Source organism: Carica papaya, chromosome 9 (assembly GCF_054855325.1).
Source record: "Carica papaya isolate Zhongbai chromosome 9, ASM5485532v1, whole genome shotgun sequence".
NCBI classification, from domain to species: domain Eukaryota; kingdom Viridiplantae; phylum Streptophyta; class Magnoliopsida; order Brassicales; family Caricaceae; genus Carica; species Carica papaya.
Window position 1 is genome coordinate 7,043,464 of NC_142317.1, and position 72,089 is coordinate 7,115,552.

Genomic DNA, 72,089 nt, shown 5'->3' on the forward strand with positions numbered 1-72,089 from the left:
AAATTGTTATTGCTATTGAATTCATATATAAAAATAATAAAAAAAAATTATCATAAATATAAATATTGATATATATTTAAATACTGATTAAAACACCTAGATTTAAAATCGAAGACCTCGTATTGGATCAATTTCATCATTGATGGAGTAGTTTTGATGTAGAGTAATAACATATAGGTTATGTTAGATAAATAAACATTGCTTGTATTTGGATTTCACTATCTCTAATTTTTTTTGTTTATGAATACAATGTTTGTGGTTTTAGTCAAGCATGAGCTCCCGGTATTGGACAAGATGGTAATGGTGAGAAGCTTTGCTTGATGAATGAAGACAATATATAAAAACTATGGGAGGCTACACAAAGAATGATGAGGGATAAAATTTGCAAACTATGAGACAAATAAGGTAGAGATCAACATTTTACGTGATGGAGTCTCGAGATCGATGAAACCATATATTCAATTTTTTGTGCGAGAGAAAAAATGTGGTTTGAAAAAGATGTAAGTCTTAAATAAGATGAAAACTCTGAGAATTAAGAGTTTTAAATTTTGTGTTTGAGTGTTATATATAATCAACATGACATGAACATAACTCAATGGTAGTTAAAAAACTATATATGTTTTTAACAAGCACGTAATATTTAGTCCCGAATTGTGTTAAAAAAAAAAAAATAACAATTAGTATGAATAAACAGTGAGGATTTTATTTCTTAAAAAGCGTCGGCCCAATAACCAACGTCAATTGGGCTCTATGATCTAGTTGGGACCAGAAACAGGACGGCCACTGTGATCAGGTTTCAAGGGTACTTTCGTCTTTTCAGGAAGGACTTTCGTTTGTCTAAACCCTAATCGAGACTCCGAAGAGATATATCATCACGCTTCGCACTTCCTCAGCCGAAACTGCAGAGCACGGGAGCTCAACAATGGGTACGCTGTTCTTGTTTCTTGCGATTTTTCTTTACATTTCATGTTTCAATGTAATCTAGACCCATTCATTTGCTTGATTACTGTGATAGTCATTTCCTAATCCATTTATGTATTCGCTATTTCTACAAATCTGCAAAGGTATGGCATAGCTTTTCTTTTGTTTTCAGTTAGAGGTATATTGAGTTTCTGATTTACGGATTTATAGTTATTGTTTTTTTCATTATTTTTTTTTTAATCTAAAATCGCCTTTTGTCTTAAGTTTAGGGAAGAAGAAACTACCATCTTTGATGTCCTGTTATGTTGCTCTCTGAATATTGGTTTGATAATGTGTTTATAATTCAACAAAATCGACTGGTGAATTTTATATTTGTCGTTCGGTAGTTTATCTAAGCATAGAAAATCATTGTCTGACTAGCCATGGATGTTTGGAGATGATGCTTTTAGTTTCCCTTTTGTTCAAACCTTCTGGAAAACGTTTTTGTACTTTTATTAGCAGAACTTCCATTTAAAATTTTTGGTATTATGTAAAAATCAGGGGCTTACAAGTACGTCTCTGAGCTATGGAGGAAAAAGCAGTCAGATGTTATGAGGTTTTTGCAAAGGGTGAGGTGCTGGGAGTACCGTCAGCAGCCGTCCATTGTTCGATTGACACGTTCCACTCGCCCGGACAAGGCTCGTCGCTTGGGCTACAAGGCCAAGCAGGTAATTTGATTTGAAGGTTATTATGGAACTAACTTTGATTCGAGTCCTGACATTTACATTATCACATGGCACATAAACTTAATCTGTCATGATATTTATCAATGTGGTTGTAGTTTGTGGATTACCACTCTAAAATGAATGGATCAAATAGTGTTTTACAAGGAGAAAGATCATAAGTTAATAATGTGTAAAAAAGTAGTTTCAGTTTTTATTTTTTAATTAATATGTTTCATTGCAAAAGTGTCTAAGTCAATTATGAATAACACAAATGTCAATTAATGGAGTTTAAAAATTTTTAGATATTATTTTTAGTCTTTTTAGAAAATTATTTTTGTTTGTGTTTGATTATCCTACAAGAACACCTCTTATGTATTTTCATGATGGAAAAATTGCATAAATGCATGGGAATTTGAAAAGTAAAAGGTAGAAACTTTTTGAAACCCAAATAGAGGCTAAGTCTCTATTTGGAATCCCCTTTGGTGTATGAGTACATATTAATCTAGAACTATAAAACATTGTACTAAATGGAGACTTCTTGTTTTCTTTTTTAACTTACTACTGCTATTGGACAATGCAAAAGTTTGAACAACTGCTCCGTGAATTTAGACTGGAGTGGTATTGCTTGGAGTTTGTGATGTAATTTGCCTTTGTGGGATTTAGTCTTGTTGCTGTATTCGGTTTTGATTGCTCCAATGTACATTGTTTCAGTTCTATAAACAAGAACAGAGTGTTGTTTGTTCCTCATAGTTTTTGTTGCTCTAAGTGACCAGTTATTGGAGTTATGGACTTTGGCTTTGTTGACACTCTTTACAGGGTTATGTGATTTATCGTGTGCGTGTAAGGCGTGGTGGACGTAAGAGGCCAGTTCCCAAGGGTATTGTGTATGGGAAACCCACAAATCAGGGTGTTACCCAACTGAAATTCCAAAGGAGCAAGCGTTCTGTTGCTGAGGAACGTGCTGGTAGGAAATTGGGTGGTCTTAGGGTTCTGAACTCCTATTGGATCAATGAGGTTTGTTATAAAACAAAATTTGTGCAACCAATGTGGCTTCAATTAATCAAAATTTGTAATGTGTTTGCAACTGCTTTTTTTTTTAAAAAAAAAAAAAAACTTTGCTTTCAGTTTCTCTTATTGAGAGATGTAGATAAAGAGAACCAATTATCTTTCATCTAGGGCCAAGTTGTGAGATTTTGTTATTGTTTGATATGAATAAATTTTCCAGATAGTGATGCTGTATATCTTTGTCTGTCCTTGCAGGATTCTACATATAAGTACTATGAGATAATCTTGGTTGATCCTGCTCACAATGCAGTTCGAAATGATCCAAGGATCAATTGGATCTGCAATCCTGTTCACAAGCACAGAGAACTCCGAGGACTTACTTCAGCTGGAAAGAAGTACAGAGGCCTCCGTGGCAAGGGACACTTGCACCACAAGGCAAGACCTTCAAGGAGGGCAACTTGGAAGAGGAACAATACACTGTCTCTATGTCGCTACCGTTGAACTTAGAGAACTTAGTATTTTGTGTTTCTGTTTTGTTTTGGGATACTTATTTCTGTTGAAAGGATTTTGCACACCAAGACAACTAAGTTTCAATGTTTTTGTCAACAGTATTGGGTTATTTTCTCTTAAAATTTGTTTCCAGATTTATTCTAGGTTAAAGTATCTGTCATGTCTTTCAGTGGGTTTTCCATCTACTATGTTGGTGATGAGAAATCTTTGACTATTGTTTCTGCACCTTTGCATCTATTTTCTTCTATGACCATGTTGTCGGGATGTGTGGCTAGTTTTCTTTCCTGCGATGTTTTGTTTGTTGCTGTTTAATGTCATAGACTGCAGAAGCTTCAGTTTTAGGCCTTTTTTAGTGCTGACTGACCAGTTTCTTGTTTAAGCCGAAGCTTCAGTATCTCTTCGTTGAAATGCAATATTGTTGTACTAGGTGATTTCTTGTTAAGTTACAGTGTTTTTTCCCGGGTGACTTCTTCATAGAAAAACTCCTGTGATTGCAATATTTTACAAGTTTTATTAATTCATTTATTGGACATGGAAGATGGTAAATCCCAGAACGACAATACAAGAGTAGAGGAAGATAATCATTATGCAACTGAACCGGGATTTTTTTCCTTTTAAAGTTATAAATTAACTTGTGCATAACTATTGTTGATGTAGGTTAATCCATATCAATAATAATGTGCTGAGAAAAGGATAAAATGATAAATTCCATTTTCTTGGTTAATTTTCTTCTTGTTGGCATTATAAGAATTCTCCATTATTGCCTCCATTCTCATTTTCTAAAGGCAGCTTGATTGGATTAGATGATGTATATGAGATTTCATTAATGTCAGTTAGTATGTATAAAATTTATTAATATTTAAATTTAATTATATTTGAATAATAATTTATTTGTATTGAGAAGATATTATAGTTATATATCTGAATAAATTTTTTATTTTGTTCATACTTTATTATATATAGTAATAAAAAATAATTTTAAAAAATATAATATTAAATATAGATTTATATAAATATATAAATAAAAATATAAATACATATATATATATATATTTAAATATAATGTATATATATATTTATATATAATTAAATATATAAATACACATATACATGTATAAATTTATGGATATATGTAATAAAATATATAGATAATTAAATATATATATATATATAATCGATATAATTAAATATATTATATTCATGTATATATAATTAAAAATATAAATATATAAATACATATTTATATATAAATATATATATATACAATATTTTGAAAAGAAGAAAAGAATATAAGAAGTGTTGGGTTAAAAAAAATTAAAAGAGAAGGATAATATTGTAAATAATAAAAAAATATGGATGGTATAAAAAAAATTATTAAATTATTATAAAACTATCAAATTAATAATTTAAAAAAAAAAGAAAATCATAATTTTAAGAATCATGAGTCAACCACAAAAAAAAATATCATGTATTTATTAATGTAAACAAACAAAAAAAAAATTATAAAAAAGTATATGATTATTATTCAACAATCATTCAAATAAATTTTTAGTTTCTTTAGCAGTGTGGTCCATGAAGTTTTAATTTATTTTTTTTTTCAAATATAAAAAATGATACCTTAATTTTTACATAAAATCAGATTATCTGCGTATAACATGAAATAAAAATATCATTTTTTTTATCAAACCGCACTGTATATTTGAATATATTAATTTACTGATATAGTTAATAAAATAATTAAATTAAATAATTAAGACAAATTATTTAATTAATTTATGAAATTTAATACTTATTATAATTTAATTTTTAACATTTTTTATTATAATTTAATTTTAATATTTTATATTTGTTTTAAATATTCAGTTTTTTTATTTTTTATCAGAAAAATTTAAAATAGTTGTACTATATTTGAATATCACAAAAAATAGTTCAAAATAATTACTTTGACGGGTTATTAAATGCATCCATTAATAAATTAATCATAATATTATATATATTTTATTATTAATTTAATTAATTAGTTAAAATTATTTTTTAAAACATTTAAAATTTTACATTTTTCAATTAAAAATTTGAAGAATAATGGACAAATAAAAAATCGGGAGCTAAATTATAATAAAAAAATTAAAAATTAAATTATAACAAATGTTAAATTTTGTGAAATAATTTAGTAATTTGTCTAAAAATATAGTACATTATTAAAATTATTAGTTAGAATATAAACATATTTTACTTTAAAGTTTGTCATTACAATACAAATGAAAGTAGTAAAAATTAAAATTACTATTTAAAATTTCTTTGTTTAATTTTAATAATCAACAATACGTGTTTAAATATTAACTAGTCAGCTATTGATAACATTAAATTTTTATTCTATGTTATCATCCATATTATCACATTATATTATTTTTAATAAATAAATATTATTTATTTGATATATTGAATCCATAATCTTATATTTTAAAATATTTATTAGAAAAAAGTTTAAAAAGATAGTGTATGAGAAGTATTAAAAAGAATCACATAGAAAGAGAAGCTCTACAAGAGAGATAAAGAGAGAGAGAAAGGGCTCAATGGCACAACCACTATAGAAGTAAATTAAAAGACACATTTTATAAGGCGGACATTGCTCGAGGAGAGAAAAACTTGACAAGAGAGAGACAACACAACAAAACTTGTTAGAAAATTAAATTTTTTAAAAAAAAGAGATACTGATTTTGATTTGTTTCGAAAGGGAGAAGTTATCTGAACAATGAGGAAGTTATAGGAGAGAGATGTATATTACTTTTATTAAGATTAATTAATTTGAAAGTTTACTAAGTTTCAATAAAGTTCATAGAAGAGTCAAGAAAATAAATACTGACTATTTTTATTAGAAAAATGAATCAACACATATATATATATATATTATATTTATATATCAAAATTTGCCTTATGTTTAGTTTCATTTTAGCCATTGAAAAAAAATACCATGTACCATTCATTACTACAACAAAATTATTCTTGGTGTTTTCTATAATTGTAACGGCCCCGAAAAATTTAAAATAAAATATGTGTATTAAAAATGTCAAATGCGGAAGCGAAGTCAAAATTTCGATTAACATCCCTTACACTAAAACCAAAAATGTGCTCAAAATATAAAAGATCAAACTAACTAAAAGAGAAATTTGAAAGTAAAAGCTATGAATATGACTATGGAGTCTTTAGGCGTCCCCTTCGTCGTCTTCCTGCGGAACGGGCTCAGGAACAATGTCTTACTGATCTGAAATGATTAAATAAGGAATGAGCTACACTAGCCCAGTAAAGACATCACGATATCTCACTGTCATAGAGGTAAAGGTGGGTAGAAAACACAAGAAGACCAATAGAGCATGATTTACAACAAATCCTTTTATTAATAATAAAACCTTTACCATCCACTTACCTCGGTGAAATTCATAAAACTGTAGCGCCCGGACCGGGAAGAAAAGAAAAAAAAAAAAAGCCACGTCGGCAGCCACGTCAGCAGACCCGGTCAGCAGTCCCGGCCAACCGAGACCTGCCACGTGGCAAAACCACGTCGTTCTAAAAAGGGCCACGTTGGCAATCCGCGTGGGCGCGATCGGACGGTCCAGATCAAGCGTGCGATCGGACGACCCAGATTTAAACGCACGGACGGCCCAGATTTAATCAAAAACGGACGGCCCAGATTAAAACAAAATGAACGGCTGAGATCAAAAGGTAAGGGGTTATAAATAGAACCCCCACACCAGACCATAAACCCTAGCCGCCTGCCGCTCGCCGGAGAAGACGAACCAGAAGCCGGCCGCCGCCACCCGCCGCCGCACCGGAGGAACTTCCGACCGCCGATCGAGGTAAATTTCGTACCCCCGACTCGTTTTTCCACGCTGATTCCTCCTGTGGCCAAATCGGAGCCAAAATCCCGGCCGCACGGCCGAAGCCCAGCGGTGCCGCCGCGCCCTTCTCGGTTTTTGCCTCCGATGAGACCCTTCCCGGCCTCCGTTTGATGCAATTTTTATATCACCGTGATCACCACTCTTTTCTCTACAGGTTGACCGGAGCCGAATCACCAAAACACGAACCTCGCTGGAGAGCCGCCGCACCCGAGAGCGCCGCCGCCGGTAAGCTCCGTTTTTCCGTGATTTTTTGGCCCCCCGAGGGCCCTAGGGTTGTTTTCTCGCAGGGACCGATGCGAGTGTGGCCGAATTCGGCCAGAAACGGCCGAAAACAGCCAACCCGAGGCGAATCGCCGCCGCCAGCGGCGGTGCTGTCGCCGGAGCACGGCGGAGCCGCTGTGCCGGAGTTGCGATTTGGGCCGAATGGGGCCCTGGGCCTAATTTGGGATTTTTTGGAACACGTGCAGGTACCAGTAGTGCGTTTAAGTTCCCCGAGGAAAATTCAGGGAAAATTAGGGACAGCCTGCAAGCGCACTGTGAAGTCGTGTTCGGACCCCGAAACGAGTAAGGACTCCTCACTCTATTTCCTATCACGGTTTTAAAGTCCAATAAATGATAAAACGGTATTTCATGAATCAATGAATGTGTGAAATTGCTTAAGGTCGCTAATGGAGCCCGAGTCTAGTGTGTTTGTCGGTTAACTGTTATTTGGCCTATTTTACAGTTTTGAATACAGCATGAGGTTCGATGTTTTCATTTTATAGTTTCGTGTGCATATTTTACTGTTTTATTGATTATGGATTGAATGACCGGGATATTGGTGCTATATGTTGTCTGTTTGGCATAAATTATCGTTTTGCTTGTTTGTATGTGATTGATAATGCTGACTGAGGGAAAAGGAGAATGAAAGATTATGTGAATGGAAATTGTATAATGTGTTCAGCCCGACTAGATATCCTGGGAGATGGTGGACGGACCGGGTCCGTAGGGAACCCTACCGAGATTGTGGTCTCCCATACCGGACGGGGTATGGAGATCTTGTGTGTTTTGGCGCCCATTCCGGACGGGGTATGGGGACGGCCTGTTTCACCCTCATACCGGACGGGGTATTGAGGTTTATGGTTTTAGCGCCCATACCAGACGGGGTATGGGGACGGCCCGTTTCACTCTCATACCGGACGGGGTATTGAGGTTTATGGTTTTGGCGCCCATACCGGACGGGGTATGAGGACGGCCCTGGAATCCGATGACGAATGTTAAAGGTTAACGGGTAGCGGGACCCCTATGGACCCCACGGATACTAGTAGGCTGGTAAATAAGGAAAAGATATGTTGTATAATGATTGAATTACAAAAGGCGTGATAAGTGTTATGTTTTACAGTTTATATGATTCCATGATTATGATAATGTTATTGCTTTCGTATATTATTTTATAAATTCTACTGAGGTAAGTGGATGATAAAGGTTTTATTATTAATAAAAGGATTTGTCGTAAATCATGCTCCATTGGTCTTTTGTGTTTTCTACCCACCTTTACCTCCGTGACGGTGAGATATCGTGATGTCTTTACTGGGCTAGTGTAGCTCATTCCTTATTTAATCATTTCAGATCAAGAGGACATCGTTCTCGAGCCAGTTCCGCAGGAGGACGACGAAGTGGACGCCTAAGGACTCCATAGTCACATTCGTAGTTTTTACTTTCAAGTTTTCCCTTTAGGTAGTTTAATCTTTTATATTTTGTGAGCACGTTTTTGGTTTTAGTGTAAGGGATGTTAATCAATTTTGTCTTCGCTTCCGCATTTGATATTTATAATATAATTTCCATTATGAATTACCGGGGCTGCTACAAAAACAATATACGAAAGCAATAACATTATCATCATCATGAAATCATATAAACTGTATAACATAATACTTATCACGCCTTTTGTAATTCAATCATTACACAACATATTTTTCCTCATTTACCAGCCTACTAGTATCCATGGGGATCCATAGGGGTCCCGTTACCCGTTAACCCTTAACACTTGTAATCAGATTCCAGGGCCGTCCCCATACCCCGTCCGGTATGGGTGCCAAAACTATAAACCTCAATACCCCGTCCGGTATGAGGGTGAAACGGACCGTCCCCATACCCCGTCCGGTATGGGCGCCAAAACACATAAGGTTCCCATACCCCGTCCGGTATGAGAGACCACAATCCCGGTAGGGTTCCCTACGGACCTGTTCCGTCCACCATCTCTCAGGATATCTAGTCAGGCTGACCACATTATACAATTATCAATCTACATAATCTTTCATTCTCATTTTCCTCAGTCAGCATCATCAATTCACATACAAACAAGCAAGACAGTAATTTATGCCAAACAAGACAACATACAACATCGGTTTCTCAGTCATTCAACCCATAATCAATAAAACAGTAAAATATGCACACGAAACTATGAAATGAAAACATCAAACCTCATACTGCATTTAAAACTATAAAATAGGCCAAATAACAGTTAACCGACAAACACACTAGACTCAGGCTCCATTAGCGACCTTAAGCAATTTCACACATTCGTTGATTCAAGAAATACCGTTTTATCATTATTGAACTTTAATACCGTGATAGGAAGTAGGGTGAGGGGTCCTTACTCGTTTCAGGGTCCGAACACGGCTTCACAGTGCGCCTACAGGCTGTCCCTAATTTTCCCTGAATTTTTTCCGGGGAACTGAAACGCACTATCGGTACCTGTACGTGTTCCAAAAAATCCCAAATTAGGCCCAGGGCCCCTTTTTGGCCAATATCGCAATTCCGGCACGGCGGCTCCGCCGTGCTCCGGCGACGGCGGCGGCGATTCGCCTCGAGTTGGCCATTTTCGGCCGAATTCGGCCACACTTGCATCGGTCCCTGCGATAAAACAACCTTAGGGCCCTCGGGGGGCCAAAAAAATTACGAAAAACCGAAGCTTACCAGAGGCGGTGCTCTTGGGTGCGGCGGCTCTCCGGTGAGGTTCGTGTTTTGGTGATTCGGCTCCGATCAACCTGTAGAGAAAAGAATGGTGATCACGGTGATATAAAAATTGCATCAAACGGAGGCCGGGAAGGGCCTCATCGGAGGCAAAAACCGAGGAGGGGCGTGGTAGCGCCGCTGGATTTCGGCCGTGTTTTCTGGCCGTTTGGTCGGGATTTTAGCTCCGATTTGGCCACAGGGAAAATCAGCGTGGAAAAACGAGTCGGGAGTATGAAATTTACCTCGATTGGCGGTCAGAAATCTCCCCGGTGCGGCGCTGGGTGGAGGCGGCCGGCTTCTCCGGCGTCTGGTTCGTCTTCTCCGGCGAGGGCAGGCGGCTAGGGTTTTTGTGGTCAGGTGTAGGGGTTCTATTTATACCCTTTTGCCTTTTGATCTCAGCCGTCCATTTTGATTTAATCTGGGCCGTCCGTTTTTGATTGAATCTGGGCCGTCCGTGCGATTGCATCTGGACCATCCGTGTGCATGCTTGATCTGGGCCGTCCGATCACGCGTACGCGGATCGCCAACGTGGCCCGTCCCCGGGTCAACGTGGTCTTGCCACGTGGCAGGTCCTGGTTGGTCAGGACTGCTGACTGGACCTGCTGACGTGGCTGCTGACGTGACGCTCTTTTTTTTTTTAACTTAATAAAAATAATTAATAAGAAAATTACAAAAATACCCATGTTTGGCCGTTACAATAATCTTTTGTGTTATTACTTTCTCATTCTCATTATTATTACAGTCATTAATATACTCTTTATTTATGCCAATTTGTAGGAGCACTTGAATCTTCAATTATGGAACTTTGGCAAGCTTTTTTCTCTTTAAAATAAACTAGAATTTGCGTGGCTCTGAAGTTTTCTCAACTTTGGAATAAGTTTCTATATGTGTCTCAAAGGTTCCTTGTTTGGCCTCTCTCTCTTGTTAGGCTTCTATTTCCTCAAGCAATGTTAGCCCAATGCAACGCAACCTCCAACTTATTTTTGCAATAGTTGCATCCTCAAACCCTCTCTCTCTCAATCTTTTTTTTTTTTTATAAATCTTCTTCACAAACTCTCTTTTTTCGAACTTATTTCTCAGTTAATGTTTTATAATATGAAGTTACAAATTGTCTATATCAAATGAAAATAACTTGTTTATCAAATTATGTGATGACATTAAAGATGACGTAGAAACTTTTTTTCATGTCATTAACATGTGGCTAATAAGTGCTTGAACATTTAACATGGATTAATGGGGAGTTAAACTCTTGTTAACTTTTAGTATGTATTGAAACAATCTCTTCCAATTTTTTTTTTCTAACATAAAATTTATATTCTTTAATTATTTTTTTTTACATTTACATTATATATATATATATTATTTTGTTATTATTTTTTATTTTTTCTAAAAAAGTTTATCATTCATTAACTTTAATTTGTTTGCTATTTTTAATTTTACTAAAAAATATTTTTAAATTGCATGAAATAAAAAAATACATTTTTTAAAAAATATATCGCAAATAAAAACATGTTTGCAGCCCAATCCATAGAAATCAAGCAAAGTTGAAAAGCTCGAGGAGTTGCTGGTTGAAGAACTCGGAAAGTAAAAGAAGGTATGTTGCCGGAGGTGAAAAGGGAAGGCGGCTGAGCAAGGAATACCTGATGCATAAAAGCCACTTCTGGTGAGAGAGAAAGGAAAGACCAAAGCAAACGGAGTGAAGGTTTTCACGGCTCGAGAAAATAGAGCAGCGAAGGAAGAACAGAGGCATGCATCTTAATGTCGGAAATGAGGGAAAGAGCAAGGCTCGAGAGTGGATTGCGACTAAAAAACATGAAGAAATCAGGGGTTTCGGAGGAGCGAAAGTCCACTAACTCTATTTGAGAAAGCAAATGTAAATGCATAAGAAAAAACCCGGCCCATAAGCAAAGGGAAGAAAATGAAAATAAATTGGCAAACTCTGCTTCATCTGGCACAGTTGACGCCTGCAACTTTGGCGAGGCCGATCAGTCTCCTCCGTGGTATTATTCGGCAACTCATCGTCCTCTAAACCCAGTTTCCCTCTGCCGGCAATCTACTTGAAGGCACCATCACATGCCAAGCTCTCCTGGTCCTTCTTTCCGTGCTTGTTGATGCACTACGTAGGACAACCCCGGCGCTGCTCTTGTGCCCCCGATGCAGGATCGCCCGCATGCACATGCTGGAATCACTCCACATATACTGCAGCAACATAAATTTTCTTCGTCCCTCTGCGAGCTTGGCTGCTGGATTGACCCCTCCACTCCTCCGAGACGGCGGGCTCACCTCTCGATAGGTAACAGTATTATTCTTCTCATTGTTTAGCATAGCTAATATTTGATAGAAATTGTATTTTTTCAGTCGTTGTCTTTCTTATAGCCTTAGGTTTACTTTTCGTTCCGTCTCTTACTATTATGGAGTCGGAAATTCAAAGAAGGTACCAGGGAATTCAAGGTCAAATAATTCAAGGAGGGGATGAGAGTAACTAAAATATTAAAAATTATTTTGTAATTCTAGTAAGACTAATATGAAAATAAATAAAGATGGAATGCACATTGAATCAAGTGGATCGTTAGTGCTGGAGTATTGTGGTTGTGTCCTTTCCCTCTGAAATTTGATTATTTGGGAATCTTTCTATTTTGTTGCTTAGATTTAATGCAATAGCTGGTTGTTTGTAAAACGTGGTTAAGAATTTATAGATAACAAATAAACTGGGGTTGATCTATGCAGATTATGTTTCTGTCTTGTCCTTTTCTTTTGATAGTTGGCACTATATTATGAGCACTTCTTGCTTGACTGCTGTTTTGAATTGGCTAAAATATTAAATATGTGAGAGGATATTGGTTTTGTCTTTTACTTGGTTAAATTTTGGTTTTGAGTTCTTAATGCCTTGTTTTGCTCTATATGAGAATGTATTTCTGACAATGTATTTCATTTAGTACTGATCTCACAGTTTATAGTTTCTCAAGTACACAATGAATCAACATCTTATTTTGCCCTGAAAAGTCACAAACCCCTAACCTCCATCTTTTGGCCTCTCCTGTTTTGCACTGTTTTACTCCTCTTCCACTCTCACTACCATGTCTCGAGTCCTAACCACCTCAAACCATCATCGTTCTTCCAGTTCTTCTATCCTTTTCACTTTTATCATTCATTCTCTCTCTCTCTCTCTCTCTCTCTCTCTCTCTCTCTCTCTCCATCTACTCTCTCTGTTTTTGCCATCTCATCTCCTTCAGGCATATATTCACTACACCAGACTCGGTATAAGCACTAGGCAAATAAACCCAAACACTCTGAACCAATTATGTCCCCACCATCCTTTTGTTTCTCTGCTGCTGTTTATCTGGCTCATATACCTGATGCTTGCACTTGATGTTGCCTCCTGCCATTTTGTTTGATGACACAAAAAAGCAAAATATTGAGGGTCATAAGAAAATATTATGGAGAAGAGACATTGAGGTCATAAGGGTCTGACCAATTTTTGAGATTCTGAAGCCCTTAATATCGACATAACTAAGTCCGATTGGTGAGATTAGGTGATGGGAGGGACACTAATAGATTAGCAAGAGTTTTGAGATGCAAAATGCTGGAGTTGCTAATTAAGTACTTGGGTATGCCCTTAGGGACAAGTTAAAAAGACGTGAGAACGTGGGACGTTGTTGTAGTAAGATTTGAAAGGAGATTAGTGGGGTGGAAGAGAAGTCTACTATCCAAAGGTGAGTGACTTGCACTAATCAAAAGTATGCTGACCAACTTTCCAGTTTATCATATGTCCCTTATGATAATTCCAATGAGCATTGCCAAGAGATCAGAAGCATTTCAATCTAGATTCATATAGGGCGTCTCTAACCCTCTGTTTGGATCATAATAAATGATAGAATTTTAATGTATCCCTCTGTTTGGATCATAGTAAATGATAGAATTTTAATATATGATATTTTACAGATGTGAGAAAACCGTGTTTGTTTCAATTTCTAATAGTAACAAATGGTATTTAATTGACAAATTTTGGGACGAATTTTTAAACCACCAAATTGGTGGTATTTGACGAACATTCTATTTGTTTCCCATTATACCCCCATCTAATTTAATTAATTTTATATACATCATGACAATTAAAAACTTATTAAATTAATGTGATAATATAAATAATAATTATTTATTTTATTAAATATAAAATTTTAATTTGATTATGTATAATAATTATTTATTTAAATACAAATATAATTATATTAATAACTAATTTTTTTTTTCCTAACATACTTCTTTTATACCATTTACTATTACATATAATATGTAGGGATAAATTAGTAATTTAGTTAAAAATACAACTATACCATCCTATTATTTAAACAAAAATATACCATTAACGTACATTAATATATCATCATCCAAACGTAAAAAAATTTTGCCATTATAATCTTGTGTTATTGTCATTCAATTACTGTCATTACTATATATTAATTAACCATTATTGAAATTTATCCAAACAAAGTCTAAGGAGAGAAGAAAATTTCACTTGGTGGCATGAGATGAGATTAAAAGACTTTGCATCAGGGTGGTTTGAGATTGAGATCTGTAGTAGAAATGAACCAGGTGTTGTAGGTTATGTGGATTTGGTGGTTCATGAAAGAAAATGACATTTTATGGTAGAGAGTTATAGAGGCAAAGTTTGGTATTGTGGATAGAGGATGATATTTCAGAGTATTGCCAAAACCACATAAGGAGGTGTGGAAAAAAATATGCATGGAAAGGGGTAAATTTCAGGAATGTATTAGGTGGAGAGTCGGGAATGGGGAGAGAATAAGCTTTTGGATGGATTCTTGGCTTGGAGGGGAACGGTTAGGGATAGGTTCCTATAGATTTTTGGTATTGCATGGTATAAGCATATCTTAGTCAATGAACCATTCGTAGACATTGGAGGGAAAGGGAGTGGCATGTGTAGGTGATGAGAAACCTTAATGATTGGGAAATAAATGAGTATGAGATTCTCCAAAGTTCATTTTCTTCTACATCTCTAAATAAGAGTGATGACCAACTGGTCTGGAGCCTCAATTTAGCAGGAATATTTATGATTAGGTCCTTTGATAACGACTTATCTAAGAATAACTCCATAAAGACCAGTTTTCCTTTTTGACAATTCTGGAAGGTGAATGCTCCCTCAGAGTTGCTCTCTTTGCTTGGGAGACAGGACATGGATGTATTCTTACCATTAATAAGCTAATGAGAAGGGAAAAGATTATGGTGAACGGTTGTTCTATGCAGAAGGGTGGAGGAGTCTTGTAATTATATTCTGCTTTGGTGTCTACTTGCATACAAGTTATGGACCATGGAATATGGGCTTCTTGAGATTAGTTGGGAAATGACTGGTACTGTAAGGGATAAGATTTGGGAGTAGAAGAGTATTGGTGGTGGGAAGAAACATGTGGAACTCATTCCTGTTACTATATTTTGGGTGATGTAGAAAGAGAGAAATAAAAGAGCATTTGAGGGGGTGGAAGATGATTTTGATAGTTTAGAGATAGATGATTCCAAACCTGGGTTTTTTGGTTATGGATCATTTTCTGTATTCTATTGAGGATCTTGGGAACCTTGTCGACATCCTAAGGGACATGTAAATAATTTTGTGCATGAGTTGACACCCTTTTGGTACTTGTAATTAGTGATACATATCATACTTTTTATTTTAAAAAAATATTTTTATTTTCTAGATGTATTTTAGGTTTAATTGATAAATACACATTAATATTTGACCAAACATATATTTTTTTTCCCTTGATTGATGAGCATATACTGCAAGATAGGTGACACACTTAACATCTTTTTCTGGATTCATCATCCACATCAAACATACATTTTTAATGTATGATCAATGGCGATTCTAGTGTGTTTATTTTTTTAGTTTCAAACAGGTGGAGTTATTATAAACAGAAAGTGGAAAGGACACGATCAGATTAGATAATGTCAAAGGCGTCAACAGTTCCCTCTCAAATTAGCATAAATGGAGATCGTACCAGTCTCTCTCACACCTTCAAGTACTTGTTGGGTAAGTTTCTCCTCAACTTTTCCTCTCATATTCTGTTTGTTTGGTGAGAATGCAATGGGAAATCATTCAGGCAAAAGGAAATATGAGTGTTGTTTAAGCAAATAAGTTCTGACTTTGTTGGCTTCATCCATTTTCTACATTTCAAAGCAAACAAACCCAAGTGGAACCTTCTGTCACATTGTACACGAACTGATTTGTTTTACTTATGTTTCTTTTGGAGATTAGCCACACAGTTCTTGTCTAGAGGAATTCCATTTATTTTCAATTTGTGGATCGTAAGGCACCTGACGGAAGAGGACTATGCGGTAACGTTTCTATATCAACTCTTTGTTTCTCAGCATAAGTTTTTCCTAGTAATATGAATCTATTTTAATTGCCTGGTTCAGAATTTGTTTCCATTGATAGAAAAATACCGAGGATATGTTTGAAACAAATGAATTACACGACACTGGAATTTGCTTATAAGTCTTAGTTTTTATACATAAGAGTAGTTCCAAACATGAAAAGTTCAATTTCAAATAAAAATGAAACACTATATTTTAAAATTTTAAAATTATATAGTTTGGAAATTATTCATGATGGTTTGAAGGGAAATTAGTTATGAAATCATAAATGTATGTCTTTATGATTCCAAAAGCTTGATAACATCACCTCTGATCATAATATCACCTCTTATCACATCCTAATGCTTTTGGAAGAATACCTTAGAGAAATCATACGACCCAAGGGTTTCATTACCATTGCAAAGCACCAAAGCAGCCTAATCTCTTTAATGGAAGTTCTCTCAAACCACTCTACGTTGGAGTTTAAGTAGAATCAAAGACAATGCCATCAAACTACTGTCTCCATCTTTAAGTTTTAGAATAGATCTTGCTATAAGGACCTTTGATTGCCTTGATTATCTACAATATAGCCTCATCAATGATAATTTTGGCCATGTAGTTCTTGTCATGAGAATCAGCCATTCGGTGGAAAAATTTTGTTGGAGTCACCTTAAACAATATCAACTTAGATCTCTGCAGGCATTTGCATTCCTTCAATCTCCTTATTAGAGAGTCCACTCCTAGTGTCTCTTAGATTTTTGTTCTTGATCTATCTTATTTGGTTCTCTTCTAATCACAATCTCGTCCATTGCAAAGGCAAGACTCAAATCTTTAATTTGATCTAAACAAAACTGAATTTCCTAGCCATTTTCTGACTAGCATAACCTATTAATATTTCTCCTTGTCACCCTTCCTCAATCAGGTCCCTAGAACCATGCAATGTGAGCCATTTATTCTCAAAGCTGAAAAGGACTTATTTCAATTATAATGATTGCATATCTGTCCTCTGTGCATCTGTTAAGATTTCGTGGGAAGAATAATTTGGATTAGACGGATTCTGTTTCTTTTCGGTTTTTGTTGCTTTGTCACTGTTATTTGCTGCCTTTTGGTAGTACATTCCATATGGCCAGCTGCCGCAGTAATTATTTATGGTACCAGCTACTGTACCTGGCTCCTTTATATTCTGTATTTGTCATAGAAGCTAACTATGAAAAGTTCATTCTCTACGAATTCTCTCTTCTACTCTCCTTCTTTACTCTCTCTAAATTTTCTATCCCTTCTGCTATATTTCTCTGCCCTATTTCTTCTTATTCTATTATCCAGACTGTTGGCCGCCTCATGAGCCAGTGGTCTGACAGTGTCTCCAGGGCCATCTAATCCTTTGTAAATCGAGGCACAGGGGATAGTGATCAGTGACTCGTAGAAGAAATTTTTGGGTCATATCAAGCTTTAACTCCTCAAAGTTTGCATAGACCAAAAGATGATCAATGCAGGAGAACATTTTCTATAAAATTAGACCTGGTTGTCGCAAAATCTGTCTCTTGATTCCCTCACCATACAGCCCAGTAGATAAAATAGGAACTCCATGTCTCTTGCTACTAGACCCACAAGTCATGGACACTACTTCTACGCATCTGTCAACTGGATCCAATTAAACTTTATTCCACATGATTAGAAATGCCCCCTGAAGCCCCCTACTATACCACCTTGCCTTATGGTCGCTCCAAATGCTTCATAGAAACTTTCCCTTATACACTGCGATTTTAGTTTCTTGCAAGCAGACCAGATCCCTTCCCAACTCCTTCATAGAAACTTTCCCTTATACACTGCGATTTTAGTTTCTTGCAAGCAGACCAGATCCCTTCCCAACTCCTTAAGAAAATCCTTTATCACTATTCTCCTATTGCTTTCATTTTACCCATATGTTTAAGGGGATAATGATTTAAATCATTAGAATTTGACAAAACTAGAGCTTTCCATTCATCCTTCTCCTCCGTACCCTTCAGCTTGCTTTGCTTCTTATAGTTGATAGTCCACTCTAGCCTTCTCAGTTCCCTTTCCTTGTTTCCCTGCCCTCCATACCCTTTCTGGCTTCTTACATGGCAAGTGCTTTCAGGAGAAGACCTTTTCTCTCTCCTTGCGTTGATTACGTCAAAGAGATTTAAAGCTTGTTGTTCATAGCCCTTTTTACTCATTCCGAAGAGATTATGCAGCCTCATTACATTATCCCTAACCCAATTATCCATTTCTTTCTCCAAAACATCACAAGCCTTCACCTCATCGCAATCCCGAAATGCCCCATTGTCCAAGCCAATTGATGAATCCAACCTAACTAGGTCAGTTCCTATCCTTGGTCCCATGAGAAGTAGAAGACCGGGTTGAGGTGAAGGAACTATTCCTTGACAAATAGCAGGAGTTGAAGCTTTCTCTAACTCAACATTTTCATTAGCTGAACGACAATTGGGTGTTCCCTTGCTGAAATATGTCGGGATTATTTCTAGAAGAGGAAGAAACTCACTTAACAAGTTGATCTTTTGAGCCTTTTATTTAAAACTATACCTGCAGGCTTGGCGTTAAATTTAAAGCCTAAAGCCCTCATATTTCTTAATCACCCATTTATCTTTCTCCTTTGCTGATAGCGTAGGCTTAAGTTGATTTAGCTTGGCACCTCACTTCCAACAGTTATTGTTCCAAGGCCAATTTTGAAATTTGGAGATAGCTTTTGCTGTAAAGTAGCAGATCTTTGCAGATTATAACCATAAGAGGTTCTAGTTTCTGTGCCTACCTCCTACCTTCTCTATAATGCTGGAACTAACCGGAATATGGGCATTAAGATGCTGAAGACAGGACTTTTCAGTGGTCACTTCCCTTCAGGATGTCAAGTTTCCAATCATTGGTCAACTGGATAATAGGATCCCTAATAGGCTTGTCATTTCGAACCAGCATGGCTTAGTCTGGCTTAGGTGACAGACCTATGCAATAGCCAGCAACACTCTCCACCAACCATCAGGCCTTGTTCCTTCTGGAATCATCAATCTTATTTTTTCTGGTTTTTTTCTTCTCCCTAACTCCAATATTGTGCCCTATTATTCAGTTTTAATCAAATAAATAAAACCTGATCCTCACCTCTGATATATCTAGATCAGGTGTTGTGACCACTGTTCCAAAAACTCTAAATAACCACCTGATTTTCATATTGAAGAGGTAGAAAGAGAATAATATTCTCTTTACCCATACTCAATGATCTGAAAAAACCATTGAGGGTCCCCCTCTAAAGCAAATCTTGTCTAATAACTTTCATGTTATCACCAAAAATTTTTTTGGTGATAGAGAAGGCATGATTATGGGCACTCCAAACCAGAGACGAAGAGGTTACAAAGCTTGAGGTAAAAGGATTTTCTCTCTCGGATATAAGAGAGAGGGACAATATATTTTAGTACTCAGATGCTTATTTAACTTTCTCTATGTGTATTTGCATGGGCATGAACGTATTAAATGCTTAATGCTTGCTGATTTTAGTCCTTTTTGGGTTAATAGATGTCTTTCCTTACAGTTCTGTTTCAGTTACTTGCTTATTTAACTTTCTCCCCCTCCCTCAATTGCAGCTCTATGCAGTTCAGTTTCATCTGTTTGTCACATGTGTCTTGTTTCTTAGTCGAGAGGGATTCCGCCGTGCCTGCATGCGAGCTGAAATTAAATGGTAGATCCTCATTCTATTGTAAATTTACCTATGTATATATAAGTTTCGGCTGCATCTATTTAAGTGACTGATGCCCGATTGGCTCAAGGCTTACTACAAGTTTGTATTTGAGTGATATGTGAATCTGACTGGCTGTTTACTCGTGACTGATAAAGAGTTTGCTCTTGTTTTATCATGTGTAGATCTGTTACTTTCTTGTTATTTTCAGTTAGAGATTTAGAACCAAATTTCTTTATTTAGTTAAAAAGGTTTTAGTATGTTTGCTCAAGTTGTTGTAAGTTGGAGGAATGTGGTAAGTTTGTGTTATTTTGTTTCAATTTAGATTTTTTAGGTAAAGGAGAGTAGGAAAACCAACATAAGATGAGAAACATTTGTATAATTAACTTTAAATTTTGAGAGAGGAGTTGTGGGCTTGGGATGGGATGTGTAAAAAGAACAAATTGTTACGGTTAATTTCACTTTCTATTTTTGGGTGTTGTGGAAGGAAAGAAACTTGAGAGCTTTTGAGGGTATTGAGAAAGAATTTACTGCTATTAGAGATAATTGGATCCACTGTTTTGGTTCTATGCTTTTGGGTCATGATATTAAAGAGCTCGAGAATTTTGGAATTGTTTTTGATATTTTGATTGACTTGTAATCACTTGTATATGAGTGTACATACTTGGTACTTGTGTTAATAACACTGTCTCATTTTTATTTTAAAAAAAATAATTAACTTTAAATTTCAGAACATACTATGATTGTTAATTTGGATGGATGTCGATTCCTTCATGAGTTGGAAGAAACACACTTTATATAGTATAGAGGATGATTTAGTTGGGGGATAATGAACTAACTGTGGACAGTGGTGGTTTTCTCTTGTTTGTTCCAAACTTACATTCAGAAGCTTCCTTATTTTGTATCACAGCCATAAATATTTTCACATGTCATTTCTTTCATGGTGCAGTGATGATGCTTCAACAGAAGACATACCGGCAAAGCTGTTAAAAGTAGCTTGGATGACTCTTCCTCTTGGAATAGCCATCACCATTACAGGATGCTATTTTGTCTTCTGGTGGAAGGGACTGAGCTACTCTGATACATATGCACAAGCCATCTTGATTAATGGTATTATGATAATGAATTCCGTCTTTCGAGTTACTATGTTAAAATTTGCAGTCGTATGCTTCATTTTTTTTTTTAAATAAAAGAGATAAAATATATTCACAAAGGTACTAAGGGGGTACCACCCGTATACAAAATAGTTACAAATCTATCAAGTGATCCAAGACGAGACCTAAGTCTTCCCACTCTTTCACATCATGACCTAACAAGATATACCCAAAAGTATGAAACTATTTATATCTAATGTTTACAATATCAGTTTCAATGCCCTCAAAAGCTCTCGCATTTCTTTCCTTTCACACAACCCAAAAAAATGGTAAATGGAATAAGGAATCTATGTCTATTCTTTTTACAATAACCCGTCCACGCCCGAAGTTCCCAACTAACTTTACTGGCTCTAACCCAAAGCAAACCCAAGAGCCCATAAACCATAGCCCAAATTTTGTTAATCACAGGACAACCCAGTAATAAATGGTAACATGATTCCTCATCAGCTTTGCAAAAATAACATCTATTCACCATAATGTTTCCTTTTCTTTTTAACATATCAATAGTCAATATGCTGTTTCTCGCCGCCTCCCAAGTAAAAAACGCCACCCTAGGAGGCGCTTTCACTTTCCATATAAGCTTGAAAGGTGCACTCACGTTCTGTACATCACTACTATTGCTCAAGCTGCAGTATAACGACTTAACCGAAAAATCCCCATTCGTATTCAGCTTCCAAATCCTCTCATCATTGTTCCCATTCAGCTTGATTTTATTTAAACAGAGCAATAGGTTGCTGTATTCCTCAATCTCCAGTCTTGTAGATTCCTCCTAACTTTAACACACCATGTTCTATCACCCTCACCACCTCCAAAAAACTTCTCCACCTTTGCCTCCTTATCACTAGCAATCACAAAAATTCCAGGAAATCTGTCTTTAAGTTTGAACTCCCTCACGCACTCATCGTGCCAGAAATTAATCTCCTCCCCCTTCCCCAATTTCCACCCAACACACCTCAAAAATTTTTTCCTGTCATCCATTATTCTTCTCCACAAACTCTTGCCATGCGGTTTAAACCTCTCTTCTCCCCCTCTCTTTCTCCCAATCCCCCCACCTCGCCACAATCACCCTCCTCCATAACCTGTCCTTCTCGCTGAGAAATCTCCATAACCACTTCCCATGAAGAGCTTTGTTCATATCTATAATGGATCTTAATCCCAACCCCCCCTCCGCCACTCCATTCTTAACCTCCTCCTTATCAAACAAGATGATATTTTCTATTGCCAACCTCATCACCCCATAGAAATCTACATTGGATCTTTTCAAGTTTAACTGCAATGCTTGCCGGAATGGTTAATATGGATAGGTAATAAATTGGTAGATTTGCAAGGGTGCTTTTGATTAACGTGAGTCTACCCCCTTTCGACAAATAGTTCCTTTTCCAACCAGCCAATCTCTTAAACAATTCCACAATAGGATTCCAAGTCATGACATTTTTATAATCAGCACCAAGAGATAAGTCCAAGTATTTAATCGGTAACGCCGACACCTTACACCCGAAAACAGCTGCCAACTGCCTCGCGTCACCCCCAGCACCAATTCTAATTCATTCGGTCTTTCCCATATTTATCCTGAGTCCGGACACCATTTGAAAACCAATGAGGATACACCTCAAGTGCAGCAAAGCTGGAATACACGGTTCACAAAAAATCAGTGCATCATCCGAAAAGAATAAATGAGACACCTTCACCCTGGACACCCCGCTCTCCGTCTCAACACCCTTCAAAACACCCAAATCCCCTGCCCTAGCCATCGTTCTACTAAAAGCTTTCATAATAGTAATGAACAGTAAAGGCGATAATGGGTCCCCCTGCCAAAGCCCTCTTGATGCCTTCAAAAATTTAGAAGGCCCTCCGTTAACCAGCACAGCAAAAGAAGTGGTAGAAATGCAATTCATAACCCATCTTCTCCATTTTCTTCCAAACCCTAATCTTCCTAGCATGTAATCCACGAAACTCCAATTAACATGGTCATAGGCCTTTTACATATCAATTTTGCATATAACACCCACCCTCTTTTTTCTTCTCCACCAGCTCATCAACAATATCATTAGCAATCATCACAACATCTAGAATTTGTTCCCTCCACAAAAGCATTCTGATTTTCCTCGATGACTTCCCCAAGCACCTTAGACATCCTTCTTGCTAGCACTTTAGATATAAGCTTATAAATGCTGCCAACAAGACTAATAGGTCTGAAAACTTTAATATTTCAAGTATCGACCACCTTCGGTATAATAACCAAAAAAGCAGTATTGATGGAATTAACGAAAGAACCCGTTCTATGAAAGTCATTAAAAACAACCACCATCTCCTTTATTGCTTTCCAAAATATTTTATAAAATAATAAATTAAAACCATCCGGACCTGGTGCTTTCTTTCCACTACACTCCTCAAGATAGCTCCTTATCTCCTCTTCAGTGAAAGGAATCTCCAACCCCACTCTACTCTCCTGCCTTAACTGCTTAAATTCTAACCTCAAGGCTTGGTCTAACAACCTCCTCCTCCTTGAACAGCTTCTGGAAATTGGATTTAACATCCTCCCTCATAGCTTCATTGCATTTAACCGTCTACCCTTCCAAAATAAGTTCTTCCACATAATTATTTTTTCTTCTATAATTGGCTAAATTGTGAAAATATTTTGTATTCCTGTCACCTTCCTGCAACCACTTCTCTCTAGCTTTCTGTTTCCATGAAATCGCTTCCATATTCAAAAAGGTAGCAATTTCGCCCTTGATAGTCTCTCTCCTAGCCCGATCCTCATCATCTAACCCTCTCACAGCTTCTTTACTGTCTAAATCCTCCAACTCTTTGAATTTATCCCTAACTCTCCTCTCCAACATCCCTTCCTCCTCTCTAGCCCATTTTTTGATCTCCTCCTTCAATGTCTTTAATTTAGTAGCAAAAATGAAACTCACCGTTCCCCCCCTCACCCTCTTCTGCCCCCACACCCTGCCAACCAAGTTCCTGAAACCCTCCACCTTCGGCCATTTATTATCCAGCCTAAAAGGACATGGTCCCCAAATAGTGCCATAAGGTATTAGACATATAGGGAAGTGGTCCGATATAGGCCTACCCAGGACCTTCTGCTTTAGACCTGCAAGCTGTAGTAACAAACTGTTAGATACTAAAAATCGGTCAATTCTCGACCGAGATGGGGCCTCCCGAGCGTTAGACCACGTCCACTCCCCTCCTCCAAGTGGTAGATCCACCAACTCAAGAATATTGATGAAATCTCTAAACTCATCAATTTCTCCATGACTTGTACTTGCTCTCGTCCTTTCCTTCATATGCAATACTATATTAAAATCCCCCCCAACTACCCATCCCACCCCTCTACTTTTACAGATTAAAAGTTCCTCCTTTAACTTCCTTTTTTCCCCTCTGTTCCCTCTACAATAGATCCCCGAGAACACCCACTCTCCACCACTGACACAATTTTCAAGTAGCACCGACAGAGACACCTGGCCCACCTCTGGCCCACCTCATACTCTTTACAACTGTATTTTTCATAATCCCACATAACCAGAATTCTCCCAGTCGACCCCTTAGCAGGCACAAACTTCCAATCCACCTTCTTAGCACCCGACAAACTACTGATAACCCCACTGTTAATCTCTTCCATTTTGGTTTCTTGTAGACAGACTATCTCCAGTTTCCATCTTCTCAGACACCCCTTTTTAATACCTCTTTTTTCCCTGTCATTTACCCCCGCACATTCCATGATATTGTTTTTCCAATCATAAGATAGACCTAATAGACCGAGTCACCTCCCCCTTTCTACATTTTTTACCTTCCTCCAGTCGTTTTAATTCCCTGCTTCCCCCCTCCCCTAATTTCTTCCCCTTTTTTCTTTCATATTTTCTTTCCCCCTCTACCATCTTATACCTATTTTCTATTTCCTCCAGCAAACTAAACACCCTGTGTTCAAACCCATCAAAAGACATACCAAATAATTTACTCACCTTTAAGAAGTTTTTTTTAACCCACGTTGAATATTGTTCCTTTAGAGTTTCCTCCGCTTCCTTGCCCAACCTTAGTGGACTTTCACACCGAATGGGAGTAACATTCAGCACTACACCCTTTCGTACCCTGGAAACGTCCCATCAACGTGTGTAACATTCACCAAAGCCATGGAAAATGCCTTATCTATACTCGTAGGCCCATCCATGTCACTCACCTCCCTTGTGTCAAAGCCCTCCTCAGATATCACGGAGTCGACATACGTACCTTCGTCGATATCAGCTTCGGTGCCTTCCTCATCTCCCGAATACCCCATCAAGATGTCCTTCTTTATGCTTTCGGGAACCCTAACCTCACTCTCCTTACACGACATAGTATCATCCGTTTCGACACCCCTCACAGCATCCTTAACCATTTCTTTTAATGAATTAATGGGCTTGACGGGTTGCACGGATATGGGTCGCCAAAGTTTCCTAAACCGCTTCCTTTGACTGGGCCCTGGTTGATCAACCCATTTTCCTTTTTCTGCCCACGAAAATTTCTTCTTATCAATCTTGCTCAGCCCATTATACATGGGTCGAAAAGATGGGTCCACCCGAGACAGCCCGGATCGGCCCGAAAACACAGTTTGCCCTACCCGACTACCTTTTTTCTCTTGCTTTCTCACCACCTCCGCAAAGGTCGCCCTCTTCCTTTCCAGCCGAACGCCCCATTCCGCCATACAATCTGGGCATCTTATTACTCATTCAGCCGGAGCCCCCATACACATGCCATGCTCATGTTTCCTTCTATCCTTCCCATTTAGCCAAACTGGAGGAACCAGCTTGATATCCGCCACCACATGGATAGCATCCATAAACTGCCACCAGCCATCTGCCTTATTTCCATCCGGAAGAATGATTCTATTTAAATTTCTACTCACCACCTCCTTGTCTTCCGAGAAAACCAAAAATTTACCTTGCTTGTTGCTTCCCAGAGACATACGAAGGGTCCTCCAACTGCTTCGACGATATCTTTCCCATACGCCTTTACTTTTCTCCCACCTGAACTCCCTAAAGCTCTGGAGTAGTCACTTCAAATCTTCCTTCTGGAAAAATAACGATTTGCGATAACCCCAACCGTTCTCGTACACTCTCACCCTGCTTCCATCCCTTATCACGTCGAAGGATTTCTTTTCCACTACTAGAAACTGCCTCAGTCCCACTGGCATTTCGGCTAGCAGGGCCGAACACCAGAAGCCAAGTAATAACTACTACTGAGAGAAAGAGAGAAAAGAGAGAAGAGTTGAGAAAAGAGTATTGTGCTCTATGCTTCATGATCTTTTTATACCTTAGTAGCTTCATTTGTGTTATAGTTGGGACCTTGTACATGTTGATTTTTGTACAATGCTATTTTAATTATTTATGGCGTAATATATTTTTACATTTTGTAGAGGTTATTTGCTTTTCAAACTTAGCAATCTTCAGTTTTGGTTATTTTAGATATAACTACTGTAAAGTTGGCTGTCTTGGTTATCCTGAGGTAAATTGTACCAAGTCATTTTTAGTTTTAGTAATTTTAGATTAAACTTGCATGAGGGACATCAAAACCTTTTTTCTAAAAAATATGTTAAGTTTTTTGTAGATATTGATAACAGGATACATCTGAGAAGCCATATTTAGCATCCTGTAGAAAACAGTAGTCTGAAAACTACAGTGAACTAGCTCTTGAAAAATCTTTCTACTTCTTGTTGTTCATTAATGTTACTTGAAATAAGTTAGTTCATATGGCAGGTTGTGCGTGCGTATTGGAGCTATTGATGGAACCATTATATATTCTCTCCCAAAAATTTGTTCTGCTTAAACTGCGGCTAATGGCTGAGACTGCTGCGACTCTTTCTCGTTGCTTAGTAATGTGTACTCTTATTGTCACACATACTAAGATGGTAAAGGTTTTGGCTAATTGTTTTGTTATTTTCTGAATCTGGCTAATGGCTGCAGTCTGACCATGCATGTCTATTTTCTCTAATTGATGGCAAATTACTAATTTAGTCCCCTAACTGGTTCGTTTTTCATTTTAATCCAAAATATTCTTTTTATTACGGAAGAGTCCCTGAACTTTTCAATTTTTTTTCGCAAAGTATTAACTCTGTTAAAAATCTAACAGAAAAAATAGAATTAGTTGAGGATTTTTTGGTAAAAAAATGGCTTGTAGCTTAGTTAAAAAAAAAAGCTCATTTTTCCTCATTGTTATCCACCTCATCGCTTGTAGCTTAGTAAAAAATGGAAAAACTCATTTTCCTGATTGTCATCCACCTCATAATCAAAATCATTATTATCCAAATTATCATAAAAAAACTCATTTTTGCTTCAAAATCAGAGGAAAAAGTTCAACAAAAATCCAATTAACATTAGAAAATCAGCCAATCTCTGGGTCTTCATTTCCTCCTCTCCCCCCTTATCATCTTGTTTATCACTCTTAGTGTCTCTCACTCTCAGATCTTAATCCAAATTAAAGAAAATTCCGAATCATCATCAGAAATCCAAATTTTAAAAGACAGAACTTGCTTAACACAGGGGGACTGTTCCTGTAAAGGAAAGAAGCTGCAGCCCTTAATAAGGGAAGTTGTTAGTTGGGTTTACACTAGCTTTGGGGCTGGCACTGGAGAGTCCAACAGCTGCATGTTTGAATAAGGCTTCTCGAAGTTGGATATGCAGAGTTGACTGGCAACCATCAGACAAAAACTTGGTGGACCTCTCTTGCCTCCAATTTCTTCCAGTTAATTGGCCTAGACCACTAATGCTGCTTTGTTTCCTCACTTCCTGTAGCTTCACTTCCTGTAACTCCACTTAGTTTCAATTAGGGTTTGGGTTCGTGACCAAAGATTTCTCGATTATATTCTTCAATATGATAGAGAATTTCAGTTAGGGTTTAGGTTTGGGCTTGAGGAGTTTTTTTAATGGAGAAAGAAAAGGTGAATGTAAAATTTTGATGGGAAGTGTTTTGCTTTTTTCAGTTTTACTGAGGAAACTAGATGGGAGATGGTCCTCACAAGGTAATGGGTGATGATGATAGTTGTTGAGAGCTTACCATGGAGGGGGCTTGAGCCTGATGTTCAGGCGCTGGGCTACCAAAAAGACAGCAGGATAAAGTCAATGCTGGAGAGAGAGAGAGAGAGAGAGAGAGAGAGAGAGAGAGAGAGAGAGAGAGAGAGAGAGAGAGAGAGAGAGAGAGATTACCGAAGGAGGGAGATGAAGATGGATGAGGTGGATGAGGTAGATGATGATGAGAAAAAATGGATTTTTCTTTTTTTACTGAATAAGCTACAAGCTCTCTTTTTGCCAAGCAGATACTTAAGTAATCTATTTTTTCTATTAAAATTTTAATGGAGTTCGTGCTTTGAAAAAAAATCGAAAAATCTGGGGACTGTTTTGTAGCAAAGAGAACATTTAGAACTAAAATGAAAAGTGGGTCAAAATTCAGGAATTAAATTGGTAATTTACTCTTTAATTAATAATTATTTAATTATTATTTCGATTCTTAGGCTATTTCTATATTCCATATGAACGTGTGCAGTTTTATATATCTTCTGAGAATGACTGTTCTAGCAGTTGATGGCTTCCTAGTAGTGCTTTCAGTTTTACCAACAATGTGCCTAGTTAATGGTGTTAGGCTTGTATAAATTTTATATTTTAAAGTTTTGATGTTTACGATATATATAAGATTGAGCTGCAGGTAAACAATATTTTTGTTAGTTCTTGCAGGAGAAAGCAATAATCTTTGCATTGTCACAAGTTACTTATGGAGCTTGCTTATTTCTTAGTTACTGGGGCTACTTTCTTCTTTGCTCTGGATTTAGAGTTTGTGATCTGTTCCCTTTTAGGTATGAATTTTTCTCTACCAGATATCAGTTTCCCTTCAGTTATTAGAAGTTCATTATGTTATTTGTTATCTAGTTCCAATAAAAAGAGAAATATCCGTATGCTTCAAAGATTATTTGAAGAAAGTTTGGTCTAAGTGCAAAATCCTGTCTACCTTAGTAGGCAACACTTCTTTTATTTCCATCAATGACCTATTTAGCAGTTATGCTATTAAAAGAAGGAGAACGGGTGAACTTGGCTATTTATAAATTATCCTTTGTTGTCTGACCTTGTTGGTCATTCTACATAAAGTCATTTGTTTTTAGGCTATTATCTTGTCCCTTTCAAAGAAATTTTGTCTTTATATTGATTTGTTGATCCTTAAAGTTTATGGTAGAAATCTAAACATATGCAGACATCCTCAAAAACTAATCACAAATTTTGGATCGTTGTAAGGCTAAACTACAATGAAAATGTACTTTGGCCTCAAAACAAATAAATCTTCCAAAAATCATAAACCAGAAAAGTGAACATAGGCTATGCAACAGATGCTTGTAAATAGGTTTACAGAGAATATCGCCAAGAAATACTTTATATTAATTCCAGACAAATTATTACTTTCTGCATTTCATTTCTTAAGTATTCTTTTTGGTATTTTGCCCACTAGATTTACAGGTCTGTTAGTTTTGCAGATCCCTTTTAATCTCTTTACCAAACTTGATAAGACCTTTGACATCTTAATATAATTAAATCTCACCAATTTCATTATAACCTTATGCGTTGCTGTCGAATGTTCTTTCCTTTCAACTCTTACTAATTCTGCCAATCAAACAAGTCCATATATCTTATATTGGTCACTTATGGCAAGTTTTTCATAAAGCACCTCCTTATATTGTCTGGTAACTATCCTAAAACTCCTTTTTCTGGGACCATATAACGTTGAGGTTTTTGCCTGTTCAATTATTGATAGCTCTGGAATGCCTTACTATTTTATTGTATGCGTTTTATAACACTTGCTTTGTTACTTTTGGTACAAAAGATGTTGAGTGACATTTATATTCACAGATTATGGAATGAAATGGACTTTGATAAGCAGCTTTCCAACATGTGTATGCTTTTTACTTTCCAATCATTCCGGAAGTTGATCCTTCAAGAAGGAGAAAAATTGGTCCTGGTTTGGTTGGATACACCATACAATCAAGCTGTGTATGGACTTGTTGACAAATTAGGTATGTTAATGGTCCAAGTTTTCTCCAGGTTTCCTGTGCATTTTTGTGTTATTGTTAATAGCTAGAAGATCACAAATCTTTACAGAAATTAACATGTAATTTTGGAACCGTGATTAATATTTGCATGCTTCTGATTTTTAGGAGCATGTTGATATGTCTCTTCATTTGTTTTCCTTATCTTTTTTTTATTTTATTTTTACATTCCAGGGAGCTTAGTTGTGAGGATGGTGTTTCTTCCTTTTGAAGAAAGTTCTTATGCTACATTTGCCAGGTCCACATCAGGTTTATTTCTCTCCTTGGTTCTTCTGTTGCATATCTGATATGGGAAATATGTGTTTGTCTAAGTGCATGCAGCTGTAATTTGTGCCCTTTCAAATTGAAATAATTCTTAATTTCTCTTGTTTGTCTCCTGACAGGAGAATACCTTCAGAAAAGCAAGAAACTAGGCAGCTGCCTTACTGAGGCCCTGAAGCTTGTTTTGTTAATTGGTATATTATCATTTAATTTATCAAAATTTTCTTTTCCTTGTTCACTTATTTATTCTACTCTTGTCATAGGAAGTCCCTCTCTTTCTCAAATTTAGAAACAACCATTCAAAGAAACTCTTGTAGTTAAGTGAATAGATAGTCATGGGACGATAACGATATGAGATATTTCCATTTGTTAGGTTTTCAATGGCTTATTTTGAATGATATTCTTCTAGAGGCAAATTCAAATTTGTAAAATGTTTACCATAGCCATTGCCAGACGTTTATATTTTTTGCTTCTGCTAAGGCCTTGATGCTTCCTGGAGACGTATTTTTATATAAAATAATGCAAGAAAGCAATTCTTGCTAATTTCAGATGTGGTATATTTTTTTCAATTTTTTTATTGAACCATTTCGGCCCTCCTCTTTCACTTTGGTATTAGTAATAGTTGAATTAAAGAAGTATATAGGAGGCCAGCTTTTTTCATAATTTTTCTTTTCTTTATCCACTAAGTTTCTTTTGCCACAAGGTCTGCTTTCAGTACACTTCCTATTCTCGAACAATTTCTTTTTTGAACAATATTTTTTTGCAAACTACGTGTTGCGACTATGTGCTAATCCCTGTTTAAGCTTACAACTGCTCGGTAAGTTATGAGTTATCAGGGAGTCACTGTATTATTTATCCAGCTTTCTGATATTGCTTTTTTCTATGATTTTCATGTCCTATGATAATCAGTTCCTTTTCAGCTAGGAATATGGGTATTAGAGGTGTTATCTGCTAAGCAAACACAGTAATAGCCATTTATTTTATGTTTGCTTCATGTCTTGTTCAACCAACAAAGCTGAAACTTCGTTCTATGCCTCAATTCAAATTTTCATATTTTCATAGGTCTCGTCTTTATGGCATTTGGTCCAAGCTATTCATACTCCCTCATAAGGCTGCTGTATGGTCAGAAATGGAGTGATGGAGAGGCATCAGTTGCCCTCGGATATTATTGTGTCTATATCATTGTTTTGGCCATGAATGGTAAGTTTTGTCAACACACTTGCTTAATGATTCCTTGTAAGATGTTATTCATCCATTTGGCAGGCATCAGGTTGTATTCTATGCTATGGTGAACTGGTGATACTCTTTTATTTTTTATTTTTTGGAGGATAGCTTATCCTCCTTTAGTTTCTATTTCTTTTCTCCTTTCTGATCATATTTCTCTTTTTATTGAAAAAGGAGTAATTTCAAATAAGCTGAACATACTGTTTTGACTTGGCCATATTTCTTTCTCGTGTTTTACATTTGATGAATTTTTTTGTATTTTACTTGATAGCCTTTAAAGAGTCTGCACACCCCCAAGCATACCTCAGAAAGTCATCATTCTTTAATGACAGCAAAAAAATTGAGATTGTGTATAAAAACATATGCTGTCTATTTATTGGAAAACTGAATTTTCAAAATCTTGATGTTTCATGGTGTCAGAACAATGTGGATAAGAATGAATTCATTTGTGCAAATAAATTTTACATATGCTTTCAAAAAAATAATATGCCAGCAGCTTAATATGTATTGATATTCTTTGTTTTGTTTCTTGATATTTGGTGCCAAATGAACATTTTACATCTGTCTTAATAATTATGACGGAACTTTGCATTTTTTCTATTTTGCATCAGGAACTTCTGAAGCATTTCTACATGCAGTTGCTACAGAGAATCAACTCAAACGCTCAAATGATTCATTGCTTGTGTTTTCATTAATATATTTAGTGCTAAATGTCCTACTGATGCGGTCAGCTGGTGCAGTTGGCTTAATTTTAGCAAATTCTATAAGTATCCTTTATAATAAGTGGGTGAGTTACCTTATCACCAGCATATTCTCATGTTTTCTTGGTCTGATTATGAAATCCCATTTGAACTTGAAGAACATTTCAGTTCTGGCCCTGGTTCCAAAATCCAATTATTTCTAATCTTAACAGTGAAATAAGTGGGATTAAGAATTGAAGATAATTTCCTCATGGTTTCTTAACCATTATGAAGATATGGTTCTGAGGATTATTTATTCAGCTGTATTCATAAAGCATTATTTCCAGGTATAATTTTGATCATTTAACCGTCTGAGTATTAACATCAACTTAGACTTGATATCTTCACTTTTATTTCCACAGGGCACTTCTTCATTTTCATTTCGGAGCTGCTTGCCTTCAGGTTCGGCGATTCTGCTAATTTCAGGTCTCATTACCCTCATTTCGGAGAAAGTATTTCTGGACCATGAGAATTTCTGGCCAACCTTTTTAATTCACTTTTCATTTGGGTTTACGTGCTTCTGCATCTCATCTGTTGTAATGTAAGTAGCTTCCGTTTCTTCAACCTCCTGCATATTATTAATATGGTCGTATAAGTTTAGTTATCGGGAAAACATTTTTATTTTTGTCCTCAGATACCGGTATGAAAGGCGATTCATCAACAAAATTATCCGGTTCCGTGACCATGCGGACTGAAGAACTGAAAACTGGTAAAACTTGTTTGAATAGTCAGTTTTTTTTGTTTGTTTGTTTTTTGATATAATTGAAAGCATAGTTAGTAACTTATGATAGAGGCAGAAACAGATGGGAGTCAATATTGTGTGTTTAATTTAGGGTGTTAAAAGTCAATTCAGAATATAATAATCGGAGAGAGAGAGAGAACAAGAAAATCCTTTTTGATTAGAGATGATGACTTTCTTCACCACGTGAACTTACAGCTGTTAACATTTAGCGTTCACATTTCTTTAATTCCTTAGAGATTATGATTTTATGAATTGAAATCTTGACATCCATGTCTTGGATATGTTATTTAACGTGCTTTCATAAGTGAATGTTATCAATACTATTCAAGTTTTATGTTTGGAATAAACTTTTAAGATTTATGCAAAATTGATTTGTAAATTCTCTTTTCTTTCTTTTCTTTTTTTAAAAAGAAAAAAAAATTTAAAAAGGTAACAAAAAATTATATTAAAATTAATAAATATAGAATTCTATAATTCATTTCAAAGTCTATCAAACTTCTTTCAATTTCAGATGTAATTTTTCATGGGATACAATGGCCCATGATTTAACTTTATAGACCGGACTCGGAACAGTTAAATGGAAAAATTATATCCACTTTGGCCCAAAAGTTAAAAAAATAAATAATAAAATTAAATTATAAACATATATATACAAAATATATCTAATACATCTTTATTCTTAAACTATTTTTTACAGATCACACACAACATTATAACCGAGTTATGGATTGAATTCTTATCAGCAAACTTAAAATAGAAAACAAAATTAAAATTAAAACTACAACTTACCATGAAAAGAAATGATATATTAAGGTAAAATACATAAATCAACTCTCAAATCTTTTGAAACGGCGACTTTTATTTGTGATTTATATTTTAGTGACAAGGAGATTTAATTTTATCATCACGTTTATTGTATACTAACAAATTAAAACTAATACTTGGTTGACAATTTAGAAAATTCTAAATTGTGTAAAAATTTCGACAATTGATTTAAATATTTGGCCATAATAATGAGTTACATATGTGTGTGTATCTTTGTATGTATTCAATAAATAATACCAAGTATATATATATATATATATATATATATTCCGTAGCAGTCAGCCAACGGTTTGCCTACTGCTGTCTGTAATACTTTTCTTAAATTTATTTTTAAATGTACAAGAAAATTAATAAATATATATTTTGTCGTTAAAAAGGTGGGAGACGTTTTAAATTGCCGTAATAATAACCATTATAGTGGCGTGACCAAATGGACCCCGTGATTACCAACAAAAGCAACTTTTTCTTATCTAGTAATTTTTTTTTTTTAAAAAAATATATATATATAAATAATATTGTTTAAAATAATAATTTTATTATAAAAATTTAGAATATATTTTATTTTATAGAGTGAATTTTACTTGTTTATCAGTAATTTTGAAAGAATCTTTTATTTTTTTAAAAAAAATTATGTTAGAAAGACTCATGTTTTTCGTTATACCCATTTGATTAATTAATTAAAAGTTAAAATTATAATTAATTTATAAAGAAAATTATGAATTAAAGTAAGAAAGTTATGATTCGTAGGACGCCCCACGGGACAGAACTCTGACTCCGTTACGCCAGCAACTTGAGCACTATGTAATTATAAGCTTTGAAAACATAATTAAAAAGAAATAATATTTTAATAATAAAGTAAAAAGGAGGAGGAGGAGGAGGAGGAGGAGGAGGAGGAGCAGATTTACAAAATTGATGATGATTAAGGTGAAGACTAGGGTTTATTTTTAGGGTTTATAGAATTAAAAACATGGACTATATCATAAACAAAACAAAAAAAAGTGGGTTTCTAAAACAAAATGATTATTGTTTTTGAGTTTTTTTTCTTCTTCTTCATGTTTAAGAGGTGATTAGATTCCTAACGGAGACACCTTTTTTTTGCTTCAGATTACAGGAATATACGCACACGTATATATATATATTATATGCATGCATGTGTAAAGACAAAGAAACAGAAAGGAAAACAAGTTAAAAGACTTTTGGAATTTATATCCAACCGGATTCAATATGAATTTTGTCAACAACATTGTAATTAATAAACCCAATTCCATTTAAATCAAACCCTAAATTGATTCCCAATTAATTTTTCTCTCTTTAAACCCATATGGTGTTTGTGGGTTATATACGTACATATAATATAATATAATATATATATATATATAAAGAAATCTTTGAGCTTACATTGCATCCTCTCTCTCAAATAAAATGTGTTTAATTATTAAAAATGTAATTCTAGTTGACCATTGTTGAGTACTTTATCCCTAAAAATCCAAAAAACTGATTTAATCGCTTTTTATTGATTCATGTTTTGCAGGCAATATTTAGGTATGTTGTTCAACTTTGGAAAAATTAAAAAAAAAATTATTATTATTATTATTATTTTTGTGGCCCATATTCTTATCAGGAAATTTGACCAACAAATTAAACACCATATATATGTATGTATGTATCTGATGATCAGTTTCTAAGTCTGCAGACTGCCAACACAATTTTTGCCTTGTTGGTCAGATAAGGTGAAGGTTCAAGAATCAAGATGTTAGAATGCACAAATTTTGAAATTAATTTTTAGATCATAAAGGGAAAAAAAGCTGAGAGAAATTTTGTATGAAATCATGAATTGTCTCCCATGTGATTCTCATTTTCAGCTGTTTTGGATAAAGATGTTTAACAGTTCTACAGGTTGATTTTCACTAATACAAGTACTTAATTTACTTAATCCATGCTTAATCTACTTCAAAAAAAAAAAAAAAAAAAAAAAAGAAGAAGAAGCTGTAAAAGAAAACTGTTAGTCTACTTGAATTCACACATATATATATATATATACATACACACACTAATGATTAGATATCTTACCCCAGTAATATTTTCATGAAATTATAAATTTTTTAAAGGTAAAAGTTCGTAAATTTGTTTAAGTAAGTTTTTATATCACTATAATAATATAATATTTAAATAAGAATATATATAACATAACTTTTTAGTAATAATTTGCCAAATGTATACACACTTTGATTAAAAAGAGTGCACACAAAATTACTAATTACTTAAATTTAACAATTAATGTAAAAAAAATACATTAATTTCTTTCATCCTATAAAAAAATTTAATTGATTCAAAATCTTTTAACATATTTTTATATCTTTTATTTGATAGATTAATCGACTAAAACTTAAAGACAAATCTCAATACTTATGCATCAATAGTTAAAATTTCAATTTTTTTTTATTATGACGTGGTTCATATAGAGAAAGAGTAATAAATTCGTTTTTGACAATAAAATACATAAAAAAAAATGCGACTACTGATGGTTTCATTAGAAACAATCAAGATGAAGTTCGGTCATAGATATTATGAGTAAATTAGGCATAAGCAATCCCTTGTTCGCTGAGGTGCAAAGTGTGCTTAAAGAGATAAGCTTGTAATGAGGACTTAGATTCACAAGTTTCGTTGTGAATTTTGACTCCTTTTATGCCATGCATCTCCTATGAAAATTTACATACGATACCCTCCGCAGAGATGAGAACTTGGATTAAGAAGTTATTAGGTCGTGGTGGGACATTTTCTTTTTCTTTTCTTCCATTTATATATATAAAAAAAGGGATTAATTGAGAATATAAAGTAAAACTACATATGTATATATATTGTTATATGTATACGTACATATAGGCGAATTAAGACAAACCCACAAGCAAAACTTTCAAAAACTAGAAAGAAAAATACAGCCAAAAGAATATGGGTCTTACTATAAGGCAAAAGCACTTTCTTATAGCAAAATTTGTACTTAATTAATATTTCAATTGAAATTAGGAAAAAAAACTCGCGTGTATGTTGATTGAGATATATATATATATATATATATATATATATTATATTATAATTGCATTTGTTGTACATATGCTTCTACTTTAGAAGGTGAAAATCATTTGGTTGTCTAATGTGTACCTCTCTCTCTCCACGCATTCTTAAAATAAGAGGCGCCAGTAGCCTCCATAGTCTTGATTTTAAAGCATTCTATCCCATATTTTCTTCTTTCTGTTTTTACAAACACCAAAACCAAAATGGAAGAACATGCACATGCCATTATCATCATCATCATCATATGGGGCCATAGCTTCTTCATCGATTCTATTTGCTACCACCAACCCACCATTAATAAAGCTTTCAAAAGTGTGATTATCATCTCCCACATGGATTAATTATCTTAACTTACCCTTTTTACTTACCCAATCCATCACTAAGTTTAACTTTTAATTTTGTTTTTTCATTATTGTTAATTATAAAAAGCTTGAGCTCAATGAAATTAATCAGTGTCTAAATTGAATACTTCTCGAATCTATGTGTGTGTGTGTTTTTTTTTTTTTTGTGGGTATCAATTTGATTATTATTATTATTTTTTTTTAATGAAATTGTTATTGTTGAAGTAATCTGAAATATTTTTTTTTATAAAAAAATTTAGTGATAATTAGAGTAAATTTCAATTTGATCTTTGTCTGATGTTTTTCAATTTATAATTTTGTAATTTTTTCTCTATCAATGTACTAACCTATGGTTCAATTTTTCATCAAACTAGTTAACTAACCCCTCTTCAACGAATGTATTGTCTAATTATTTTTAAAGTTATAAGATTGTAAATTTAACTAAAGTTTAAATTACGAGATAATGTATTATTAAAAAAAAATCCTATAAATTTTTTAAAATTGAAAAATCTCAAACCACATAGAGTTAAACTTAAATTCGAGTAATTTTAATTAATATTTAAAAAAATCTTTTTAAAAAAATATAGTAATATTCAAATAATTTTTTTGTTTTTTTTTTTTTTTAAATTAGTCTCTAAATTATAAACCCCATGAACTTTCTTACTTGAAATACTAATCTCATGCTACTTTATTTGTTAGAAGATTCCTTATTTATTGATAATCTTAAAATTTTGGCTTAAGTTAGGGGAAGGTGACAAGTAGCAGATAACCCATTTCACTCACCTTCAAAACATTAATCATTTTGTTCTCCACTAACCGGAATGAGAAAATATTTCTACGTGGATGTGAAAGAAAAAGAAAACAAAGTAATTTTAATTCCCACGAGAGAGAGAGATGACTGTGAAGTCAAATAGAAGGAAAAGGGAGACTACTGTTTGTTTGCAGAGAAAAATGAAAGTGGGTCCTAATATATATATATATATATACACACACACACACACATACACATACATAATCCAATATATTCCACCTTTTTAATCTTTTGGTGTTGAGTACGTTCAATTCTTTCATCATTCTTTTGTGGAACCCTCTCCACTTTTTCTCTTTGTATCACGCCATTTTCTTTGGATCTCTCTGCTTAAAGTCTACTCCCACTCCCTACTTTAATTATTATTTAGCATTTCTATTTACCCTAAATTATAATAATTAATCTTGTTTGCTTTGCAACAATATAGAGGTCCTCTTATATGTTGACACGTGTCCCATGCACAATGCCAACCATCTTATAGATTACACACGCACACATATATATAGATATATATATAGGAGATCTATAATATATGCTAAAACAAAATGTCAAAACTCACAGAAGGTGACAATTAAAATTATATTAATTTTTAGAGGGTGGATGAGTCATGAATCCTACCCTCATTATGTCAAGAAAACCTTTATTGTTATGTGAAAAATTATTTTTGGAGGTTGGAGTTCCCCTTCTCCCAAAACTACGTCGTTTAGTTTTTTATTTTATTGGACAGAAATGAGAAGCAACTTAATAAAAGGAGCATGCCTCGTAAAGTGGAGAGTTTTATTAAAAGGATGTAAAGGGGACAGGACAAATTTTAGATTTATGGCCAATGAACATTTGTGCATAAAGATTAATTATATTAATTATTCAACACAGCCAAAAGTAAGACAATTAATTGATGCCATTGCCAAACTAAATTTAGAACAATACACACACACACACACACATATATATATATAACTAGATCCCAAATTAAGAAAGTTTCACCATAAATATTCATGAAAGAAGCTTATTAAAAGAATTTTCCAAAGATCTTTATGGAGAGAGAGAGAGAGAGAGAGAGATAATATATATTAGGTTATAAGATGTAGGCACAATATTGGATTATAAGATTTGAGAAACATCTTCATCATGACAATCTTGTTTTACCCTAAATGTTTAGGGATGTCTTTTATTATGTTAGCATGTAAATGAATAAGTAAATACATTCATACAAATGATATGAACCCACAGTAGTAAAGTAAAAGGTTATCAAAATCAATCAAAAGTAATACAATGCACTTTTTCGAAGAGATTTTAGTGTGCTTAGGTTTTTAAGGTTTATATAATTATTTCATTCATTATAGTAAATATTTTTCCTCCTTTAGCTGTAAATATTGTAAGAAATTTTTATACATAAGTCTTCTTTTATTGAATCTAACACATTTTAAGAAAAAAAAAGACAGCAGGAAGTTAGACCTACATATCGTTATGAGATAATGCAGTCATAACATAATTGAGAGACCGCTTGGAGATGACCTTAATCCCCTTACTCACTTCATTTTATTCAAATATTACGCACAAAACTTTATAATTTTAATTGATGGAATATAATTTGAAAGAAGAATTTGTGCTCCTTTTATAGATGAGAGTAAATGTCAAATCACATTCAAGGTAATTGAATGTATTGATAATATTGTAGATTAATACTCATAAAATACAATAATTTTATAATTTACTTTAAGATTAATCACTCCATCAAAATATATATTTTTTATAACAGTTGTTTATTATTTTGTGTGTCCTTTAAGTTGGTTTTAATCGTTATAAGTAGATCAAAAAATAAAATACTAGCTTAGTGGGTCATTCACTTACTTGCTTAAATTAACATTCTTCCACTTGACCCACAAAATCGATTATGAATACTATAATATATATACATTTTATACTAAAATATATTTATTAATAAAATAAATTTGATACGTGATTACAATAAAATCAGCCAACAAGTCCAAAATTACTATACCATATTACTGAAATAATTTAGATTATAAATGTGAATCATAACGATTACATGACTTTAATGTTACATTTCCTTCTATGCACCACACACCAATAACCTTTACTAATTCAGTCCACAATGCTAAAAAAACCTCTATAATTTACCTTGTCCAGACATTCCCTGTTGATTAAATACTAAATTGTGCACCCATGATTAAAAATAAGAAATAACAGAAACATACTTTAATATATAAAATGTCAATTATTCAACCGCTAAAATATCCATTGTCATATTATAAATTACTCGAAAGACCTAACCTTACAACATGTTCTGCATAAATCTTTGGAGGTAGCTATTTAGTCAATGGATCAACAATTATAAGTGTGGTACTAATATTTTCAATCGACACTTGTTGTTTTTGGACTCTTTTTCTAACAACTAAATACTTTAAGTTTATGTATTTTGATATATTAGAATATTTTTCATTCTTAGAAAAGAAAATAACTGCAGTATTATCACAAAATATTCTCAGTGGCTTCCCGATAGAGTCAATAATATAAAGTTCTGAAATGAAATTTTGCAATCATAAAGCATGACTTAAGGTTTCAAAACATGCTATAAACTTAGCCTCTATTGTGGATAGGGCAGTAATAGACTGCTTTAGATTTTTCCATGAAATTGCCCAATTTGCTAGCATAAAGACAAAACTTGAAGTAGACTTTAAGCTATCACAACAACCACCATAATCTGAGTCAGAGTATCCAATCACCTCTAATTGTTCTAATATTTTATATGTGAGCATATAATCTTTTGTCCCTTGAAGATACTTCATAACCTTCTTTGCAGTTTTCTAGTGTTTAATTCCTAAATCACTTTGATATCTTTCCAACATACCAACAGCATAGCTGATATCTTGTCTAGTACAGGTTTGAGCGTACATCAAACTTTTCATATTAGATGCATAAGGAATGTTCATCATATATTCCCTTTCTAAGTCATTTCTTGGTCACTGACTTTTACTTAATTTGTCACCCTTAAGAAAGAGTGCGATACTGACTGAATATAACTATATATTGAATTTCTTCAAAAATCGGTTAATATATCTTTTCTAAGACAAACCTTACAATTCTCGAGAACGATCTCTGAAGATTTCTATTCCAATAATATAAGTTGTCTCACCCATATCAACAATCTGAAAGTTTTTAGAGATATATTTTTAGTTTCGTATAACAAACTAAAATCATTACTAACTAGTAAAATATCATTCACATATAGTATCAGAAATATAAATTTGTTTTCACTAATTTTTAGATATATATACTAATCAACAACGTTTTTCTTAAATCCAAAAGACGTAATGGTATCATTAAACATTATATACCATTGTCTAGAAGCTTATTTAAGACCATAAATGAATTTCTTTAATTTGCAAACTAATTGTTCTTCTCATTTCTTTGCAAACCTTTCAGGTTGATCCATATAGATATATTTATCTAAATTCACATTCAAGAAAGTAGTTTTCAAATTCATTTGATGTAACTCTAAATTAAAATGTGATACAAATGCCGTAATGAGTCTAAGTGACTCATTTTTAGAAACTGAAGAAGAGGTATCTCTATAATTTATACCTTCATTTTGAGTAAAATCTTTGGTCATTAGTCTGCCTTTAAATCGTTCAATACCGCATTTAGCATCACGTTTAGTCTTAAAGACTCATTTACAACTGATACTTTTACAATTATCAGACAATTCGATAAGATCCCAGACATCATTATGGTCCATAAACTTCAACTCTTCTTTCATAGTTTTTATCCATTTATTAGAATCATCACTTTCCATTACTTGTGAAAACATAACCAGATATGTTCTTAACCCAAAATCAAAATCAGATTCTTATAGATATACCACATAATCATCTGATATAGAAGATTTCCTTTCCCTTTGAGATTTTCTCAAATGTATTAATTGAGATTGTTATATAACATTTTCAATGACAACATCTTCTTATGGCAATGAACCATTTTTATTATGTATCTCATTTTCTGTAACTTGTTGAGAAGATGAGTAAGAGTTGTCTCTTGAGGCAAAAATGGCAGTGGGATATTCACTTTTATTTTCTCAAGATCTATTTTTCTTGGTTCACTCCCACAAATTTTGTTATTTTATAAGAATATGACATTATTGATTTCAACTATTCTCGTACTATGGTTAGGACAGTAAAATCTATACCCTTTGGATTTATCTGAATAACTAATAAACTATTCAGATATTATTCTTAAATCTAATTTTTTGTCATGAGGATTGAAGATTTTTGCCTCCACTAGACAACTCTATATATGTAAATGTCTTAAATTTTATTTCCTACAAGTCTATAACTCGAAAGGAGTTGCAGATATTACCTTACTAGGAACTATGTTCAAGATATACATTGCAGTATTTAAGGTTTCATCCCATAAAGAAATAGGTACAGAAGAGTAACTCATCATACTCTTAACCATTTTCATTAAAGTACGATTATTCCTTTGAACAACATTATTCTATTGTGGCGTACCTAGCCTTGTGTATTGAGCACGAATACCATGTTTTTTTAAGAATTTGACAAATGAACTAGAATTTTGTCATGACTCATCACGTCTACCATAGAATTAACCACCTCGATCAGATCTCACAATCTTAATCTTTTTATCTAATTGTTTCTCAACCTGTATAATGTACACTTTAAACATGTCAGTGGTTTGAGACTTATCATACATTAGATATACATAACCATACCGAGATAGATCATCTATAAAGGTAATAAAGTATCTCTCTCTAGTAAAACAAAGAATGGATAGTGGTTTGCAAATGTCCATATGAATTATCTCGAGAAGCTCATTACTTCTAGTGACACCTTTCTTGATGCAATCTATATATACTTACAAATCAGTGAAGTTAAGATTTTATAAAATTTCATCATTTATTAGTCTTTCAATTCTTTTCTTAGAGATATGCCCTACCCTTTTATGTCACAAAAATAAAGAATTTTCATTAATTAAGTCACGTTTTGATCCAATATTTAAATGTAAGGTAACTAAAGCTTGTGTAAATTTATTATTCAGGAAAATTTATTATAAACCATCATACAAAATACTAGAACCAACTGTCATTGAATTTTACATTAAACTTACTTTTTCACAACCAAAATAAACTGAATATCCAACAACATCTAATTTGGATAATGTAACTAAATTTTTAAAAATTGAAGGAACATAAAAAGTGTTCAAAAGATTCATTTGATACCCAGTCTCTAATAACAAGCGATAGGTACCTACAGCTACCACTTCTACTTTGAAACGGTTTCCCATATAGAGGCACTTTTCACTTTTTTTCAATTTCTAGGTTGTAAGGAATCCATACATTAAATTAGTAACATGAGTTGTGGCTTCAGAATTAATCTGCCAAATATTAGAAGGAACTTCAGCAATATTTGATTCATAACATACAAAAAAATATTCATACCTCTTTTTTTGAACTAAATCTTACATTTATTACACTCATTTTTCACATGACATTTCTTGTCACAAAAGTAGCAACTCAGAGTAAATTTTTCATCGTGACTATGGTTATTCTCCTCAGATTTACTCTGTTTCTTTGGTGGAATGTTCTTTACTTTTCTAGATTTGCTTTTGTTCTTTATAGCTCTATGAATAACTGCAAGGGCAAAGTTATGTCAATCTTGCTTTACTCTTATTTCCTATTGAATACACTTGCTAGTAAGCTCGTTCATATTTCACTATTCATTATTAGTATTATAGTAAAATTTGAATGGATCAAACTACGAAAGAAGTGAGTTAAGGACAAATTGAATTAAAAATGACTCATACATGTTCATGCCCAATGCCTTAAGTTTTATAGCCTTTTCAACCATATTTAAAATGTGTTGCTGAATTCTTTTCTGAGCATCATATTTCATGATGCTTAATTCAACCATTAATGTGCCTGTAAGAGACTTATCAGCGCGTTTGAAATGCTCCTCCACAAATTTCAAAAATTATGAGACTATCTAAGTTTGAGGGAGGAAATTTTTTATGTTAGTGGTAATGGTCATTCTCATAAACAAAAGACTGAGTTTGTTTAAACTTGTCTAAGCTTTGAAGTGTTCCTTCTGCTCCAGAGTACTATTATCAGTAGCTTCAGGAGATTTTTTAATTATCAAAGCCAGATCAAAATCTAATAACCCTAGTGAGAATTGGACCCTTTCATACCACTTCGCAAAATTTGACCAATCAAAAGTTGTCATTCCAAATGAAAGAGAATACAGTGAAGTGAGAACTGTAAAAATAGAACAATGCTCACAGTAAGATCTCAAGTATATTTATTATATTAAATGTATAAATGATGAACTATTGATATCACTATAGTTTTTCCTTTAAGTAAAACGTTAACATATCTAGTGTTCATTTAAAGGGGCTTAAAATACTTAACATTTTGTGTCATTTATATGTTACCTTTGGGTATCCATTTAAATAATATAAAATAAACTATTAGTTCATAATTACTAGAAAGTGACTCTCATTTGGATTAGTTTTAATATGATAATTATAAATATCTATATATTATTCCTTTATAAGTCTTCTTTAATTCTTTAATGTAATTTAACTAACGTAAGACTCATCAACCTGGATTACTTTGGTAACTCGCCATATTAATAAATTTTAAATCATAAAACTACGGAACCATAATTTGTATAAAACATACATATCTATTTATATTTATAAAATTAACTGTAATTTAACATATATATAAACTATTAGTGTAATATATACATATATATAAACTATTAGTATAGTAATATATATATATATATATTTAACCTCTTAGTGCAATAATATATATATATATATATATATAAACTGTTAATACAATAATATATAAATAAACTGTTAGAGTAATAATATGTATATAAGCTGTTAGTATAAAATTATATATACAAACTTTTAGTACAATAATATATATATTAACTGTTAGTATAATAATATATATATAAACTGTTAGTATAATTATATATATAAATATTAGTATAATAATATATATATAAACTGTTAATAATAATAATATATATATAAATACAAACTGTTAGTATGATATATATAATGTTAGTATAATAATATATATATATAAATATAAACTGTTAATATAATATATATAATGTTAGTATAATAATATATATATACATATAAACTATTAGTAATAATATATATAAATATAAATTGTTAATATAATATATATATAATGTTAGTATAATAATATATATATACAAACTGTTAGTAATAATATATATAAATATAAACTGTTAGTACAATATATATATATATATATAATGTTAGTGTAATAATATATATATATATATATATAAACTGTTAATAATGATATATATAAATATAAACTGTTAGTATCATATATATATATGAATATAAACTGTCAGTAGAATTCTAAGATGTGTGAATTCAATCTTACTCTGATACCAAATGTAAGAAACTTTTACGCAAAAGTTATCTTTTGTTGAATTCAACATATTTTAAGAAAAGAAAGACAACATAAAGTTAGAGTTACATACCGTTCTGAGATGATACCACCATAGCATGATTGAGAGAACCATTAGAGATGACTTTAATCCTCTGACTCACTTTTTCTATCTATCTAACTATTATGTATAAAACTTTATAATTTCAGTTGATGGAAGACACATTGAAAGGAGAATTTGTACTCATTTTATAGATGAGATGAGAGGTCAAAACATATTTAAATTAATTAAATGCGTTGATAACTGTTTCTATTATTGTAAATTAATACCCATAAAATACAATAATTATATAATTTATTTTAAGATTAATCACTCTATCAGATATATTTTCTTTTATAACAGTTATCTATTATTTTGGGTATCCTTTAAGTTGGGTTCAACTGTTATAAGTAGATAAAAAAATAAAATATTAAGTTAGTGGGTCATCCACTTAATTGCTCAAATTAACAAATATAACTATTAAATAATAAATCGAAGCGCGTAAATATTTTTGATATAGTTATTGATTACTAAGTATTTTTTTCTATACTTTTATAATTTTTTAAATAAGAGATGAATTTATTAATACAGTGATATTAATACATTACCACAAAATAATATAAAACAAATTGACCAACAAAAACCATTAAAACTAGTGTATAAAAAGAATATAGCATTATGTAGTACAAAAGTGAAAACATCAAACTTATGTAAGTAATATTCCCAACGTGCCACCTCTAAGCTTAAAGAGCACCATTGACAATATATATTAGTATTCCTAATCACCTGAGAGGCAATACATATTAGAAAAGGTAACTAGCTACGACCATAACTTTGATCAAGAAGGTTGCAAACATCCCAAATTGGTTTATGGGATAGCAATCTTAAGTGATTCAATGAGGAAGATTTCCAAACATACATAGTTTGAATGATTTGATTTTAATGAGTATTCAATTTTTTTCAACTTTAAATTGATTCGCCATAAAATAATTCTTTTTTCATAGAAAAAAAAATTTATATTTGAGTCATCATGTTTAAGATAGTTTTAAATTATTCAATATACTCATTTATATAAGTTTATCCATTCATCTTTTATTGAGGTTCGATAGAAAAATTCTTTTACCAACATAAGCTAATGAACTCCATTTATCAAAATAGATTCTAGTAAATTGTTGCAGATATCATTTTTTTTTCTTGTTTCCTGAACTCTTGTTATTTATTTGTTCTCGTAAAACATGATTTAACATATTATGTATTAGTGCATGCTACTATCGTCCAATAAATCAACTTAGAAAAAAAATTGTGTGAGATAGCACCAAATAGACAACTCTTTCTTAAATTTATAACAAACAACTTAGTATAAAATCCAAATATTCATAAAACGTGAAACAACAATTGTCAGACTTTAGCTCGAAGCATTCATAGTTGGTTTAAGGAACTCTATATAAAGTCGTGGTCTCTATGTTGATCTTACTTTTCTTGTAAAGAATTAATAAATTTTATCTTATTTTGTCTTGAAAATAATTGAATTAGGTGAATATTTAATGTATTCTTTTACTCTTATATTTTATTAATAATTTTAAATGTAGTATTAAACTTATAATTATCTCATATAAGTTAATTAATGCCAAGAATTGAGAGTGAAATCCAAAATTTTCAAGCACCTGCAAGAAGAGCAAATAATAAAATGACAACAAAAATGGAAAAAAGGAAACAATGATGATGATGATTATGATGAGATCAACAATTCACTGACTCCAATTCTTGTTGGTAATAATGAAGCAGTATGAAATCCAAGTGCATAGCCATTAAGGAATTTGTGTGAATATATATGATCATATATATACATATGTATGTATATATTTGTTTGTTGTTATTGAGTGAAATGAGCAGCATGAGTGTGAGTGATAAATCTGTAGGGTTGTTACCCTAATGTGGGACGCACGAACCATTTCCTCTCAATTGTGAACATGGTGGCCCTGTACTCCACGATATCCTCTCCTTGTTGGGCTACATGGTGGCAATACTCATAACGCAAATCTATAATTATGTACACACATGAGAAATGGAAATTTGAGAGATTCAGTATATACAGTGTATATATATATATATATATATATTAACTGGAAAATACTTATCAGAAGCAGATGTAGAAAGATTCATTAATTAATGCTATGCTGGTAAGATTTTGTTGCAATAATTAATGTGAAATAATTTGTTTTGAGTTGAGTAGTGGAAATTAAACGGCAAGAAGGAGCAATAGAATAGTGATAAGAGAGTATATAATATGTGGACCAGAATATTCCTAATTTTAAAAACGAAGGGTAATTAATGAAAGCCTTACAGAAGCATAATGACTTTGCATTTTGTCATTTCGCTGTCATTTGTTCTTTCCCGTTACTAACACACACGAGATTCTCTTTAAATATCTCCTATCCTTTTCACCCCATCTTATATATATATATATATTAACAAATATACTATATTTTCATACGTAAATTTGACCCAAAAAATAAAATAATCATAATTCCATTGCATTCACTCCTTAAGTTTACAAAGTAATACATATACACGTTGGTGTTGCATTAGACAAGATTGAAAACTTATATTTTTATGATAAACTAGAATATGAATAATGGTTAACGATACATTTTTTAATAAATCTTGGTTTGTACTATTATATATAATATATATATATATATATATAAAGAGTAGCACGCAAGCAAGCAAACAGAAGAGAGCTTTCGGTGCATGCAGACTGAGGCTGAGTGGAGGAGCAGAGAACAGGAAGCAAAAGTAGTAATGAGAGCATATATATATATATGTCTAAAAAATCTTCTCAGTCTCGCAGAAGGCGTGAAATAACTGTTGGCGGGATTTGTATGTTCAGACATTTCAAAAAAAAAAAAAAGATGATGACGATGGTGTGTACAGATACATATATATATATATATATATAGTTTTTTCACCTCCTGCTACTGCTAGTATTCTAAATTGGCATGCATGCAGGACCCTAAATTATTGACCCAACCGAACCCAAGAGTGGAAAAAGGAACCACACACATATATAATACCTATCTCTATTAGGTAATGTAGAAAAGAAAAGTATATAAAACTCCGGTAAATCAAGTTGGTCCATGTTTAAAAGTTAAAGATTAAAGGAAGAAGAAAAGTTTAGAGGTGTCTTTAGATTGCCCAATTGTTGCAGGAGGGCTGAACTGGGTGTTTGGGGAATTTATAGATAAGCTAAGCTAAAGGTAAGTTTTTCCTTCTTTTCTTTCAGTAATTTTAACCCTAATTGGTGTTTGCCAAACATGGTGCACTGCAGAAAGTGGATGTTAGTGAAAGCCAAGCTTGATATTTGCCTCATTTAACAAGTGTTCAGAAACCTGTGAATCGAATCTCTGGAAAAAGATTTTACCTATCATGGGTAATTATTTTTATTACCTTTGACAACTATATGCTTAAATTTAACCAGAGATTTTTATTTTCGTTGATGAAGTAATTTTGTTTACCCTAATCAATTTAGAGAATGCATTGTTCATATACAGTTTATTTGGAGCGGCCTCTAGAGCTATAGTGTATGCATGCGCATGCAATGATCGACAGCATGTATATATGTATATATATACACCTATATTTGTTTGTCTGTGTGTGTTTTGTGGGTGTTATATAGCTGTAAAGGACAAAAAAGGTGACAAGGTGAAGTGGGAACTCATGAAGCAAAATGGATATAATGAGCTATATATATATATATATATATATATATGGAGATGTCATGATTCGTGATGAGGACGATATAGACAAGTGGCACATAGGTTGTGGAATATATAGTAATTAGAATGTAATATTTGAAAAAAAATACTCATATATGTAACTTTAATTTTATCACTAAAATATATTTTTCATTAATGGATATTTTCATAAATATATAAATATATATATATTTTTTTAAAAAAGTAATAATAATATGATTTGTCGTTTTGTAGAAAAAGAGGAGAAGGAAGGAAATTGAGTAAGGAAAATCACGCGTAGGAGCAAAAATGGAATGCATGCTTCTTTCTTTCTTGCTTGTTGGTAGGGTCACCTTCTTCACGCCATGCTGTATACGTATATACATACGGAAATATTAATTATAATTAATTTACTTATTATTTAATTACTTTTTTAAAATATTAATTATTAGTATCTCGACAATGAGTAATTTTCAACTTAACAAATAATAATTATCAGCTTTTTTTTTTTTTTTTTTTTTTTTTCCCGGGTAGTGCAGTGATGGGTAATTTCGTCATTTTACAGTCGTTAGATTGACCGCATGAAAAGTGCGGACGTCGCTTTCATGGCAACATTCTTAAAATGTTTTTTTAAACCCCTCGGAACAGAACTTTATTTTAAATTTCAAATTGGATAAAATTATATTCTGAAAAATGAGTTCCATCTGGATTCATAAATATTGGATTAATTTTAATTAATTAATTAGTTTCAAATCGTTTTAATCCAATATTTAAAATGTGTTAAATTTCCATTATACCCTCCGTGCATACTTTAAGTAATTCTTTTTTGGGTTTGCTGAATTTCTTCGTGGCCCAAAAACACAAAATTTATATTATTAACATTTCTTCTGACAAGCTTTTATGTATCCATTTATCTTAAACTTAAATTAATGATGACGGGCAAAGGTTTAAGTAATAATTCACCACACCTTTGACCATTTTTATTTTTAGATTCTAACTTGTACCCCACATACAATATATTTGCTTAAATTAATTAATTAATTAATTATAAAAATTATAATTCATAAGTTTAATTATAACATTGATGATATATTTTTTTATATGCAGAGGCTCCCAAATAAACAATGATTGCCCCCCAATTCTAATTCCATCAGGGTATAAATTAAGTCTGTTAAAAAGAAAAATAATAATAATAATATTAGTTTGGGGAAGAGAGAGAAATAAGGTATGGGGTGCGTACGTATACGTAATTTAGGAAATGGAAAATCCGCATATCAGACGATTACAATGATCATCAGAAGTCAGATGGTCCCAGAAACTCTGCTGTGGAATCAATCATGTTTGCCCGAAGACTATTGGTTTTCAAATTTACCCAAACGCACGCTTCATGCGGTTCATCCCAAGCCAAGCCTATCATACATATACCCTCACAACTCTACTCTAACATACAAGTCAAGTCAAATTATGTAAACCATCACCCACAACATTTATTTTGTTTTTCAAAAATATTTGTGATATCTATTTAATAATTTATACTGATTCTAAGTATGTATGAGGTATGGATTTTTTTTATTTATTTTTGTTTTTCAAAAATCGTACAAAAATTTCACTAGAATGATATAAAAATTCAATATTTATAATTATGTAAGATATTTTTACTAATCACATTTTAGAATAAAGGTGAAACAAAATTTATTTGTTTAAACATAAACTAATTATATTTTTTAAAGAGAGTAAGTGGGTGATAGAATTTGAACTCAAGTACTTAAATTTATATTGAAGTTATTATCTTTATGGAGTTGAGTTATTTACTATTAATTATAGTTAATTAAAATATATTTAAAAATATGATTAGTTATCACTAAAATGAAACATAATAAATTTTAAAGTTTTTTTAATAATAAAATATTATTTATATATTAATAAATTAGTTAACTATTAATCGAAAGTTAGTGGATATAACAAAAATTGGAGATTGAATTGCATAACTCATTTGAATATAATAAGTTGGAGGCATCGTCATGTGTCAAAATTTATAGTTGAAAAAGTAGTCGTATTAATTAATTAATTAATTTTTTTTTAAAAAATAGAATTATCTAATTTGTGATGGGTATTAAGTAATTTAAGAACGTATCGTATCCTAAAATAAAAAGGTGACAAAATAAAAATAAAAATAAAAATAAATTCAAAATATAAATGGTGGGAAGTGGGAAATGACTTTCTTGGATCCTGTGAGAGACAATACCTGTTAACATGTATTTTAATCAATTTGTTACCCCAAAAAAGATGAAGGAAACAGAATGATGAAAGATAAAGAAATACATTTCTTAAAGAAGGAAAGAAAATAATAATAATAATAATAAAAAGAAAAAGGATATATAGGATTTCTAAGCAGCAAGAAGAATAAGAAGAATAAGAAGAAGAAGAAGACGAAGAAGAAGAAGAAGAAGACGAAGAAGAAGAAGAAGAAGAAGTTTCAGTGTTTTCAAGTTTTTCTTTCTTTCTTCCACCACCAAAATTAAAACCAGAAAGGAAAAATATAAATAAAAAAAAAAAAAAGAAAAAAGAAAAGTTAAGGAGAAAATAATCATCATCATCATGAAACACCCTCTGCACCCTGCACTCTCTAAAACCTTTTCTCTCCTCCATCAAAACCTCCCTTCCCTTAAATCTACGTCTCTCACCTCCATTTACCCCTTCATCCCTCATCCCCACATTTCCATCACCATGAAACCTCCTTTTCTTTTCTTTCTAACATTCTCTTTCTTATCCTTTCTTCTCTCTGTTACCTCCCAGTCTCCTCCCCAATTACTCTCTCTTCTCTCCCTCAAATCCTCTCTTTTAGACCCTCTCTCCACACTCCATGACTGGCTCCTCCCCGACCCAAACTCTCAATACCCTGTCTGGTGTTCCTGGTCTGGAGTCCAGTGTAACCCCAAAACCAATCAAATTACGTCCCTTGACCTCTCTCGCCGCAATCTTTCTGGCTTTATTCCTCCTGAAATCCGATACTTAACGACCTTGGAAGAGTTGGATTTAAGTGACAATTCATTTGATGGGCCTCTGCAGCCTGCCATCTTTGAGCTCACTCAGCTTAGGACTCTTGACATTAGCCACAATTCCTTCAATTCTACTTTTCCTCCCGGCATATCAAAGCTCAGGTTCTTGACGATCTTCAATGCGTACAGCAACAATTTCAAAGGCCCGTTACCGCAAGAATTCATCCGCCTCAGCTTCCTCGAACAGCTCAACCTCGGAGGAAGCTACTTCGAAGGACCCATTCCCGTCGGTTATGGAAGTTTCCCGAGATTGAAGTTTCTGCACTTGGCCGGTAATTCACTTGAAGGACCTGTACCCGCCCAGTTAGGATTCTTGACACAGTTGGAGCGCATAGAGATTGGATACAACAAATTCTCCGGCAACCTACCAGTACAAATCTCATTGCTCTCGAATCTCAACTACTTAGACATCTCATCTTCTAATCTCTCTGGTTCTCTCACGCCGGAGCTGGGCAACCTAACCAAGTTGGAAGCCCTGTATCTGTTCAAGAACAATTTCTCCGGTGAAATTCCTGTGAGTTACACCAACCTAAAAGCTCTCCAGTACCTAGATTTATCTGATAATCAGCTTTCAGGGACAATCCCAGAAGGAATATCCTTACTAAAAGAGCTCACGTGGCTGAGCTTGATAGGCAACAAGCTCACCGGAACCATACCAGAAGGAATCGGTGACTTGCCAAACCTCACCACTCTGTCTCTCTGGAACAACAACCTTACGGGAATCCTCCCAAAGAAGCTGGGTTTAAATGGGAACTTGTTGTCGTTGGATGTGTCGACGAACTCGCTCACGGGTCCAATCCCGCCAAGTCTTTGCCATGGAAATAAGCTTTTCAAGCTCATTCTCTTCTCCAACAAGTTCACGGACCAGCTTCCAAAAAATCTAATCAACTGCACATCATTGTCGAGGTTTCGAATCCAGAACAACAATCTAAACGGCAGCATCCCGTACGGCTTCGGCCGGTTACGCAACCTAACCTTCGTCGATTTCAGCGACAACAACTTCAATGGCGAAATCCCTTCTGATATCGGAAACGCGCCGGTGCTTCAGTTCCTCAATATTTCCCAGAACTCATTCAACTCCTCATTGCCTTCTAACATATGGGAAGCCCCCAGTCTGCAGATTTTCTCAGCCAGTTCTAGCAACTTGTCTGGGAAAATCCCGGATTTTATCGGGTGTAGAAACTTGTACAAGATCGAATTGCAAGACAACAACCTAAACGGCAGCGTTCCATGGGATGTCGGCCATTGTGAGAAGCTGCTCTGTCTAAATCTCAGCCGGAACTCCCTCACCGGCATAATTCCCTGGGAGATATCAACGCTTCCTTCCATCACAGCCGTTGATCTCTCCCGCAACTTCCTCACCGGTTCAATCCCCTCCAACTTTGGCAACTGCAGCACGCTCGAAATTTTCAACGTATCCTACAATTTACTGACCGGACCAATTCCCGCCTCCGGTTCAATATTCCCGAACCTGCATCCATCTTCGTTTTCAGGAAACGAAGGGCTCTGCGGCGGGATATTATCGAAGCCGTGTCCGGCAGATAGCCTCGCCGCCGGGGAAGTCGAGGTCCGCGGCCATCACCAGCAACCAAAGAAGACAGCCGGAGCCATCGTCTGGATAATGGCGGCCGCTTTTGGTATCGGCCTTTTTGTACTCGTGGCTGGGACCCGGTGCTTCCACGCGAATTACAGCCGTCGATTTAGCGAGGAGCGGGAAATCGGACCGTGGAAATTAACCGCTTTCCAGCGGTTAAATTTCACGGCTGATGATGTTCTGGAGTGTCTTTCCATGAGCGATAAGATAATAGGAATGGGGTCCACAGGAACAGTGTACAAAGCGGAAATGCCAGGTGGCGAAATCATAGCGGTGAAGAAACTGTGGGGTAAACACAAGGATAGTAACATCAGACGGCGGAGAGGGGTTCTAGCGGAGGTGGAGGTGTTGGGTAATGTCAGACACCGTAACATAGTGAGATTGTTAGGGTGCTGCAGCAACAGGGATTTCACGATGCTGCTGTACGAGTACATGCCAAATGGGAATTTGGATGATCTGCTGCACGGCAAGAATAAGGGGGAGAACTTAGTAGCGGACTGGGTGACCCGATACAAGATCGCTCTCGGCGTCGCTCAGGGTATTTGCTATCTTCACCACGACTGTGACCCGGTTATCGTTCACCGGGATCTGAAACCGAGTAACATATTATTGGACGGTGAGATGGAGGCCAGAGTGGCAGATTTTGGAGTGGCCAAGTTGATCCAGAGCGATGAGTCAATGTCTGTGATTGCTGGATCCTACGGCTACATCGCTCCAGGTGCGTCATCTTAATTTTGTTTTTGTTTTTGTTTTTTTTTATTTAAATTAAATTAAATTATTTGCATTAAGAGAAGCCGAACATGTTCTCACTGATCAACATAATCAATTATTAATAATCATTGATTTGTATTTTTTATTTTTACTTGAAAGCTAATTATTTATCCAATATGAATAATTAATGATTAATTAGCATAATTTAAGATTAATCTCCTGATGAGTGGTCGTATTAAACGTGACCGATGTAAAATCTATTACAAATAAACAAATGATTGAAGTGGGTTCCAAAAAGTGAAGAATGTCCCCTCTTTCTATAATAATATAATATATATATATATATTTAAAAAAAAGAAAAAAAAAATTTACCTCCATGATTATCTTCAATGTATCTGCTTTGATCTACTTTATATCACCAGTTATGACTGTTTTTTGTTTACACTAGGAATCTGTGATGATGTTTTCTTTATCTTTTAACAGAAAAAAGAAGACATGGCTACTTTTTTTTTTTTTAATTATTTTTTTTCTTTTTAAGCTTGTTGTGTTTATTGAATTAAATGTTTTTATTTTTTTTTTATATATATATAAAAAAACTAAATGGTTATTTGTAAGAACCATAAGTTTGCAGTTTTTCATCTTTTGGTGCGGGGTATTTTGGGTAATTCACATCCAATACCTCGCGCGTGAAAGGCGTTGCTTTTTTTCTCTTTTAATTCTTCTTTATTTATTTTTAATTTTTAATTTTTTTTTTGCAAGATCTAACGAATTAAGTGGGTCCTACCAAAATCAAGAATTTCCTGGATTTGATAGTTTGATTTTTCTCAAATCCACGGAATGAAGCATTAGATGTTGACCTTTACCCTCATCTTTTTTTTTTTTTTTTGTTTCTCTTAAAGTTTTAGTGATACGGGCAGTACTGGATTACAAATTTTTTTACAATGTTTGGTTTTGCAGAGTATGCTTACACCCTCCAAGTCGACGAAAAGAGCGATATTTACAGCTTCGGAGTTGTTCTAATGGAGATTATAAGCGGGAAAAGATCAGTAGACGCAGAATTTGGCGATGGCAACAGCATTGTCGATTGGGTAAGGTCTAAGATCAAAACTAAAAATGGAATTATTGATATTTTAGACAAGAATGCGGGTGCCTCGTGTTCGTCGGTGAGAGAAGAGATGATGCAAATGTTGCGGATTGCATTGTTATGCACTAGTCGGAATCCGGCAGACCGACCTTCGATGAGGGATGTGGTGTTGATGATGCAAGAGGCTAAACCGAAGAGGAAATTGGCAGGGAGTGTAGTAAGTAATGGTAATAGTATTAGTGTGGTTGGTGTTGAGAATGGTTGTGATCATGCTAGTAATTTAGCACAGAAGGCTACAGTGGAATGTTAATATAATTCATTTTACTGCTTTCTTTTTTTAGATTTTAATTCAAAAATCTTTTGGTCTGTTTTTTGGGTTTTTTTTTATTTTAATTTTTTTGTAAAAGAAATTAAATGGGGGAATTGGTATAGGAAGTGATTTTCTTCTATTTCGGTTGAATGCTAAGGTATTCTCTCTTGTTCTATTTGAATCCTAATTTATATGTAAATACACTAAAACAGTTACTCACTGTTACTTAGCAGATTTTCTTTACCTTTCTTCATAAAATAATATTATATAAAAAATTAGTTGAAATAATCTTTAAAAAATTATTTTATAAAATAAAAATTCCTTATAAAAAAAAAACAAATAATTAAAACACCATGTTAGTAATAATTAAACCCAATTTAATGTCTTAATTACAACATTATTATTGAGAGCTACTTGGTTAGTAAAATTCATAAACTTTTTTTTTTTTTTAAATCAAAGATCCGGTAAAAATTTTATTTATATTACCAATTACCATAAATAATTACATTATTCTAACATCGATCAATCATAAAAAAAGGTCGTTAACCCACAAAAATTTCAAGATCTAATTTATACACACGTTAAGATGTTAGTTGACTAACCAAGAATCGTAACAGTTAACTTTCTTCCCCACTTTGCATTCTAATATGATTGATACGAACCATTCTTGCATTAACGTAATTTGTAAATAAACTTCTGTAGTTTCAATAAGAAAATAATGATTTATTCAAACATTTTTCGAGGATAAATATCAGTGAACTAGCAAAATGATAAACGTAAATTATTATAACCAAAGTTAAAAAAAATTACTTACACTTAAACAAATTAACATTTATTTAAGATTTACCGTCAGTAAACAAAAGCAACATTTGATTGAAGCCATGAGGTGCGGGGGTGACGTCAAACTAAAATATGAGTTACTTAAATTGTACGTCAGTAGATTTAGGTTCTTTTTAACGGTTGAGATTTGTTGTTGTTGATCTAATGGCTTGAATTTTCGGTGGCATGATTCCGTGCCGCCGCCTTCCGTTTCCTTTCTTTATCTTCTGTTTTGTCTTCCTTGTACTTTGAAGACAACGGCTGAACCATCCTTTAAACCTAGTCTCGATCGTCTATCGCCCAACGCAGGGAACGATTTACGATCGTCCTCTGATCTTAAAACGAGTTCGCAGCAGCAAGAGCCATTTATCGAATTACTTCACTGGATTTTGAGCAGCAACGGATCTGGCTGCAAGGTATGTGCACGTGTCTGACTTTTTTTTTTTTTTTTTAATTTTTTCCAATTCATTTTTCATTATATGGATATACAATTTTCTATGTTTCTGATATGGAAGATTAGTCATCAAGTAAGACATTTTTGTTCTCAATTGGATATGAGATGGTGATTTTGGTTAGTTCTTGTTGTTAAGTAGGATTAGGCCATGCCTCGTTATCTTTGGTTTTTCATATTATGTCGTTGTCAATGTAAACTTCTTCCTCCATATTTTTCCTAAGTAAAACACAGATTTCTTCTCTCGTCTTTGTTACTTTGGTTGAGTTTAGGAAATACGGTTGTGGTTATTTCATATGAAGCAATACGCTTTATGTTCCGGCTGTTTCTGTTTGAAATTGGCAGAGAACCTTCAAGATCTGCTGCGTTTATTTCTAATCGGAATAGAAGCTTAGGATAGATATAAACACTTTTAAGTTCCGATACCTTCTTTATTTTAGATTGGGAGAGAAGCATTGGGGATCGGGACACAACCTTCATGTCCCGGTTGTATTAATTTGAGATCGGAAGAGAATGGCAGATATGGACTGATATTCTTTGATTTTCTTATGGATAGGATTCAATATGAAATATGATTCCATATATATGTATGTATTGTTTTCGCGAACATATCACCACCATCATGTCTTTTAACCTCATAAATTCCACGTTTTGTATTTCGCTTAAACTATTTTTGAGAAAGAAACAAGAATTTCTAATTTTTGTATGGTTTGCGGAGTGGTTTTATATGTACCAACTGAGTCCTTTTTTTTCCCCTTGAAAAGTTATCGGTAAAACTTTATTATTGGATGCAGATTTACCAAACTAAACATCATTTCTCACCAGATCTTCAAGCCATTCATTGTTAATGGCAGAGGCACTGGTAATTTGCAGGCTCATATTTCTGTTGCTAAACTCTGAAATTGTTCCTTTCCTACATCTCACATTTTTGGGGTCAATTTGCCTTTTTCTTTGCAGATTTTACGAGTTAATGATCTGTTGATTTGGAGTTAGTCTACTATGTCCAAGTATTGATTTTATCTGCGGCCGAATCAGCACTTCCCTGGCGATGAAGTTTCCATGTCTTAGATAAGAGGGCTGGTAAAGTGCCTCATCTCTTATTCCTTTTCCTTTCTGGCGAGGAAAAAAGAATAAAAGAAGAAAAGAATTGGGAGAAGAAAATATTTGGCACCCCTTGTCCTGACAAATAATTGCTGAAGATTTTAAGGGTGTGCATGCCTCGCTTGTTTTCAAATTAACCATCTAGGTTTTCTGTCCTCATCATTTCTTGATCTTCAAATCCTCAAGTAAGCTTAGTTTAGCTCCTCCAGTCTTTGTACTCTAACAAGGCAATACCAATTTCAGAGTCACCTATTTTAAAATATTTATGGTGCCCCCATTCTTTTTGAGCTCTAGAGCTGTAAGTTTTTTGATGTCACAAAGAGGTGGTACCAGGCATTTGATTAGGAATGCCAAGAAAAATCAACAGTTGAGTAAATTTGATCAGGCCTGTCGGCTTACTACCATTGCCGGCATTGAGATACCTTCAATGCAAAATTTAATTGATCCACAAAAGGACGATGTTAATTTTCCTTTAGGACGTTTACTGCATAACCATATGGTTCAAAGGAGGAGATTTCTTGGCTGTGGAGATGGGGAAGAAGAGGGTGTTTTGTCAAAAGTTTACGAGGAAAGATGTGTCTTAGGGTAAGTTTTCTCTAAAATAGTCTTTTGATTGTTTGTTTGCTTTTTTTTTTTTTTTGTAATCTTAAATATGCAGTTTTTTCCCTTGTTTTGTGCCCTTTTGGTATTATTCCTGGTAATAGCATTTCAGAACTGCAAGCTTGCACACATAAGTTAATGTGTCTAGTTTGTTCTATGTTTTACTAATATGATTAATGAATGTATCGTAGGCATTCTAGACAACCTCTTGATTGATATATGTTACTTTGGGTCCATATCATGGACATGAGTCCAATTTCTAGAATGTTTTAGGGTAACTGATATATGCTATGCCACACATGCTCTTAGAGAAACAACAAACATTTTTTGAATGCCTTTTGGCTTTTTCAAATGTATCACTTGATGAAAACTCTGTTATCAATGCCCAAGTGCCACATTTCTATTATAGCCGTCCAAATCTTTTCATGGTTTATTGATTGGTCATTCTGCACCTAATGCAATTGTTTTTTTCTTAAATTTTTGTGATTCTTACTTTACTGCTTCAGTTTTAATTTATCTCCAGTATCTGAAACTGACTGGTAAATAGGCGGAAATTCCTTCTCTGGGAGGAAGTTAAGAAAACAAATTTCTGATATGCTTATCTCAAGTTTCTGTTCTCTTTCTCACTTTTCCATTGAGGAAATAAGAAGCTAATATGGCTTTGGTGTACCAGGTATTCTCCAGAACAATTATTTGATGTGGTTGCAGCAGTTGACTTGTATCATGGATTTGTCCCATGGTGTCAGAGGTCTGATATAGTTAAACATTATCCTGATGGATCATTTGATGCGGAGCTGGAAATTGGTTTTAAATTTCTTGTTGAGAGTTATGTTTCCCATGTAGAACTAAACAGACCGAAGTCAGTAAAGGTACTCATCAAATACTCCACAGATCTTTGAATCAGTATGTATCTTTGTTAACTGCTTTTCAGTACATATATATACATTTTTGTGAAGCACATAAACTATAAGTTTACTACAAGGAGTATACTTTCTTGATATTTCAAAATGACCAAATTATCTGTATCCTTAAAAAATTGAGTGTCAGTTACCAAAAGAGTCAATCTTGAATATGCCTATCACAGTTGTGACATAGAAAAAGGGAGAGTATGATGACCCCATGGCGTTTCAAAGGGTTCCTTTTTCTTTTTGGTATGGATTTCGATTTTATGTGCATAATTTGTGTGAGCATTGAACAAGCAATGCAACTGTCAATTCTGGGATTATATAGGTGGAAGATTCAGATGTCTAAAAAATTCAGATGTTTAAATGATTAGGTAGTGTAGTGTACTCCTAGATTTGGTGATTTTGTGATTTAGTAGGGTATATCCTTGATTTGGGTGATTCTATGAGTCAGAGTATCTAGCATTGTTGCCCAAACTTTTATATTGAAGTCTGTGAATAAAGGCTTACAATTAGCTTGTTTGGTTTGGCAGAGTTGGATGTCTTCAATGTGTGTTCTGGTCTCTGAAGAGAAAATCTCTTTATTCAACTAAAGCTACAGATAACAGTCCTAAAAGAGCACCTTATTCAGCAAAAAGTCACTAATAGCTGATCAATGAGAAAGTTAACTATAAATTCTGTAAACCTATAAGCAAAGTTTGAGCGGTTTTGTTTTGTTCAAAGTATACCATGATTTGTTTGTATTAGTTGGATAAAAGATGGGTATTTGGGTTATTGGCTTTCACTGTACATGTCTACTAATAAAGTCATTGATGATGATTTTTTCTGTTATCTTTTCAGACGACCGTATCAGAAAGTACCCTTTTTGACCATTTAATAAACATTTGGGAATTTAATCCTGGCCCAGTTCCTGGTACTTGCAGCCTCTACTTTCTGGTAGATTTTAAGTTCCAGTCACCGCTTTACCGACAGGTAATGATCTTGTAGCTTGTATGCGTATGGTTCCAGTAACTCAGTCAGTTTTTCAATATTGTGTTTCCATGGGTGAAAATGTTGTGCAAATGAATGTTTTCTTGACTTTATCAAGGGGATGAAATTTTCATTTTCTTGATGGCCTTTTTTTGACATTTGTAGTTTTTCTAAGAAATTGAACCGGAAGTTGCTATGCAAAAACTTCTCTGAACACTTAATATAATACATACAAAGGAAACTTGTTAGGAAGAAACGTTGTCATCAGATCCCAGTCAAGATTTTTCATAAACGTCTTCATTTGATTGCTTGCAAGCATTAGAAATTACTCAAAGTAAACACTTCTTTTTTTCCTTGTAATTAATGCTGTACCACCAGCAGGACCATCATTTGACCATCTTCAGTCTTCCCTAAAATTACTGGTGCAGGTATATCATATTTTATGTTTTCCTTCTCTAGATCTTAGTACTCTAACTTCATCACAGTTGTCCTCATTAGCATGCTTTCTTACCAAAGGGCTATGTGGGATAAATCTTCCCTGTTAGTTTGCAAATTTCATAGGAGAATTAAGGGTTTCCTTTGCTTAACCTTGCTGCTTCTAATTCTATGGTCACAGTTCTTTTCACTCTTCTACCTTTTCCGTGATGGAACTTAGGTTCTAAAATTACATGCTGTTAATTATATGTATTTTTTTTCTGTTTGTTTGTTGGTTGCCTTTTCTTTTTTCTTGTGGAAGGTATTTTTATCCAGTCATGCCCTGTGGTTGTCATTTGTAGCTGGAAGCTTGGAACCTACATTTAACCTTAGTTAGCATTTACATTTATATGGTACTACATATGGATAAAATAGAGAAGCACGAAGATACACTTGGTTTGGTTAGAGTGCAGATTGAAGCATAATTTTGTTGGTTGGCAGGTTGCATCAATCTTCTTTAAGGAGGTTGTGTCTCGACTGGTTGGGTCATTCAGTGAACGGTGCAGATTGGTATATGGGCCAGGGATCCAAGTCCTTGAAAACTCTATTGAACAAAGGGCTTGAAGAATTTTTTCAATTAACCGATACAATGATGAGTAGGATGTGAATGATTTCGCCAAGCGCTCACCCCCCCCCCCCCCCCCCCCCCCCACCCGGCAGTTTTGTTTTTGTAATCGCTGGCAGGCCCATTGATCTTTTCTTTTTTTTTTTTTTGGTAGCCAATTGAAATCCTGACATTCCTTTTTCTGTTGTTTGTCATAATATTTTGATTATTGCAGATTCATTACTGTAAAATTTTACCCTAGTTATGGATAAGGGAAAAAAAACCAAATTCTGCCATACTACTACACTAGTTAATAAATAATTTATGGAAAAGAAACTTGCTCAGCAAGTGAAACCCTATGAGAGATCGACACATAGAAAAACCTTTTGTTGACATTTAATTAATTTGATATCATATTATTTCTTCGAACAGATTTTATCTTTTTCTTCGGCTTAAACTACAACATTCTGAGCCTGCAATTTAGGTTCAAGGTGCCAAAATGTATTTTAAATAATAATTATAAAAATTGTTAATTTTAATTTTTTTAGATTTTTTAAAAATATGTATTTTAAATAAATTTAAAAATAATTTAAAAAAAAATGAACTAAACTAAAAATAAGGAATGATTTATTTGAAATGAAATTTTGAAAATTAGAGCTGAAGTACAAAAATGGAAAAAACGACAATGTAGGATAGTTACGTCAGCAGCACAGTTAGTTGTCATGTGCTACGTGGCAGACACGCCAACACGCGTTCCACGTGAGAGGTCACACAGACAATCTGCGTGCCAATTGATCTAACGGCTCGGATTCATTCCTGCTCGCATAAATGACCTAGATCCATTTTTCCATTAGGTGCCATCGAATGATTTACATACCTCCATTCGGACGACCCTAATTTGCTTCCTAAATAGGTGAGATCTGACTGTGGAGATCGGCCCACGCAGGCTCGAACAGAAGGCCCAGATTGAGAGAAGAAGAATATTTGAACTCATCTTCTATCGAAATCCTAACCTTAGTCGCACCCCAATTCATCGGAGAAGAAGAAGAAAGGCGGCCGGAAGAGAAGTCGGCCACCGTCGCCGCCGCACTAAAGACCTAAATCAATACCGGTAAGTGAAAATTTTATCTCGTTCATTTCATTTTTCCATTCTAAATTACCCGAAATCCTTTTCGATGCAGAAAAACCTGAGGAAAAGCCAAAACCGGAAGGCGGAGCTCGGCTGAGCCACTGCACCCGAATGAAAAACTACTCAGGTGAGCCCAAACCATTTTCTCGTTTCTCGACCCTAAACTATCTAACATGTTTTTGGTGCAGGGTAACCGAAGGAAAGTCGTGACCGCGAGGAAGAAGCAGCGGAGCTGCCGCACCGAGAAACCAAAACCATCGGTAAGTTTCGATTTTCCTCATTTTTCTACCAACAAAAGCCATCTAACCTCGAATTGTGCAAGTTTTCACCCAGAACCGACCAAAACCTGCCTGACCGAGAGGAAGAGCCACTGTAAAAGGCAGAATCGGTGGCGGAGCACAATAGCGCCGTTGTGCCGGAACCCTAAACCGACCCTCGGGGAGAATTTTGACCCTTATTTTCCTTTTTTTGCATATTTCCATAATATTTGACGTTAGTTTTGATTTTAATAGAAAAATTCAAAAAAATTCAGGAATCGGGAACCGCTAAGAAGTGTAGTGAAAAAGGCAATGTTCCAGACATCGGCTCGAGATAAGAATCTCTCATCCTTTCTCCCGTTACGAGTAAATTAAAGTTAGATTAAAAATAAACGAAAAATTATAAATATTTGGCGACCCTTGATTAATTAAATATAGATCACCGATGGAGCCAGTAACCGGTCAGTGTATAATTGTCCCTAACTTATCTGTGTTGTCTATTTGTTGTTATATTACCTTAATCGCCTATTGTTACTTCATGTACTTTAATATATTGATTTTAATTATTTTTCTTGTCTATTTAGTCTACTTAAATTGTTTTTATCTTTATTCCGTTTTATTAGTTTGCAACGAATGTCTTAATTACGTTTTATTGAATCATTGAGTCTTAATTTGTATCAATCATTAAATGATCGTTCCATTTTCCTGTAATTGAAAAATGTGAGTTTTGCACGTATTTGCTGACTAGATAGTAATAGAAACTTATATATGTAAGTAATGTTGTTAAATTTAAGGACTTATCGTGTGTTATGGAAAAGGGTGTACGAACCTGGTATACAGGGTAAATCCTACCGTAAATGTTACTCTCAGTCGAACGAAGATGAAAAATCCCATACCGGAAAGGGTTGGAAATTTTTTTGATTACACTCATTACCGGACGGAGTAGTGAGACGGTGGCGTGTTTAGCAGCTATTATCGGACGGGGTATGAAAAAAACCAATTGATTCATTGAACGGATATTTGGTCCACTTATGGTGGGAACCCCTATGGACCCTCCTGCGACACCAATAAGTAAGTAAAAATAGCGAAGGTTAATTACCGTTAGTTTTTTAGAATGCTTAATGCGAATTATTATTCTGATTTTTTTCTCCATAAATAGCATCTGAGAACTTACAGGTGAGTAAAGAATTAATGTTTTCAATTAAATGAATTTACTTAAGAAATAAAAATGAGTTCCATTAGTTGTTTTACGATTTCTACAAGCCTTTAATTTTCCGTATCAGCGACAAAGTGTTGATATTCTTACTGAGGTAGTGTAGCTCACCCCTTTATTATTAACCATTTCAGATCATGATGATTAAGATTTGGATCCTGAACAACAAGAAAACTAGCTAAAAGATTGTCTCCCATTTTTCCAATTGTGCAATGGAGGTTGATCATATAAGTTTTTCAAATTACACTTTTCTTTCTTTTATGTTCTTTAAAAGCATTCCCATAGCCTTATTAAGCGTTTCAATTAAATTGTATAAGGCACTTAACCCTAAATTCTAAACTGTTTCTGCAAATTAATAAATTTAAGTATTATTTTATTACCTACATTTTGAGCTTTTATAGTTGGTATCAGAGCACGTTCCTCAAAACCATTCCTTACACATAGGGTTAGAATAATTCAATGCAACCCAAATCTCAAACATTTGTTGTAAAATATAGGTACAAAAACATGAGGAGAGAAAGACCCCCGCTAAATCAAGCAACCCGGGAAGGATCACTTTGAGAGGATGTTGATCAGTTTTTCGAGATACTTGAGTGACTCATCTTTGCCCAGCAGGCCAGAGATGAGAGAAAGGAGTTGTCTGATCCCCCTCCACCATTGCCACAGTATGAGCTACCTCTACACCGACAGGATCCAGTACCACTACAGTACAATCCTACTCCCCTATAGTATCATCCGGCACCACCATAGTACAATCCAATGCCCCCGTCATACAATCAGGTGTTACCACAGAGCCACCCAGTTCCTCTCTAGCATAATCCAGTTCCCCTTCAGCAGGACTCAACTCCACCCATGATGGACCCGGACTATAATGAGAGGTACAAAAAACTTAATCCATCTACTTTTACAAGGACATCCACTTTTAAAAAAGTTGAATACTAGTTAGTAAAGATAGAGAAGGTCTTCGTGACCCTTAAAGTGGTTCTTGAACAGAAGGTTATTTTTGCTACTTACATGCTCGTAGGTGAGGTAGAATGTTGGTAGCAACTGAAGCAGGCTACTCTACCCACTCTAGTCACATGGGAACAGTTTTTAACAGTCTTCAATGCTGAGTACCTTCTAGAATACCTCTATCATCTAAAGGAGATAAAGTTTGCACACCTGGTTCAAGAAGATTTGTCAATATTAAAATATGCTCGAAAATTTCTGAAGTTAATAAAATACTTCTGCAAATTAATAAATTTCAGTATTATTTTATTACCTGCATTTTGTACTTTTAATAAACATATGGACAGTAACGTTTTGTTATAAATTATATGTAATCATTAAATAATAAAATATTTATATAGATTAGTAATCTATTATTTAATTTTATATCATACATTTTTGTTAAATATGGAAATTAATATTTTATTATAAGTTTATAGATGTTACTCATACAACATTTATTTAGATTAACCAAATTTTAGAATAAAAATATGCTGGCTGCGGGGTTCATTAATTTTATATCATAAATAATAAAATATTTTATAATATTTTCATTCATATTTTATTATAAATTTACATTAGATCACGAGTTATAATTTTAAAAATTAATTATATAATGCATAAATTTTAGTTAATTAAAAATTAAAATTTATTTTTGTATTTAAAATTTTTAAATAAATTATTATTATTATTGTATATATCGTCAAAATTGTTTTTATATTTAAAAATCTTAAATGTATAATTTATAATTAATTAAAATTTAATATATTTTTATATTTTAAAAATTTAAATAGATAATTATTATGTATGTTATAATATTAATTTTATTTTTAAAATTTAAAATTTAAATGAATAATATATAAAATTTTATTTTTATATAATACATATATATTTATGATTAATATTAATGTATTAATTTTATTTTTATTTCAAAAAAAGAAAATATTACATACTATTTTTTTACATTAATTATATGTATTGATATCAACATTAAATAATAATATATTTATTTAGTTATAATAATTTATGGACATCGAATTATAAAATTAAAAAAAAATATATTTTTAAATATAGACACATCAAACATTTTATCAAAAATATATATGTTAGAATTAAATTAAAATACATTTATTTAGATATGATTATTTATTAACATCACAAGCCCTAATTCCTATGGGACTAATAATTAAAAAAAAAAAAAAAAGAGTAATAACATCAAATTCTTAAATAAAAAATATTTTTGTTAAGAATGCACATGTTGATATTTTATTAGAACTGTATATTTTATTTGAATAAAATTAATTAACATTGAAAAATGCTGGCTATGGGGTTCGAACCCATGCGCACTTATGTGCAGAAGATCTTAAGTCTTCCCCCTTAACCTCTCGGGCAAACCAGCTTGCGATGTTTTGGTGCCTAAAAGTAGGCAATTCTTAAATGACGCACGGTTTAGTCTTTCAAATTTTTAGATGATCTGAAGAAAAAGATTAAAAATTTATGTCAATTTTACTATACGATATTCAAACTAAACCTCTTCCTGATAAATTATATTAAAAGAAATATTTAAATAAAAAATGTATTTTTTACTAAATATAATATTAATTATAAATAAGATAATTACATTCAGTTACTTATATCACATTTTATAATATATTAATATCACGTATAATTTTATTTTTAATATTATCACACTTAAAATTAAATTATATTTTTTGAGGAGAAGAAATCATAGCAACATTTTTTGTAAATTTGGTTTAGGTTAATTACACAAAGAGGTAGATTGTTTTTTAAATGAAAACACATTCATGTATGAGATCTGAATATACATATGGTTGTTGTTCTGTTGGTTTATCCAAATATTCTCTCTTTTTTGTGACTAAAATGTTAGGTCTGTCCCACTAAATATTATTGAATTAAATTTGTGATTCAATTCAATCAAAACATTATAAACATAAAAAAATTACATTTATCACTTCATCTCCTAACTTAAGCTGCTGCCTGGATGTGGTGCACTCTTAAACTATTCTCTTCTGCCTGTAAAAGTTTAATACTAACACATTAATTATAAAAAAAAAAAAAAAAAAAACAAATTTTTCTCAAAACCCAAAACTTGTCTTCTAAAAAGGAGAAAAATAAAAAATTCTTAAGTAGTAATTGAATAAAAATAATGAAATGAAATAAATCAGAAAGATTATATATATATATATATATATACACACACACGAGCACACAAATTCAGAATGAGTCATATATAATCATCGTTATGTTCTAAAAATGTAATTGAAATTATATTAAATATGGAATGAATGAAGAATTGGGTAGGAGTACTTGCCAGTAAGGAAGGAAGCCAAGCAATAGTATTCTCTACTTCCTCCATGCACTCTTCCTTCTGTTCTATCATGCTTGTCATCTCCGTAACTAGGTAAAGAATTTTTTCTACCTGATCAAATATAGCCATCGCAGAAAATTACTTCACATCAATATATATATATATATAAATGTTCACACGAACTAACGTATATATAAGTTTTTCTTCTTTTAAATATCTTCAAGAGTAAAACCAAAATGATAATTGAGAAGCATGCAATTACTTTTGAGAAGAATTTAGGAGTGATGATGGCTTGTATGCCGTCCATGATTCCCACTGCCATGCTCATGGCTTCGTTAATTGAATTCACATCTCCCTAGTAAATTAAACATTCATTCAAATGGGATTAGCTCAACGATAATAATTCCTCTAATTACAAAATTAATTATAATTAAGTTATATAAACTAATTAATTTACCTTGGCACCATTAAGTAGTGGCAATCTAACCGTGGAAACCAATAGTTTGCGGCTCATTCTGCTCAACGCTTCACAATTTTTCGCATCAATTTTCGACCATTGATTTAGCAGAGGCAGTTCCAACCTCAGAATTTCATATATCTTGATTTCTTGCTTCAGTTTTTCTAGTTGAATTCGTTTTTCTAAAATCAACTGTCTCAATTTCCAAATTCTTACCCATACCGCAAATAATTTACCCTGGAAGATTAATTATAAGTTTCCGTATACAAAAATAAATCTCTCCATATATTGCAGGAAATGTAAAAATATTACCTGTGCAGTGATGTTAATGGTGGACATCGTAGCTTCATTTCTAGCATTGATAAACCTCCATTGCAACAATCTGTTATGCAAAACCCTAAAACGATGATAATCCTCTTCTTCCACAGCTGAAACTTTCTTTTGCTTAAAATACTTGAGAACCCCACTTTTCCCACCAGCAGTTTTCGCCGTTTCCCTATCAGACACCGGCGGCGACTCAAACAAACTCGGTGAAGATCTTCCCGGCGATAACGCCCATGCAGAAGGAGACTTTGTGGGTGAATATTTTACCCCTTTTCTTCCGCTAGAATTTACACGGGAATTACTGCCACGCCCTGCACTTTTCAAGAATCTAATAAAGCCATTACTGTTTTTACAATTACTACTGCTCTGATCTTGATGGTCTAGGTCAGGCCGTCCGATCTTTTGGATTCTCGAAATGATGGAGGTTGTTGTGGAAGGGTCGATATTCTCTTCGTCTCTTTTGGTATTTGTTGATGATCTTGTGGTTGACTTTGACCTGTTGATGAACCTTTTGCTAGTATTGAAGCTGGAGTTGTTTTGATCTGGTGTAGAAATGGAGGGAGCTCCGCTTCGACAGCGGATTAGTCGTGGCGATGCAGCTGGCGGATGATGCTGCCGTGTGTGAGTGGTCTCCATCTAGGCCGATCGATCTGTTTGGTTGGTCAGATTTTTGGGATTTGACGACACAGACACACGCACAATATATACATATATGTATACGATGCAGACGTATGAAAATTATCTGAATTTGCTCGAGGTTTGTCATAGTTTTGGTCAAGGTGGTGATAAGTTGGGAGCACGTTGAAGAAGAAGAATTGTGCATATCAGTACTGGGGGAGTGGAAGTCATCCATGAATGTTTATGGGCATACTTTGAATCTAGTAATTTTTATAATTATAATAATATATGTATATATAGTAATTTAAATGTAAGACTACTGCGTATTAAGGGATATATTATAATTTGGTCAACTACAAACTGTACTAATAAATCTATAAATCATAAATATTATGTAAAGTGGTAGGCTGAATTAATTGAAAGAACGTTTATCAATCAAACTACAATAACACAATTTTTAGTAATATCATTTCAACTAGAATCATCAATAACTACTAAAAAAATCATTTATCTTTATATATATATATATATATATATATATATATATCGTACCCATGTCGAGACTTGTAAAATTTTATAGAAATATATATATACACACACACACACACACATTTGGTGAGGAAGCGAAGAGGGAAGAATGTCAATTGGGTTGGGTATAAAACAATCTTAATATTATTATTTTGGGCTTGTTGAGTAGCAAGCAATATAAGTATTTATGTTATTCTTGGACCATGTAAAGTCTACTTACAAAAGATTAATACTTGGCTTGTAGATTGATCTAATTACTAATTACCTATTTTAATACCTAAATGACTCTAATTAAAACTTAATCTTTGAACTGATTATTAAATTAATTTAATAGAAATTATGAACATTTTCACACACCAGAACTTTTCCTCTCTTCTATTTCTTACCAAGTTAATTAAATTTTATTTATAATATTTAATTATGACTTATAAGAAAAATTAAACTTAATTACATCATAACTATAATAGAAAGACAAAAATTAAGAAGCTTATAATAATCACGTTATAAATGCCTGGATATAACAAACTGCATGCACGTGTTAGATATTTCTTTGAATTAATATACAAAAATATATATTAGCATTTCCTTATAAATTTTGATAACATACAATAATGTGAAAATAATGTAACCTATGATTACCATATATTAAAATTTTAATAATTATTTAGTAAAATATTAATTTTATCTTTTTTAAATCTTACGAATTACTTGAATTTTTTTATTAGACCAGATTAAATTTTCACAAGTTATAATTTTAAAAATTAATTACACGATATAACAAAAATAGAAACTGTTCGGACTATTATTTATTTTTATTAGTAACTTATTAAAATTTTGAATTAAATAAAATTATATTATATTATATTTAATGAAAATGTAATGATATTATAATCTTATATATTATGTCACATGTTAATATATTTATTAGTTTAATTTATCAAACCTCACGTGGCAGATAATTTTTTTCTTTTTTACGTCAATCCAACGCATCAATTTGTTGTGACAATGCTCTCTCTCTCTGTTTTTCATTATTTTGGCACATATATGAATATATATATCCACACACGTATAAATATGCATATAGGATTATGATATAACGAGCACGAGAGATTACAAAGGTTTGCTCGTCCCAATTAAATTGAACTTTTTTAACCATTAATTCTAAATTAACTTGAGTTAATCCCCTGTAATTTTCAAAATAAATAAATAAATGAATGGGTTAAATTCATAATTAGCAGCTGTTGATTCAATCCAATTATATGCTTCTGATCTCAACAATTAAACATGTGACGGAATTGGATATATAGAGCTGTTAGACGCTCTATACTTAGAAACACCATGTGATAGATATTTTGTGATTTGGAAAGAAACCATGTGATAGATATTTTTTCCCTTTCATTTTCATCCATCAACTTATGCCATATATATATATATATATATATACACACACACACGCATATACAAAAATTTAACGTTCATAATAATAATTATTTTTTCAATTACATAAAAGTTATTTGGGTAGGTTTTTTATAATGCAGACAGAAACATAGACTAGACTGGTACGTAATGAAATTTTATGTTTGGTCATAACATGTGATGTTTTAAAATTTGGCATGTGATAGATATTTTTCGATTCTGTATTTTATTGTTAATTTGGTACAATACATATATACATGTATATACACATATATAGAAGACAATTAGGATTACTAAAGAGAAATTATGAAATTATTTTAATTAATCATATCTGATCTGTTCTTGTCTCTGCATTTCTAAAAGTGATTAATCATGTCTTCTACTGATAACAATCACTATTTAAAATATTGTTCTTGCTTTAATTAATTAATTAATTAACGAGTTATCTTAAGCCATGTCCTAATTACATGTTTACTAATACAGATCAAAACCTGCCTCATCTTTAATAGAGATTATGTAATTAGGAAGATAAGATCGTACACATATAGTTTTTGTCATTTTTTTAACCGATTAATTCTGAAACTTTTTTTATTTTAGGTTAATTAATAAATTTTATATTTATACATATTATTTAA

The 72,089-nt window shown here is 33.3% G+C and overlaps 5 protein-coding genes and 1 non-coding gene across 10 annotated transcripts; 4 read left to right on the forward strand and 2 right to left on the reverse strand.

Annotated features, from left to right (window-relative positions):
- Window positions 1-789: 789 nt before the first annotated feature.
- Window positions 790-3,404, forward strand: LOC148239769 (large ribosomal subunit protein eL15z-like). Its single transcript, XM_088211217.1, has 4 exons — window positions 790-926; window positions 1,462-1,628; window positions 2,442-2,639; window positions 2,886-3,404. The coding sequence occupies exons 1-4, from the start codon at window positions 923-925 to the stop codon at window positions 3,129-3,131; spliced, it is 615 nt and encodes a 204-aa protein (XP_088067343.1). The 5' UTR covers window positions 790-922; the 3' UTR covers window positions 3,132-3,404.
- Window positions 3,405-11,554: 8,150 nt separating this feature from the next.
- LOC110820502 (lipid transporter) lies at window positions 11,555-33,530 on the forward strand. 4 transcript variants are annotated; one of them, XM_088210729.1, is made up of 15 exons: window positions 11,556-12,326; window positions 15,933-16,076; window positions 16,302-16,381; window positions 20,005-20,099; window positions 21,046-21,206; window positions 26,983-27,134; window positions 28,945-29,072; window positions 30,115-30,278; window positions 30,486-30,560; window positions 30,695-30,766; window positions 31,635-31,772; window positions 32,408-32,563; window positions 32,771-32,823; window positions 32,899-33,077; window positions 33,171-33,530. In XM_088210729.1, exons 2-15 carry the CDS (start codon window positions 15,992-15,994, stop codon window positions 33,229-33,231), a joined length of 1,599 nt encoding a protein of 532 aa, XP_088066855.1. In that variant the 5' UTR covers window positions 11,556-12,326; window positions 15,933-15,991; the 3' UTR covers window positions 33,232-33,530. The 4 variants fall into 4 exon arrangements, 3 of the variants coding, with proteins under 3 accessions (XP_088066855.1, XP_088066854.1, XP_088066856.1); XM_088210728.1 differs by having other exon boundaries at window positions 15,943-16,076; XM_088210730.1 differs by having other exon boundaries at window positions 15,943-16,076; window positions 28,954-29,072.
- Window positions 33,531-51,993: 18,463 nt separating this feature from the next.
- Window positions 51,994-56,565, forward strand: PXY (Leucine-rich repeat protein kinase family protein). Its single transcript, XM_022049981.2, has 2 exons — window positions 51,994-54,949; window positions 55,900-56,565. The coding sequence occupies exons 1-2, from the start codon at window positions 52,177-52,179 to the stop codon at window positions 56,334-56,336; spliced, it is 3,210 nt and encodes a 1,069-aa protein (XP_021905673.2). The 5' UTR covers window positions 51,994-52,176; the 3' UTR covers window positions 56,337-56,565.
- A 757-nt stretch (window positions 56,566-57,322) lies between these two features.
- On the forward strand, window positions 57,323-62,578 carry LOC110820523 (Polyketide cyclase / dehydrase and lipid transport protein). 2 transcript variants are annotated; one of them, XM_022050010.2, is made up of 6 exons: window positions 57,323-57,571; window positions 58,401-58,468; window positions 58,564-59,292; window positions 59,981-60,176; window positions 61,050-61,181; window positions 62,094-62,578. In XM_022050010.2, exons 3-6 carry the CDS (start codon window positions 58,973-58,975, stop codon window positions 62,214-62,216), a joined length of 771 nt encoding a protein of 256 aa, XP_021905702.2. In that variant the 5' UTR covers window positions 57,323-57,571; window positions 58,401-58,468; window positions 58,564-58,972; the 3' UTR covers window positions 62,217-62,578. The 2 variants fall into 2 exon arrangements, with proteins under 2 accessions (XP_021905702.2, XP_021905703.2); XM_022050011.2 differs by lacking the exon at window positions 58,401-58,468.
- A 4,520-nt stretch (window positions 62,579-67,098) lies between these two features.
- TRNAL-UAA (transfer RNA leucine (anticodon UAA)) lies at window positions 67,099-67,181 on the reverse strand. The gene has a single exon. It is a non-coding gene; the product is annotated as a tRNA-Leu (tRNA).
- Window positions 67,182-67,768: 587 nt separating this feature from the next.
- Window positions 67,769-69,528, reverse strand: QWRF7 (QWRF motif protein (DUF566)). The gene is made up of 5 exons (XM_088211613.1): window positions 68,881-69,528; window positions 68,569-68,760; window positions 68,374-68,466; window positions 68,115-68,222; window positions 67,769-67,816 (listed from the first exon to the last, which is right to left on the reverse strand). The coding sequence occupies exons 1-5, from the start codon at window positions 69,526-69,528 to the stop codon at window positions 67,769-67,771; spliced, it is 1,089 nt and encodes a 362-aa protein (XP_088067739.1).
- Between the last annotated feature and the right edge of the window lie 2,561 nt (window positions 69,529-72,089).

Bases quoted from the DNA above. Each gene is read 5' to 3' on its own strand.
- LOC148239769 (XM_088211217.1), top strand. The intron at 1,629-2,441 runs GTAATTTGATTT...CACTCTTTACAG, and splicing joins TGGGCTACAAGGCCAAGCAG to GGTTATGTGATTTATCGTGT. The intron at 2,640-2,885 runs GTTTGTTATAAA...CTGTCCTTGCAG, and splicing joins ACTCCTATTGGATCAATGAG to GATTCTACATATAAGTACTA.
- LOC110820502 (XM_088210729.1), top strand. From the start codon at position 15,992: ATGTCAAAGGCGTCAACAGTTCCCTCTCAAATTAGCATAAATGGAGAT. The intron at 16,077-16,301 runs GTAAGTTTCTCC...TTTGGAGATTAG, and splicing joins CACCTTCAAGTACTTGTTGG to CCACACAGTTCTTGTCTAGA. The intron at 29,073-30,114 runs GTATGAATTTTT...TTATATTCACAG, and splicing joins TGTGATCTGTTCCCTTTTAG to ATTATGGAATGAAATGGACT.
- PXY (XM_022049981.2), top strand. From the start codon at position 52,177: ATGAAACACCCTCTGCACCCTGCACTCTCTAAAACCTTTTCTCTCCTC. The intron at 54,950-55,899 runs GTGCGTCATCTT...TTGGTTTTGCAG, and splicing joins CTACGGCTACATCGCTCCAG to AGTATGCTTACACCCTCCAA.
- LOC110820523 (XM_022050010.2), top strand. From the start codon at position 58,973: ATGGTGCCCCCATTCTTTTTGAGCTCTAGAGCTGTAAGTTTTTTGATG. The intron at 60,177-61,049 runs GTACTCATCAAA...TTATCTTTTCAG, and splicing joins ACAGACCGAAGTCAGTAAAG to ACGACCGTATCAGAAAGTAC. The intron at 61,182-62,093 runs GTAATGATCTTG...GTTGGTTGGCAG, and splicing joins AGTCACCGCTTTACCGACAG to GTTGCATCAATCTTCTTTAA.
- QWRF7 (XM_088211613.1), bottom strand. From the start codon at position 69,528: ATGGAGACCACTCACACACGGCAGCATCATCCGCCAGCTGCATCGCCA. The intron at 68,467-68,568 runs GTAAATTAATTA...TTAATTTACTAG, and splicing joins CACTACTTAATGGTGCCAAG to GGAGATGTGAATTCAATTAA. The intron at 68,223-68,373 runs GTAATTGCATGC...ATATTTGATCAG, and splicing joins CTCCTAAATTCTTCTCAAAA to GTAGAAAAAATTCTTTACCT.